Source organism: Sus scrofa, chromosome 13 (genome assembly GCF_000003025.6).
Source record: "Sus scrofa isolate TJ Tabasco breed Duroc chromosome 13, Sscrofa11.1, whole genome shotgun sequence".
Taxonomy (NCBI): domain Eukaryota; kingdom Metazoa; phylum Chordata; class Mammalia; order Artiodactyla; family Suidae; genus Sus; species Sus scrofa.
The window spans coordinates 97,737,128-97,809,216 of NC_010455.5; the positions used below are offsets into that span (position 1 = coordinate 97,737,128).

Sequence of the window (72,089 nt, forward strand, 5' to 3'; positions counted from 1 at the left end):
ATTTCAAAGAAATGGTGTGGTGTTTGTAATGGATAAATTTGAAGAGACAGCCAGTATTATTCTCATCTGTGATATATCATTTCTGCCTCTGATATGATCTTTAAAAAAAAAAAAGATCCACTTTCACATCTCCCTATTTTAACTCCCTACAACTGTAAGGACACCACTTGGTAATAAAAATAGCCCTCGAACCCTGTGTCTCATTATTTCACAGCTACTAACCATAAATAATAGTCTTATATTTTTGAGATTATAAATTATTCATGTGAAAGTAATGCCAAATTATTAAAAGCCATTGGGTGAAGCTGTGACCTTGTTTGACAGCCACTGGTGTGAGTGACAGCCTGGGAGACTGTGTAATAGAAGCCTGTATGGACCAGTCCAGGATGAGCTCTGTCCTCCTACCCACCAAGATGCTTTAATTTGAAACCAGATGAATCACATCTCTGAGAAGAAGAGAGAGTCTCTTCCAGTGTGGAGCTCTGTTTGGGGTGATGTGTGTACTGTGGGTAAGGGAAATATTCAGTTCTTAAAAGAAAACAAATCACTTTCACATTTATCAAACCTCAGTACCTATTTTTCTAAACTCAGTGAGATACCTGGATTTTCTTTTGCAACATCACATAGTTTCTCGTCTAATTGGAAGGATAAAGAACATTTATTTAAAATGTAGAGCATATTCATTTTGCACCACTTTTGTAGTCAATAACACTTTATTAAAAGCACAGCTATAGGAGCAAAACCAAACCAAAAGGCAAAGACAAATAACCATATCTTGAGTATCATTAGATCATTTTCATTTAGCAGCAGTCGACCTAGCTCTGAACCCTGGAGGTCCATTCACCCTCAGCCATTGCCTTTCCTTTGGAAAGCTACAGCTTTGCTCAGCTTGTGGCAAAAGATGCTAATTTGATCACACTGATTCCTTTTAATGCAAAGAGTGAATTGTTTTTAGACCACTGGTGATTAATGTGGGTATTGATTAGCTGATCAATAAGGCCACAGTGTCTAATTATTGATAATCCCTCTCCAAATGAAAGATCGAGTGTTAGAAGTCCTAGTTACAGAGTTCAAAATATAAAGTGATTCAATGTGATGCCTGGTAATTGAAAGTCAAACTAATCCCATAAATTAAATCACAACAATCCATAACATTTACCTGACAAATCCTTTGGAAGCTGTATTTAACTTTCTCTATTCTCTACTTTTTTTTCCCCTTACAAAGCCCTCTGAAACGCACCCAACTTATTGAAGGAGGTAAAAATCATTCTAATGTGATTTATCTTTATGAAGTAAGGGGTCCAATGACACCACCACTGAGGTTACATATTTTAAATAATGGCTCCATCTCTGTATCTTATCATAGAATGAAAAATAAGAAAAGAGAATGCTCAAGAGAATGAAGGCTGCCCCGAAAACATAGGCTCACAAACATGGAAGAAAATTCAGAGATCACATAATTACCTTCCCACTCTGCCACAGTTTAAGGGACCTGATGATTGTCATACAGCTAGTCTGAGAACAGGACAGCATTGAGGATCCAGGTCTGTTACAACTTCTGCCCTTTTACAATGTGTATGTGGTACGTAAGCATTAGTTTGTACCAGGGTCAAAAATTTACTCATAAAGTCAACTGCTATGATGTTCAATAAAAAATAAAGCTTCTTTTATGTTCTGAGACAGATCTCAGCTTGCTCCAGAGTCCGTGCATTTCCACTGGCAAGAGGAGGGAACCATGTTAACAAAAAATGACTAAATCTCTTCCTATTTGGGGTTACCTTAGTCTCCTTCAGATAAATACTCAATTTGGAAATTTTTCTCCTTCTCCCTTGCTTCTCCTCAAGATGATATCTGATCTATGAAGGGCTTCTGTGGTCCCACGGAAATGAGGGAGCAAAGCCTCAAATCCACATGGTTTTTTTGGCTGGCCACTGGAATTCACTGAAATCTGCTGGGGACGGCTGGGGACTGGTCACTACTAATTCACAGCTGTTCCTGCCTTTATTCTTTTTTTTCCTTTTATTTTCCTCCTGCATTTTTTATTTTGACACATTCGATCCGTGCAAAGTAACGCACATAATAGATAGGTTAAGTTAGCATAACAATGAATACTCACAAATTCACCAACCAACTTAAGAAATAGAATGTAATTATTACAAAGTCCACTAACTGTCCCTTCCCAAATTCTTCCACCCACTTTCTTGAGTTTTCTCTTCATCATTCCTTTCCTTATCTGTACGAATTTAGGATGTGGGCAGATGTGCCTGAAAATATAGTTTTTTATATTTTTTATAGTTTTTCATTTTGCTTGTCTTTGAATATGGTTCCTCGCTCATGTATGCCTTGTGGCTTTTTTTTTTTTTTCATTCAGCATTCTAAGATTCATCTATTCTTATTTCCATGAATTCTTAAGCCAAAGTTCAAGATAGTGAGAACAGAGTCTCTGAGGAATCAAGGCTACATTTTCATCATGCCTTTGCTCCTCAGAAAAATCCCTCTTCCTCCCACAGTGGTAAGCTTTCTACATCCTCTTCCTATCTGGTGAGAACATCTCTTTCATCATATTTGGCCCTCTCTGCATTATGGGTTATAGTAAAACTCTATTATACATAGATTGATCAAACTGGCTGTTGATATGTAAAGAGAAGTTTTATAAAGTTTAGAAAGCCTTTCTCTTAGGCAAGAAAACCAAGCTTTTTGGACTTCTTTTTCCAACTAAGACAGAGTAGCTTGTATAAATCCAACCCTCACACCAAAAATAAATCTAAAAACTGCCTCTAAAAAAATTTTGAGGCCATCATAGAACAACCAACACATCCTGAACTTGAGAAGCTAAGATCTTAGAGAACAGACAAAAAGCACTGAGGTGAACTTGACTTTCTCTACCTCTTCGCCTCGCAAGGTATTTACCAATTTGTAAGAGATTTAGGCAAGAAGCTAGAAAAAAAAAAGTGGCACCTGGAACCTTCTACTCTCTCACAGGACTGAGACACAGACAGTGGAGTTTAGGCTTGCCAAGGCAGCCAGGACTTGAAGGATCAAGACCTAAGAGAGAAGGGGAACTCAGGGATGTGAGGCTGATGGTATGAACTGCTCTTTTTTCTCAAAGTATTTGCCTATTGGTCAAATGTGCAGGCAGAGAAGTGGGGAATCCAAGCAGAAAGAGCTGAGAGACTGAGAAGCTGCACAAAGCTATCCAGAGCCTTCAAGGTTGGGGATATAAAGATTTTTTTAATAATTTTATTTATTTTTTTTTCCACTATACAGCATGGGGACCAAGTTACACGTACATGTATACATATTTTTTCCTCCCACTGTCGTGTTGCGATGTAAGTATCTAGACATAGTTCTCAGTGCTACACAGCAGGATTTCATTGTAAATCCTTTCCAAGAGCAATAGTTTGCGTCCATTAACCCCAAGCTCCTGATGACTCCCACTCCCTCCCCCTCCTCCTGGGCAGCCACAAGTCTATTCTCCAAGTCCATGATTTTCTTTTCTGTGGAAAGGTTCATTTGTGCTGTATATTAGATTACAGCTATAAGTGATATAATATGGTATTTGTGTTCCTCTTTCTGACTTATTTCACTCAGTATGAGAGTCTCTAGTTCCATCCATGTTGCTGCAAGTGGCATTATGTCATTCTTTTTTATGGCTGAGTACTATTCCATTGTGTATATACACCACATCTTCCTAATCCAATCATCTGTCAGTGGACATTTAGGTTGCTTCCATGTCTTGGCTATTGTGAATGAATATGCAGGTGCACGTGTCTTTTTTAAGGAAAGTTTTGTCTGGATATATGCCCAAGAGTGAGACTGCTAGGTCATAGGGTAGTTCTATATATAGATTTCTAAGGTACCTCCATACTGTTCTCCATGGTGGCTATACCAGCTTACATTCCTATCAACAGTGCAGGAGGGTTCCCTTTTCTCCACAACCCCTTCAGCACTTCTTATTTGTGGACTTATTAATGATGGCCATTCTGACTGGTGTGAGGTGGTATCTCATGGTAGTTTTGATTTGCATTTCTCTAATAATCAGGGATGTTGAGCATTTGTTCATGTGCTTGTTGGCCATATGTATATATTCCTTGGAGAAATGTCTATTCAGGTCTTTTGCCCATTTTTCCATTAGGTGGTTGGCTTTTTTGCTGTTGAGTTGTATAAGTTGATGGTATATTCTAGAGATTAAGCCCTTGTCAGTTGCACCATTTGAAACTATTTTATCCCATTTTTTAAGTTGTCTTTTTGTTTTACTTTTGGTTTCCTTTGCTTTGTGGATAAAGATTGAATTTAAAGCCTAAGGAAGGGATGAAAGACACAAGCTTTCAGTGTGGATCCCTGAGGGACTATCTGTGGGAGTATGAGTACATTGGAAAAACACATGGCCTTACAAAGTGCAAAGTCAAGCCCTGAGACATCTCAATCTGAGACTTTAGGGCAATGTGATTTGACTCCACTTAAGCTGCCAAGAAGGCAACAAAGGAGTTCCCTCATGGCACAGTGGGTTAAGGATCTGGTGTTGTCACTGCAATGGCTTGGGTCGCTGCTGTGGTGTGAGTTAAATCCTTGGCCCCAGAACTTCCACATGCCACAGGGATGGCCAAAATTAAAAAGAAAAAAAAAGCCAAACAAAAAAGGCTTGATATGTGTATATGTATAACTAAATCATTCTGTTGTACAGCTGAAATTATCACAACATTGTAAATTGACTATACTTCAATAAAACTTTTTTTTAAAAAAAGGACTTTTAGCATTTCCATGAGGCCAGAAAGACAAAAATCGAAGGTCAGGGTTACTAATCCTGAAGACAGGATTTAAGGGACTAGAATCCAGGAACAAAGTGACCTTTAGATAAGTGAGTTCTTCTTGAAGCATTTTCTAGTGTCTAAGCCCTACAGGGCAAGAAGCCAAGATGCCAAGAAGAAAACAGCAGCGAAGTGGCTAAAAAGCCAAGTCAGATCTAACAAGGGGGAGAGGACTTAGAAGACATTCCAGGATTCCCCTTGAGACCCCTAAAGCCCAACCCTTAGTAGTGATGACAAATTCAAAATCAGAGAGTTCTTTACAAACACTGAAACCCACCTTCAAATCATCTCAATTCCTGACTAGATCAAACTGCCCACCAGAAGAAAATTAAATTTTCCCGGGAAAATACTGTCACTCAAAGTCTCTACAAATTTTCATTTACAAAATCTAACATCCAATCAAAAGTTACTAGATATACCACTATATGAAACAACAACCACAATCCAAGATATTTTTTAAAGACAAACAAGCCCACAGGTGATTCAGATATTAGGATTATTATAGATTTTAAATATCTGTAGATTAATATGTTCAAAAAAATAGACTACCAAGTAAATAGTATTACCAGAGAGCCAGAATCATTAAAAGAGAATTAAATGGAAATTCTAAAACTGAAAAATACATTGATACTAAGAATGCAATAGATGGGCTTGATAAGTAATAAAAGATCAGACATAGATTCGATGCAGAAGATAAGAATAGGAAGAGAGGTCATTACAAAATGTCCAGACTATGGTGGACTATAGTGAGAAAAACAGAAGGAAAATAAAACTTATAAGAGGCACATGAGACATGATGCAAAATATATGTATATTTGGAGCTCCAGAGGGATAAGGAGAGAGAATGTGACAGAAGCAGTATTTGAAAAGATAATAGTTGAAAATTTCCCAAAATAGAAGAGAAACATCAAGCCACAGATTCAAATGTGTATATGAATGATCCTAGATAAAATTACAGAGGGTAAGAAGGAATGAAGAACACAAAAAAAGTAAAATTTATGGGGAAATAAGGATTACAGAGCATAAAAATAATAACGTTTGATGATTTTAAATATATGTAGAATTCAAATATATGATAAATAGCAATTACACAGAAAAGCTAAGATGAATATATGGAATTAAAATTTTCTAAGATCCTTGCATTTTCCAGGAAATTATTTTAAAATTCTAATTTAATGTAGGATGATGAAAGGTAATTCAATAAATTCAGAGTATTCAATAGTTGTTAAACATGTGGCTCAATATTGGAAACATAAAATTATATCTTACCATACATCTTCACAGAAATCTAAGTTCTGCAAGGCTTAAATGTGATAGCTAAATAATAAAATTTCAATAAAATAAGTAAGAGTTAATTTTTTTATTTGAAAACTGTTCTAAAAGATTTAATATTTAAAATTCTCATTCATAATAGACACTAATGAGTCAAGGACACATAGTGTATTCTCTAATAAAGGACTAAAAATGACTAATAAAAGAATAGAAAGGAAAGACAAAAATAATGAATCCAAAAGACAATGAGGGAGGAAAAAAAAAGCAAAGGACAAACAGAAAACAGAGTAAGACAGCAGATTCAAACAAACATAGAAGTAATTATATAACTCATAGGCTAAATAATCAATTAAAAAAAAAACAAGCTTATCAGACTGAAAGTGGGGGAAAAAAAGACACCTGTAAGGCAGAAAGTAAAAGAATGCAAACACACACCACACAAACATTAGCAAAAAGAAAACTGAAAGTTTTACTGATAAACAAATTATATTATACTTAGGGCAAGAAGTCTACTTTAATCAAATAAAAAGGCAATACACATAAATTAGCAGTTTTAGCGGTTAAAAAGAGGCATTTCTTAATAATAAAGGGTCATTCATCAGAAAAACATAGCATTTCTAAAACTGTTATGTGCCTAAACACATAGCCTCTAACCATATAAAGCAAAAACAGACAAAACTAAAAGGATAAACAGACAAATCACAACATAGTAGATTTTAACTAATATAACAAATTGGTAGAACAAACGAACCAAAAAAAAATTTGAAAATATAGAAAATTTGAACTAAATGACCAACTCATTTGACCTAATTGATTAGATGTAATCACATATATGTGTATATGTGTATGTATTCAAATACATATGTAAGTATGTACATATGTACATGTATCACTGTGTCCAATGCATATTCTTTTCAAATGACCATATACATTTATCAAAATCATCTAATCATTGAGGCAAATGAAGTTTCAACAAACAAAAAAGTATTGACATCATTTGAAGTAGTTTCTTCAATCAGTAGAATTAAAATAAAAATCAGTAACAAAATGATAACTAGAAAATCCCAAACTCTTTGGAAATTAAGCAGTATGCTCTTAAACAGCCCATCAATTAAAGAGAAAATCACCATGGAAATTAAAAAGTATTCTGAACTGAGTTACAAAAAAAAGTAACTTTAAAATACAACATAACTTGCATGATACAGCTAAGTGAAACTGAGGGATATGCATAGTATAAAATGCATATACAGGAAAGGATGAAAATTGATGGTTTTAGGATTTATCTCAAGACCCTTTAATTAGGAAAACTACATAAAAAGAAAGTAAACAAATGAAATAAATATGAGAAGAAATTAAATGAAATAAATATAACAGAGAAAATCAAGATAAAATTTGCTTCTTTGAAAAAATTAATATAATTGATAAACTACTAAAGATATCTTCAGAGGGAAAACGAATAAATTAGCAATATTAGAAACAAAAAGGAACGTTGCTACAGAATCTATTAATATTAAAAAGGTAGTAATAAGATTACGAACAACTTGGTGCAAATAAATTTTAAAATTTAGATCAACTAGATAATTTCCTTGAAAACACAACTTACCAGATATACACACAAGAAGAAAAATGGTAATGTGTCTATCAAACAATTTTATGTTAATCTTCCCCAAAATAAAACCCCTGGCCCAAATGTCTCTATCAGTGAATTATTTCAAATATTTAAGAAGAAAATAGTGTAATCTTACACAAATTTTTCCACAAAACAGAAAAGAGAAAACATTCCCCATTTCATTTTATGAGGTCTATACAACTTCGTAAATGAACATAATAAGCCAAACTATCTCATGAACACAGATGCAAAAAAAAAATCTAAACATAACTTAATAAACTAAATCCAACAGTTTTTTTAAAAAGGATAATACATTAGAACAAAATTCAGTTGTAATACAAGGTCCATTTTATTTAGAAATCAATCAGTTTATCTTAATTAATCTATAAAAATATAATTCACTGTAGTACTAAAAAATTGTTACATGATAATCTTAGTAGTTTCAGGAAAAACATCTGATGAAAATCAACACTTATTGCTAATTTAAAAATAAAAACTCTGAGCAATCCAGAAATAGATTTTTATTAATCTGACAAAGAATACCTTTAAGTGATAAAATATTGGAAATTTTCCCCAAAAGATCAAAAATGAAAAAGAATCTCACTATTATCACTTGTAGTCAACATTTTACTGGAGATTCTATTTAATGTAATTAGAAAGGAAAATATTTAAATTCATATAAATCAGAAAGAAGAAAAATAAAACTCTCATCATTTGTAAATGATTGTGAAGGTAGAAAATCTAAATAAATCTAAAGATAAACTTTAGAATTAACATGTGAACTTAGGAAAGTTCTGGATACAAGGTCATTATACAAACATCAAATTTTTTTATTTTGTAGCTGTATACATTTGAAGATGAAACTTCAAAATTTGTATTATTTAATTATAGCACCCCCAAAATTTCTAATGGCAAATATTTAAGAATAAGTCTAATGGAAAATGTGAATTACTCCTCCACAGAAAACTATTAATATTTCTCAGGGAAATTAACATAAACCCTAAATGTAAAGATAACCACACTTAGGACTTGAAACAGTCAATGAAGATGTCAATTCTCCCCCAAGCTGATCTGACTCAATATATTCATCATCAAAATCATAATGGATTTTTGTGTGTGAAAATTAACAAGCTGGTTCTCAAATTCATATCAAACTGCAAAAAGCCAAGAAAAGCCAAAACAATCTTCAAGAATAGCAAAGCTGAAAAATTTGCATTATCCTATGTCAGGACTTAGTGTGAAGCTACATTAAGAGGACAGGGTGGTATTGGTCCAGTACAGACAAATAGAACAGAAAGAAACCAAAGAAACAGACCTCACACATGCAGTCACTTAATTTATAACAAAGATGGCACTGCAGTGCAGTGGGGGGAGAAAAATGATCTTTTCAATAGTGATGGATCAATTAAGTATCTATATGGGGGAAAAGTAACCCTGACCTTCTAACTTGCACCATTGGGAAAAATAAGACAATAAAGTTTCTAGGAAATAACAGAAGAATGTCTTCATGACGTTGTGGTGGGCAAGAAGTTCTTAGACAAAATATATCCTAAAAGAAAAGACTGATAAATAGGACCATTTTAAAATTAAGATTTTTTTTCATGAAAAGATACAAATGAGAAAGTAAAGCTATACACTAAAACACAATATTGTAAACCAATTATAGTCAAATAAGAAAGAAAGAAAATGAGAGAGAGAAAGAAAGGAAGAAAGAGAAAGACAAAGTGGAAGAAGATGATTATAGCATCTAACAAAGGACTTATATCTAAAATATATATCTAAAATATACAAAAGAACTGAAAATCAACAAGAAAAATACTGACAACAATTTTCAGGGACAAAACAACAAACCAAAAAAAACCCCACCTGAATAAGCATTTTATAAAGGAAGATATATAAATGACAATAAATATGTGAAAAGTGGTCAACATCATTTGTCACTAGGGAACTGCAAATGAAAACCACAGTAAGATACCATTCACTATGCACCCAACAAAATAGCTAAAATGGAAAAAAGTCACAATTTTAAGTATTGCCGTCTGGAATTTTCATTCACTGTTTGAGAAATAAACTGTGGTATATTTATAAAATGAAACATTATATATTAATTAAATTGTACAAATTGAACACTAATAATATGGATAAATCTCAAACCTAATTTTGAGAGGAAGAAGCCAGACATTAAAATCACATACTGAGTGAGTCATTTTATGTAAAGTTCAAACATAGGCAAAACGAATCTATGGTGATATAAGTTAAGACTAGAGGTTAAGTTCTATGGAGAGTAATGACTGGAAGGGCCAGGGAAACTCTGGGGTGCTGGTAATGCTCTTTATCTTGATCTAGATAATGTTTGCACAAGTGTGTTCACTTTGTAAAAATGTATCAAGCTGGACACATGATTTGCGCATTTTTTTGTCAGTAAGTTATACTCAATTCAAAAGTTTATCCAAAAAAACCCCATCTTTTGAGACAATTATCTTACTGCAGATCAGAAGTCCTATTTTGGAATTCAAAAGCTGAACATTGGATCTTTCTCTTTTCATTCTGTTTTAACAGTCCTAAGCTTCCCCAAAGCACTGGATGCCTCTGGCTGGATAGCAGAAGATCATGTAAAAGGAAATAGAAAAAAGAAAGAACATTAACATATTTCAAAAAAATATTATCCCCGCTACACTTTTCATAAAGCCTAGAATCAAAAGAACAAACAGATGTAAATTAAAACTGTGATATAATTTTTCAAGATAATGGCAAAAATATCTTTGAGAGGATATCCTTCATGGTAGAGAGGATGTTTAGAAATACCCATTCCTTTGGGGTTAGTAGATGCAAACTGCTAAATTTAGAATGGATAAGTAAAGAGGTCCTGCTGTATAATAGCACAGGGAACTATATCCAATCACTTGGGATAGAACATGATGGAAGATAAATATGAGAAAAAGAATGTATATATATTGTACTTTGCTGTACAATAGAAACTGACAAAACATTGTAAATAAACTATACTTTAATATAAAATTTTAAAAAAACCCTATTCCTTATAGTAGTGGCACATGCATTCTGAAGGAAAATTTACAGAAAATCTGTAAACAGTGCATACTATTTGACCTAGCAATGCCCCTCCCAAAATATGGCTTAAATTTAAAAGGATAAGGGTTGGTCTACAGGGCTCTTCTTTGCAACTTTAAGATATAGAGAAATGTGGAAAAATCCAAATGTCAAAAGGTAGAGAAATTATGATACATTCCTATATAAAACTGTAGAAATAACTGATTTAAAAAAGAAGGATATTCCTATTTTAAGTGGGAAAAAAAAGTCGTAAAACATAGGTAAACACCATAGAATTCCATTTAAAAAATATATATTGAATTCCAATGGCCAGGAGGAATTTGCTCTGGATGATGGAGCCACTCATTAATTGACTAATTAAATGTTTATACACCAGGCCCAATGTTAGAGAACAGGTGTACAAAGACAAACATTCTTTGCCATTGTGAAGATTAAAGCCACAAGCACTCACGTGTCTCACCTCACTAGAGGCCTCCTGAGCAGAGACCCCTAAACCATCAGACACAAGGGTCGTTTTTGTTTGAGAATTAATTTGTTTTACATGTCAAGGCAAGCATCAAAATACATAAAGAGAAAGCCAAGGCATAATGAAAATGAGAATTTCACACTAAGATTCTTCATGATCTGGGTAACCATGGACTAATATTTCTATACCTTTAAACACACTAGAATGATAACTTAGTGACTGAAAGCAGAGATACTGGAATTAGGCTTCCTGGATTCAAATCCTAGTTCACTTTTTAAGCTTTGTGATTGAGGGCAAGTTGCTTAATATTTTGAGCTTAAGTTTCCTCATCCATAAAATGGAGATAATAATAGTAAACATGCTGTTGTGTGGATGAAATGTAATGATTTAAATAGTTCATGATAGGACCTCATTTAAAAAGTAAGTTCTCAGAAACTACTGCTTATTATTGCATCTGAAATATAAAGTGACTCACTTCTTTTAACAGAAATAAAGGATTTCTGCAAACACTTTAAGTTCCAACAGATTCAAATTAAGGATTCATATGAAGGAAAAAGTGTCACTTTGCAGCACTATCTACTAGGTTACATCTGCAATTACTTGATTAACCTGTTCAACTTAGATAGCCAATACAGATTATTAAAATACTTTTCCTCAGAAAAAATATCTTTAGTTTCCTTAAAAAAATACAAATTCCGTCCTCCAGTTCATATTTACCACTGGAATGGCGATTTCCAGTATCCTGTGATGCTCAGTATCCACCGAAGCCCATACTTTCCTGGAAACTTCTATCCAACTGTGGCTTCAGAAGAGCAGGATAGTGCAAAAGACTGCTTGGAAGTGATGCAGACACTGAAGAGGTCATGTTTGACAATTATTTTTGCCCTGCCAGTCTCTGAGCTCATGGATTATTTACATAGTGCTTTACAATTGCTATATCAGATCATATAATTCTCTCTCCAGGTTTCATGGTTGGTTAGATAACTGTCATAGCTTCATTCATTGAAGTCACAATAATTTCATACGCATAACTTACACATGGCAAAGCAATCCCTAAATCCCCTCAGCCCCACATTGCCCCCATGTAAATTCTTAGAGCATCAGATTTATTCCTTCCTTTGGATCATTACCTATTGGCACACATATGTGCTTTTATAGCTATTGACACACATATGTGCTTTTATAGCTATTGACACACATACATGCTGTTGTATCTTACATCTGGAAGGAATCTCCTGACTCCATATACCCCTCTAGATCCTCTCCATTATGTTTTCCTTTACAGTAAAACTCCTCCATGTAAGTTACTCAACAGCCTTTCTTCCCATTCCTTCTTGAACTGCTTCCAATCAGAGCTTCATTCCTACCATGCTATCAAAACGGCTCCCTCCATATTGCTAAAAGCAATGATCAATTCTCAGCTACTCTAACCTCTCTCTCAGCCACAGTTGATATAGTTGATCACTTCCTCCTTCTTGAAATGCTTTCTTTACAAGCACATTCACTTGGTTTCCCTCCAACCTCACTGCCCACTCTTCCTCAGGCTTCTTTTTTGTCTCTTCCTCCTCTTTCCAACATCCAAGTATCAGAATGCCCCAAGGCTCCTGGGTGACCTTCTCTAGTTCCATGGCTTTAAATACTATCCATACACTGATGACTTCCAGACGTGTTTCCAGCCCTAACCTCTCTCCTGAGTTGCACCTGCCTACTCAACATCTCCCCTTTCTTTCCATCACCGCTCAGACTGGTTCTTTTGTCAGCCTTCCTCATTTCAGTAAATAGCACATGCCATTTCACCCAGGTGCTCTGGCTTAAAACTTTGCTGCCATCTTGACTTTTCTCTTTCTCTGAAACATCACATCCAATTTATCCTCCAATACTCACCATTATTCTTGAAAAATACGGCCCATAAATAATCACTTCTAGGCCTCCACTGCTAGCATCCTAAGCCAAGCCTCGTTCAAACCACCATCATTTCTCCCATGAATCTCAAGAGCCTCATCCAGCATCCTTGCCTACATTCCTGTCCCTCTACAGTCCCTTCTCCACACATTGTAATCAATTTAAAATGTCAATCGTATTTTGCAACTCCTCTGCTTAAAAGACTCCAAAAGCTTTTAATTACACTTAAGATAAAATCGGAACTCCTCACCATAGTCTCTAGAGGCCCTGCAATATCTGGTCCTCGCCTCTTCCTTCCATATGCCAAAGCCATGTTTGCCTTAGTACCTTTGTATTCACTGCTCACTCTTAGATGCTCTTTTCTGATATCTACATAACTGACTTCTCTTTGACATTCAGGTCTAAAATCAGATGTCATCCCCTGGCCTTCAGAAAGGCCTTCCCAATCAGCCCCTCCCTGCCCACCCCTACCCCCATCATTTTCTGTGACATCACCCTGTTTTCTTATTCTCACCACTATCTAGTGCATATATTTATTTACTTGTTTCTTGACTAGTTCCCCACTAAAATATTAAATTCTTTGTGAAGAGGAACTTTACCTGTTTTGTTTGCTGCTATATCCTTGAGTCTAGAGCAATGGCTTAAATATAAATTTATTGAGTGGATAAATGATCAATATTTAGCTTGATTGACTATGGAATGTATAGGAGAGTGGTTGGAAATTCATTCAAGAGGTGTTTCTTTGCCCTATGAGAAAGCTGAGATGTGAAAAATGTGTGGAGTATGTGTTCACTTCCTACTTCCACAAGCTCTGACTCCATCAAGAGGGAGAGCCTCTCCCGGGGGCTGCTGCTAGGGAATGTGGGAGTTTGCCTGGGGGACACAGCTCATGACCTGTGGACCCATGCTAGCTTCAGAGGTTTCACAGTCAGCCCAAACCAGTATTCAAGGGTTCTTACACAGGTTTCTAACCTCAGTGCAACTTTTGAAAACACCTTCATCTCTTTCTCTCATCCTTCCTCACAATTTCTGCCCCCTCCTCCCTTTATTCTGCAGCTTTACTGCCTCAATATGAGCAGGCTTTTTGTTCACCTGGAACACTGAGGCTGTTTGCCACTGACTGGACCTTCTGCTCCTGAACCAAAGGGAACCGTGTGATTCTGAAACCTTGTAAAAAATATACATAAACCCAACTTTCAGTCAGTGGCAAATCACCAACACATTGGTTCCCTCTCTCCCACAAACATAAAAAGCCTGGTTTGAAAGCAATCAGGCAATAAGAAACTCCTGAATAGATCAGTGCTGGGAGATTTCACCTTCTATTGGCTCAACCACTGGTTATAGGTAACTCAATGATCTTAGTAAACAAAGATAAGAATATAAATGATTAGCGCCCATTGAGAAGTAATGAGACAGAACTTGTTTGTTCACAATAGTTCTCTTCTCTCTCACCCATTAATGAAGATAGAACAAGTGTATCAGGAACGAAAACTAAATTAAAAAGGGAGGAAAATTACTTACTGGAGGTCTGCTGAGTGTGTTCTAGCTTCTCTTTCTTTCTCATTCCTATATGCTCAAGTAAAACTTAAATTTCCAGATGGGAAAAAAGCATATAACATCTTATAAAAGTATCTAAATTTCCCAATAAACTCCCCATTTGTGGTCATGGACATTGTAAATTTCTATATGTTAATTTGCCTCACTAGCTGTTTAGGAAATGCATAATGAATGAATTTCAAAAACAAGCTATTAATGAAACTTGAGAGGTTTTTTTCGTCAAAGTATAATGACAAAATTTGATCTTAGAGAATCACTACAGTAAGGTGAAGCATTTTTTAAAAAGTCAGTGAACCAATTAAAAGTCAGCACTGATTGATCAGTGTCTCGTTTTGATAGTTAATTCATCCCAACAATATTTATTGCATCCTAAAGTCCAATAACCTAATCACTCACATCATAAGCACTTAGAATCAGATACTTTTAAAGATAGAAAATGAGGAGTTCCTGTTGTGGCACAGCCAGAAACAAATCCGACTAGGAACCATGAGGTTACAGGTTCAATCCCTGGCCTCGCTCAGTGGGTTAAGGAACTGGCATTGCCATGAGCTGTGATGTAGGTCGTAGACGTGGCTTGAATCCTGCAATGCTGTGACTGTGGTGTAGGCCAGCAGCTGTAACTCTGATTCCACTCCTAGCCTGGGAACCTCCATATGCCACAGGTGAGGCCCTAAAAAGCAAAAAAAAAAGAAAAAAAAGAAAAGGAGAAATAAAAAGATGCAGCTCCCACCAAGGCCCAGCAGTTGTAGAACCCCAGGCCCTCACCTGAAGCAATGAGATGAATGGAAGCCATTATGTATGAACTTAAACTCCAAACTTGAACCTTTGCTAACATATATCAATTCATCCTACTACAGAACAACAAGAGCAACCCAACTCCTTCTTCTGGTGGTTATTCACTTATAAATTTGAGCTAGTCAAGGTCAAAAGTTTCAGGGCTAGTAAAAGGGCTGCTTTATACTCCTGTAGAAAAACTCATAGATGTTGTCATACCTGCAGAAAGTATCATGTGAAAATATTGAATAGGAGCTTTCATTTAATCATAGATTGAGGGTAAATCCCTAAACCTTTTTAGCTCATGTCATGGAGAGCAATTGGGTTCCTACTAAACAACTCTAGGTATCATTAAAAGCCTAAACAAAGTTTGGATCCAGGAAAATAATTTTTATAAATTATATTTTATGAAAAAAAAATCACTTCATCTTTAATCAATATCCAAAATCATCTACTTTAGCAGATCAAAGTAAATTTGATGTTGCTAAATAACATTTTCTTCCCTCATTCTACAAACATTTATAAATTTCTCTTCTGTGTCAGGCTACATGCTCAGCTTTGCATAATGCTGTATAGTACATATAAATGCATCATCTCACTTGATTCTCCTACCAGCCCTTTGGGGCTACTGTTATTATTATTTCTACTTTATAGTCAAGTAAACAGAAGCCTTGAGAATTTAAGTCCCCAAGATCAGTAAATAAGAATGGAACTCATTCTTAACCCACATATTTCCCATGGAATTGGATATCTTGCTTAAAAATGTATAAGTACTAAATTCTAAAATAAAACAGTCACCAGATTTTAAGTTTCAATAATATAGATTTTCCAAGTTCCTTTCAACCAATCAAAGCCTGAAAGATTCCATAATAAAACCACAACTCTTCAGAGCATTTTTTTTTTTCAGTTGTCCCTCTCTAAGTGAGACATGTTATTTTGGGCAGTCTCGTGTGATGAAAGAGATAATGGCCTCTTTGGGTGGTAATAAAAACAAAATCACTACTCTGACAGTAAGTAACACAGAAATTGAAACTTTAAAAAAATAGGATTTTCTGATTTCACAAATGAGCCATCAAGAACTTTGGGTTTAATTTCTTGGTGTTATTTTCTGTCACTTAAAACAATAACATGTCAATTTATGAAGTCCTTTGGGCTCACTTTAACATGTAAATGAACAACTCAAATTCTATTTGAAAACCTAAGCTTTCATATATAGGATCAAAAATAGAAAATCATGGGAAGAAAGTGTTCTGATCTGGGTAGGTCCCCAAGCCCAAAGCAGCAGGCTAGGATGGGCTGAAGGAAGGCCCAGGCCGCAGGGGAGCTGGGGCTTCAGGGTCACAGTCAATCAGGAAAGCCTGATTATTTGAGGCAGAGTATCCTGGGGCCGTGCTTTTTAGCTGTGTGGTTTAAAACTGCATAGGTTTAAAGTGGAGATTAAGGTGGCATATGACCAAGGAACAGATACCAAGAGTGGAGATCTGAGGGAGAAAAGTTCACATCCAATGGGTCAGTCAGAAAACCTTGCTCTGCCAGATTCGGCAAGATAATGAGTAGAACAAGATGTCCAGCAGAGGAAAAGACCCACCAGCAATTCTTGTGCAGAAGAGTATCAATAACAGTGAAAAATCTGATATTTTATGCTATTTTCAAACTAAGAAGTTCACTTGCCACAGTGTCATGGATACTGGCAGGAGACACAAGATTCCTGAATCAGAGACAAAGGACTTCCCACTCAGAGGACAGCAAACAGCATGAGCATCAACATGTTTGCATCAATTCCTCTAGTTCTCAAGTTCCCTGGAGCGACATTCATGGACTTCCTTGCATGCCTGCATATATAGTGGGTTTCACCACAGGAAAGAAATCCTGACCCTAGAAATCATACATCTTTTATAATGAGCAGTAAGCTTGCTGGCCTTTTGTTCTAAAAGGAGACACAGACAAAAAAAAAAAAAAAAAAAAAAAGGAGTTTCCGTCGTGGTGCAATGGTTAACGAATCCGACTAGGAACCATGAGGTTGCGGGTTCAGTCCCTACCCTTGCTCAGTGGGTTAACGATCCAGCGTTGCCGTGAGCTGTGGCGTAGGTCGCAGACACGGCTCGGATTCCGCGTTGCTGTGGCTCTGGCGTAGGCTGGTGGCTACAGCTCCAATTTGACCCCTAGCCTGGGAACCTCCATATGCCTCGGGAGCAGCCCAAGAAATAGCTAAAAAAAAAAAGGCAAAAAATAATAATAATAAAAAGGAGACACTATCTTCCAAGGCTGCTCACTATACAAATAACTTGAACAGAAAATCTAGAACCCAAAGAGTGATCAGTGCCTCTCTTGCAAGACAAATAGAGATGCAAGAGAGATGCAGGGAGACTTATCTCTTTAAAAAGCTGCCTCCTGCATGGTTCTACATCCAGTTCCTCAGCTGTGGTCACTTAAAAGGACAACTGTGACCCAATCAGAAGGCATTATCTGAAAATCTGGACAAAGAGAGGGAAATCTGCCTTATGTTGGGCTCTCCAAAAGCAGACCTTGAAATGAAGATTAATATGTGAATGATTTAGGAGTTTCCATTGTGGCACAGCAGAAACGGATCTGACTAGGAATCATGAGGTTGCAGGCTCGATCCCTGGCCTTGCTCAGTGGGTTAAGGATCCGGTGTTGCCCTGAGCTGTGGTGTAGGTCACAGATGTGGCTCAGATCTGATATTGCTGTGGTTGTGCTATAGGCCAGCAGCTGTAGCTCCAACTGGATCCCTAGCCTAGGAACTTCCATATGCCACAGGTGTGGCCCTAAAAAACAAACAAACAAAAAAGAATGATTTATTAAATAAATTATCTCAAGACAATCCCGTAAAGGAATAAGGGGGGAGAAGGGGAGATTTTAGGTAAAGTTCTATGATAGCTTCAGCCTAATCCTGAAGGAAAACTCTGGAGCATAGATTATGCCTTACAGTTGTCCGGTCTGAGCAAAGGGATCCAGGCTTTAAAACTCCTATCCCTTTCAGTCATTGGCTAAGGCCACTCCAGGAGAATGTAAACTCTCAGGCAGCTATAGCTGTATTTGCAGGAAAAGCAGCTCCAGTACCCTGAAGGAAGGTTCCTAAGGAAGAGATACAAATGAGGACTATAAAAAGCAAAAGTATACTGAAACAAGGGTAGAGGCATTCAGAAATGATAAAGAGGGCTGAGGTGATCTAATTGCTTAGATTCACTTACATCTCACGTTACGTTCACTTTACACTGTTATGGTCTCTTCAAAATGATGGATGGTCAAAATTTCTAGGGAAAAACTTATGAGGAGAGTTAGTGGGATGAGTAAAAGCCCACTGCTAAAGTTGATCTCACGTTCATAACTGATATTCATCATCTCATTCCTTTACCATCCGTTCTAGATTTCCTTTATCATTAACCAGCACTGCTGCTGGTACAGGCAACTTGCCTGATGGAATGAACTAGACCTTCATCTTTGAGGGACCTGAGCTCAGTTACAACTCTTATATCATACTTCAGTTGCTGTAATTGCCCATTCACAGATAAAAATAACCATGGGAGCACCAAGAGAAAGCCCAGTGGATCTCTTAGATCTCTTTCCCATTTTGTAGTAGCAATGTTACCTCTTTATGATACTCAGGGTCAATTACCCCTGCCAGGATGATAGCTCTTTTCTTTTCTACTGTTACAAGGAGCCCTAAATGAGTAGGCGGAGGCCATAGCTTTTTTTTTTTTTTTTATGGAATTCTTATTGTGTCCCTTGGAGGAAGCAACCTCTAAACCCACAGATGCTAAAGTTGTATGGCCATACGCACATGGACCCACTTGCATTCCTATAAGTGAGTCCCTGGGTCTGAGCTATTCAGCTTTCTGACTCCAGAATAGCTATTCTGAGCTATTTCAGCTTTCTGACTCCAGGAGCCCAGCAGCAAACTTTCAAAGAATCACAGGTTCAGATCATTGGATGAAGTCAGAAGAGAGGTACAGAGAAATGATAAAAGAGGTCCAAGGGACTGTGGGTTGGGAACCAATAGTGTTTGCTATGGAATCAAATAAGAAGGTTCCAGGCAAATTATTGCCTCAAGACGATTGCAATTTTCTATCATTATTTCATCCAATGAGTACCCACAATGCACTCAGTATACTCCTAGGTGCTGATTAATATAGAGATAAATAATACATCATCCTTCATGCACAGAGTTCACAGTTCATTGTGGAAGACAGACAAGGAAGCCAACATTTGATATTCTGGTGATAAGGAGCACAAGAGGGAAGCAGAGGTGACCAAAAGTCAAGGGGGTTCATGGAGGAGGTGCCTTCTTAGCTAGGTAGGCAAGATGAATACAAGTTTGCCAGCCCAGAGTATGAGCACCAGGAGAGGTATGAGAGAGATGATGTCTTAGTTTCAACTGCTATAACAGAAGATCATGGACTGAGTGGCTCATAAACAACATAAGAAATGTATTTCTTATAGTTCTGGAGGCTGGGAGTTCAAGATCAGGGTGCCAGCAAGATCAGGTTCTGTCGAGAGCCCTCTTCCAGGTTACAGACTGCCAATTTCTCAGTGTATCCTCATATGGTAGAAAGAGAAGGAGAGAGCAAACTCGTTTGTTATTCTTATAAGGTCACTAATCTCATTCAAAAGGGCTCCACCCTTGTAACTGCACCTGAATCTGATTACCTCCCAAAGGCCTCACCTCTTAAGACCATCATACCGTGGGTTACGGCTTCAACATATGAATTTGAGGAGGAGGAAGGGCACAAACATCCAGTCCACAACAGAGAAGGAATTTTCATCCAAATCCAAAACACATATACATAGCCCCTTTCAGAAGTATGGCAACAGTGGTGGGTAAGGCCACAATTAATAATTAATTCTCAACTTCTAATGGGATCTCAGCTCTTGTGCTCATGCCTAATTCTGCCATGCAGAATAGAAAAACAGCATGAGTTAAAGTCAAGGTTATTTGGAGACCTTTATACTAGGGAATAAAGTATTCAATGGAATGTTTGAAAAAGTTAAAAACTGTTCCTGCACTTAATTTTCTTAAAAATGGGAATAACATTTGCAGGAAACTGTCCCTTGGTGTTTTGTTTCCTAGGTTTACTCCTATCTCTATTCTATTGCTTTTTTTCCTTCCTGCCTTGAACTCTGATAATATGATGGAGACCTCCAAATCTTAAGGCTAAGTAAGAATGGGAACTAGGACTAAGGGAACCCCAAAACTTCGCTAGAGCACCTTGAGAAGAAGGAAGCTAGATTTTATAGAAATCACAAAAACTCTTTCTCCTGCTCTGGCCCAATATTTAAACTAAAATCAATCTGGGAGTTCCCATCGTGGCACAGCAGAAATGAATCCAACTAGGAACCATGAGGTTGTGGGTTCGACCCCTGGCCTCACTCAGTGGGTTGAGGATCCGGCGTTGGGGTGAGCTGTGGTGTAGGTCGCAGACGCAGCTCGGGTCCCAAGTTGCTGTGGCTCTGGCTTAGGCTGGCGGAAACAGCTCCAATTAGACCCTGGCCTGGGAACCTCCATATGCCACGGGTACAGCCCTAAAAAGACAAACAAACAAATAAATAATAAAAAAATAAAATCAATCTGCTTGATTTATTAAATTCACATTAATCTTGCCCAATTTATCGATATTCTATATAAGTCAGGGTTCCAACTGAAAAATATACGGCACATGGAGACGGCACATGGAGACGGCACATATTCAGATATTTGATGCAAACAAGGCCACTGTACCTCTAATAGGAGATACTAATTCCAAGCAGCTCAGGCCATCCCCCGACCAGTGTAAAAGTCACAAAGAAAAATGTCATATTTAGACTACACACTTCCTAGACCCTGTCTGCCTCCCACCATGGAACAATCTCAGGAGTACAGATAAAATACTCTCTATGACCACCAATTATGCCCTAAACTTTCACAATTCCTTTGTCCACAGAGGCACAACTCTGTAAGTCTTACCTGAAGTTTGTGCCTCAACAAAAAAAAATGGACTTATTGAATTTGAATGAACAGATATTACAGTCAATATTTTCAACAAACATTTATTAATTAACTGCTATGTGCCAGTGATGAGCTCTATGATAATTATTCAGTGGTCAACAAGAGAGGCATGTTACGCTCATGGAATTTAGACTAGGGACAAATAATAAACAGATATACAAATAATCATGATAACAAGTTATGATGTGTTATGAAGAAAAAGGATAGGATTTTACGAGTGACAGCTGCAGTGCATACAGTGAGGTCATCTACTTCAGACCAGTGATCAGGAAAGGCCTCTCTAGCTGAAGCCTGAAAGGTGAGTGGGAGCCAACCAGACCTCAAGCTGGGAGAAGGGCATTCACTGCAGAAAGAACAGATAATGCAAAGGATAAGGAATAAAGAGCTTTGGGAGTATTTGAATGGAATAAGGAGCAGTATAGCCAAGAAATAATAAGCAAAAGAAGACAGGCTAGTAAAAGAAGATGAAACTTTGTCAATTGTGAAAACATAGATAGAACTTGAGGGTGTTATGCTAAGTGAAATAAGTCAGATGGAGAAAGACAAGTACCATATGGTTTCACTCATATGTGAAATATAAATAAATACACACATAAACAAACAAACAAACAAAAAACAAACACACAGACACCAAGAACACAGTAGTGGTCACCATAGGGGAGGGGTTGGGGAGAAGGGTAAAAGGTAGAAGGAGTCGGCTACATAATGATGGATGGAAACTAAATATTTGGTGGTGAGCATGTTGTAATGTACACAGAAATAGAAATAGAATGTGTACATATGCAACGTCTATAATGTTATAAGCCAGTGTCACTTTAATTTTTTTAAAAAAAGAAAGTCTAGAAAGGGTCAGCTGTGGTAAAGAGAATTTGCTCTGAACGGATCATAATGTTTCAAGAGAATGGTGACATGATTCAATTTAGGTTTGTGGTGGAAGGGGAGAGATTATTATCTTTCTAGCTGATGAATAGAGAATAGATTTTCTTTTGGCCACAACTGTGATATGGGAAAGTTCCTGGGCCATGGATTGAACCTGTGCTGCAACTGCGGCCCACACCATAGATGCAGCAACGCCAGGACTCTATGCTGCACCACAAGGGAACTTTCCCCATTTTCTAATTTCTTTATCTTTACTCTTCTACTTTTTGCCTGAGTTTTATCATTTTTAATTTTAAAAGTGGGTTGTGACCTAGTCTGGGGCCATTAAAGACAAGTTATCCAAGCTTTTTCCATTTGTCTGAGATTGTTCACACCCAAAGACAGAATGTAAGACCAGAAGCAGTGACTTTACTAGTCGTCTTTTCCCAAAGTAGACTTGGAACCAAACAGAGTCATACACATGAACGCCATGTTCAAGCCTACCATTTAAAAATGAATGGCTAAGAGTTGACTGAATAGACCCTCTTTTATTATCCACAAATTAATTTCTGAATCTATCTGGGTAGGGTATGTGGGGTGGGGGTGCTGTTAATGCAACCAGAATCAGGGAATGGTTTTGACTTTAGCAATTGCCCCACACTTGGTACAACATAAATTATCAATAAAGTGTTTTTCCACTGGGAGATTGTATTTTACATATACAAAACTCATAATTTGTGTTTATTGAAAAGATTTAGACACTGGAATGTTATTTATGTTTTTAATTTGTCGGTACCAGTAAATAACGTCCCACTTAGCTAGCAGTTCCTGGGGAGAGCATTTACTTCTGAAATACACTGTCTGCGACCTGTTCTGGCCACCTCCACGCTTGGGGCTGTGGATCCATAAAACCATAATCAATGTGCTCAATAAATATTTATAGAGTAGATGGATGAATGAGTGAATCCTTATATCTTTTCTATTTACCAGAAGAATCAACCCAATTCAGATCTTCTTTACAGATTGTTGTACCATTTAATTAACATTGGTACCCCTTTGTATTTTGTGACTTTAACTTCACTGCCACTACATACCCGTTTGTCATCTTTAATATCACTGTACATTTAATACGCACTTTTCACGTTACAGTTTCATTAAGTGTATTTAATCAACGTTCACATTCATGGTTTATACTTATTTCCTTTTAAAACCTTTATCTCTGAAAAGGCCAAATGTGTACAAAACAAATTTATAGACCCTGAGGGTAGCTATAAGAATGAACAAGGTTGAGCCCCATTTTCAAAGGCCTTTAACTGGGAGACAACCCAGCTGGCGACTAAAACCTATTGATTCTGCTCGTTAATATTTCTCCAAACCATCCCTGGAGCCAAGGTTCAGTCCAGGCCTTTAGCATTGCTTACCTGGACTATTGCAATACTCTCTTAACTGTCACTTTAAAAAGAAAGCTGTCTTTTCTTTCCTCTTCCCTTCACTTAAGACTAAAATATATTTTGAGAAAAGACAATATCATCAATCCAGGGCATACAGATTTTAATAAATGGGCTTTTGACATGTTACATCATAAATGAAACTTCCAAGTTTATAAGTGGTCCTTTGACAGGATGCATCATGTCAATCTATAGCTCAGAACTTTACTGATTTAATCCATAATTCATATAGTAATGGATCCTGAAAATTCCATTGCTTCCTTGCTTCTTGCAAGGGCAGCTCTGCTCACACAACTTGAGACTGATCAGTTGGTGCTATGTGGCTAAAACAGCACAGTGTCCTCTGAATGAGCTAATCACTGGACCCTCACCCAGTGTTTCTCAAACAGGTCATTACTGGACAACCTTACTACTTCAGCTATACCCACTTACCTTTTGTGGTATTAACCACTTCATTTTTAAAAATTCAAAACATTTCTTGGAGTTCCCATTGTGGCTCAGCTCTAACGAACCCAACTAGTTCCATGAGGACATGGGTCCAACCACTGGCCTCCCTCAGTGAGATAAAGATCCAGTGTTGCGGTGAGTTGCAGTGTAGTTTGCAGACATGGCTCAGATCCTACATTGCTGTGACTGTTGTGTAGGCTAGCAGCTACAGCTCCGATTCGACCTCTAGCCTAGAAACTTCCATATGCCTGGGTGTGGCCCTAAAAAGACTAAAAAAAAAAAAAAAAAAATTTCTTGATTTACTTATAAAGGTAATTTTATACTATTAGCACAAATGGAAAACCAGTGTCAACTGCTATTAAAAGAAGCTTCCATAATTTCATAAAGGTCACGGCTTATTCACATAGCAACAGCAGAAAGAACATAATTTGGGAAAGACTCAACTAGCCCATTCCATCACCTCCACTGATCAGGAAGGGAGCTAGGGAATAATAAGAGGACATTATAGTAAATTCAAGACTGGCCTGACTTAGCATAAATAATCTAAAATTGAATTGGGCGTGTGACCCGTTTATCATCCGTATCTCCCATGAGTCCCATGGTATCCGTTTTGGCCAGACCTCCCAGGCTAGTCTGGGCTTGGAAGCATTTGTTTCATTGTCTGCTTTTTAATAGAATCAGATGGCTTTCTTGAAAAATTGAAATCCTGGGAGGATCAGGGGAAGAATAAGGAGAGAAAAAAATGATTCGGGGTGTATAATATTGAAGATATGGAAAAAGAAGGAAAACACAAAGATATGGCAAGGAATCATAAAAGTGGAGCATGTGTGGCCAAGAGACAACTTGATAGCAATTACACTCTGCTGTTCCAAAACAACTGTGGCTTATTGCACAGGCACAAACCTGGAAATACTATTCATACAGAAGAATATAAAAAATCTTCTGAAATGTTAACTGTTCTTCGCTATGTTAACTAAATCCTAACAGCAACTTACTTATTTAAGAAGAGATAAGTGTTCTTTTGTTTGGAGGGTCTGGGCAGAGTCAGACTAAATTTTAAATCCTATGAATTTCTTTTTGTAATTTTGATGCTTTTAAATAATGTTTTAAAATGATATTGATACATTTACATTGTTATTATATTGACAAAAATAATAACAATTTCTAGCATTAGATAACTTTATATAACTCTAATCCCTTTTATTGACATTTATGAGGGCACTCAACAAAATCTCTAGTTTAACCTGTATCTCCTCAGCTAGCCGAATTTTATTCTTCTTTCTTTGGCTTCTTTCATCATTTTTCTACCTAGCATATGTTTGCCCCTTCAACTATGTTTACTATTGGGAGAATCGCCGACAAAAGCATTCACACACTTCTTCTACCACTTCTCCTGCCAAAAGACCTGCAATATTCCAAGCCTGAAGCCAGGGTCTTCCTGCAGATACTCGGTCTTCCTCCAGACAAATCCACCTACAAATGGAGAGAAGCAAGGACCTAGAGGGTGTAGCACTCTGCAACACGGCACCATATGGCTACCAAGCATGGTAGAACCCCCCAAATTTTGGACCGGAAACCCACCTATAGGCCTCTCATTACTTCTTTTCTGGGATATGTGGCTCACAACACTAGCCCCAGGTCATTTGTTTTCTTGCTTGAATTTCTGATGGAACTGAATGAGAAGAAACCCTGTCCCCATAAAACTACTGACAGCTCCTTGGCCAATGGCCATCACTGAATCCTGTTTAGAGGACATTTTTCAACATGACTCAGAATAATCTTCAAGAACAAAGTGTCCTATGAATAATATCAACCTCATTTAAAATGAAGGTGACTAATGGCACTTGTTTTTGGATTAGCAACTAAAATGCCTCATAACACAATTAATGGTTGGATTTGTAGACCTTGTTTTAACTAAAGAAATGGGAATTTTTTTATTAGAAATAACTCCAATAACCATGCTAGACAAAAAAGACCCAATGAAGAGATATTTTTCACTTTTGTTTTATTCTAAAGAAACTTATTACCCTGGGATTTCACTTAGGAAATCTATTAATAGAGAGATTCAACTCATTCACACTAAAATAGGACAGATTTCAGTCAAATAACATCAGCACATGTTTGAGTGCCTTCTACTGGAAGACACTAATTGAGGTACTGGAAGAACCGAAAAGAGGTACAATACCATATGGTGCCTGCCCTCCAGCCATTGATAACTTAGATTCAGGTTGTCAAATACAATACAAGATGACTAGATAAATCTGAATTTCACCTAAACAAAGAATTTTTTTTGGTATAAATATTTAATATAAGGATGTCCCATGTAATATATGGAGCACACATATTTTTAAAACTGTTCATTGTTTATCTGAAATTCAAATTTAACTGAATGTTTTGTATTTCTATTTGCTAAATCTGAAGGCCCTATCTAGAGCAGAATAATTGTTTAACAAATAGTTATGAGTGCCAACTGTGTGCTGATGACTGTTTTTGATGCTGAGTAGTTTTACAAAAAGTCAACATGAGTCCCTGATCTTATGGACTTGAGTATAACAGCAAATAAGGAAATAAAGAAATAATGACAAATGCTGTATATCACAAATGCGCACTATGAAGGGAGTCAGAAGGGAACTGTATAGTGAGTAATATTTGAGGGGTAAACATCAGCATTGTATAAATTTGTCACCTGCAAGATGAAGAACTGCTAACCAAAAAAGACTGGAGGAAAAAGCCTTCCAATTAAAACAACTTTGTGCATCTGGGCTCCGATGTAGGATAAAGCTTGTTGTATCAAAATTCAGGGATGCACAATACTCATTCATTGCTAGACTGTTCTGTACGTTATAGGACAAGAGTCTCTCTGGTACTTCCCAATCACTGAGACAACAAAAAATTTTCTCACACACTTTCAACTCTCCCGTCTCCCTACTAGCATTAAAAATCACTGAGTAAGAAGAACCAGGGCCCAATCACACCAAGTAGTATGGGCCACACTATTGTATCAAGCTTTAAATGAGGGGTTAAATAATAATTCTCTCAATAATTAGGACACAAGAACAGATGAGAAACAGGCCACCTAAACACTAATTATTGGCCAAGTTCCTGTTTTAGGCAGCAATGCTTAGAGGCCAGAAGTAGATGAGCTCACACTTGGCCCCATAGCTTAGGAAGGTCATCTAGAGAAAGAGAATTCAAGACTTGAAGGATTTATCTCAGCAGAAGAGATGCATAGAAAAAACAGGCCACTGCCAGTTGTAGGAAATGGTGTGAGCCCAGGCTCAAAGGCACAAAAGAATGTGTATCTGCTTTGGGACCCAAAACACATCAAGAAAGCCCTCTGCTCAACACATGGCCATGGCTGAGTGTTATGGTTGGCACAAGGCTGATTCCCCATGGGTCCCCAAAGTGAAGAAAGAGGAGAAGGGCCACATACTCTCCTACCACCAATCTGGTGGGAAGCAGACCTCCTTTGCATCTCACTATGGGATGCAAAGTTAATAGGCACTAAAAGCCTGCTTTAGCCAGTCCAATGTTAAGACCCCATATGTACTGAAAAGATGAATGGGAAAGAGGGATACAATTTGGTTTAGATAATAAGCCTTGCCTTATGACAAAATTTGCCAAGTGGTTTACTGACATTAGAGCATGGGGCACTCAAGATCCCAAGTGATCTTCTCTCTTTGTCTCCTGCTGCTCTCCATGTGCCCTGGTCAGCTCATATCACTTGCTGTCATTCCAATCACATTTTACACATTTGTTCATGTTGTTCTCTAGGCCCAGAAGGCTATTTCCCAATAGTCTGTCTGGAAAACTCCTATTCATCCTTCAAAGCTCAACTCAAATATTCTCTTCAATGTGAAGTCTTCCTTCCTGCTTTAGCCCCACATCCTATTACCACCCTCATGCCCTAACATGCACATTCACACAGGCATGAATCCATGGCCTCCTCCTTAGGGCCTAGCACTATTTTTTACATAGTCCTCTATTATAGCACCCACCATATAGTATTACCTGGTTAGCTGGTTACATCCCACCATATCGTATTACCTGGTTAGCTGGTTACATCCTTCTTCCTTTACTTAACTGTGAGCTCCTAACAGATTAACCAATCCATTCCTGATCTTGCACTAACATAAACACAACACACAGTATATGCTCAATAAATACTGGAAGAAAGGGAGACACAGAGAAAAGGAAAAAGGGGAAAGAAAATGAAAATAAGGGAAGAATAACTTTTCTATTGAGTTTAGTATATTATTGAGAACCACAAAAAAACTTAATTAAGCCTAATTTAAAGAATACATGTGTAATTTTTCTTTTTAGGGCCATACCTCCAGCATATGGAAGTTCCCAGGCTAGCAGTCAAACTGGAGCTACAGCTGCTGGCCTATACCACAGCTATAGCAACACTGCACCCAAGCCACATCCACAACCTATACCACAGCTTGCAGCTATGCTGGATCCTTACCCACTGAGCAAGGCGAGGGGTCAAACTCACATCCTCATGGATACTATGTAAGGTTCTTAACCTACTGAGCCACAATGAGAACTCCCTATATCTGTCCTTTAAAGGAATACACAATTGTTGATTATTCTTTTTGTTTGTTTGTTTGTTTTCGGCCACATCCATGGCATGCTAAGTTCCTGGCCAGGGATAGAACCTGAGCCACAGTAGTGACAATATCATATCCTTAACCACTAGGCCACTCCTGAACATTCTTTTTCAATATATAAGAAGTATGTTGCCAATGATTATCACAGATTGGAGATTCTCCAACTAGAAATGAGTCTTAACCGGGGACTCTGTTCTGAAGAGAATAGAGTCTAAACCAGGGACTCTGCTCTATTCTCTTCAGAGCAGAGTCCCCGGTTTAGACTCATTTCCAGTGGAGAATCTCTGATCTGTGAATAGTCAGGAGAAAGGAAGGAGGAAATTTTCTTTCCCATATGAACTTGGGGAACACATATATATCTCAGCATGCAAAAAAAAACTGGTAAGCCTCTGGAGTAAATTCCAATAAAATTTATATTTTTTGCAAATAAATTATAACAAATTTTAATATTCATGTACTTTATATTTTAAGTCACAAGATAACTGCTTTTTTAATTTTTTTTTTCTTTTTTGCCTTTCAGGGCCACACTCATGGCACATGGAGGTTCCCAGGCTAGGAGTCTAATCCACGCTACAGCTGCTGGCCTACGACACAGCCACAGCAACATCAGATCCTAGCTACATCTGCGACCCACACCATAGCCCACGGCAATGCCAGATCCCCAACCCACTGAACGAGGCCAGGGATCAAACCCACATCCCCATGGTTCCTAGTCGGATTCGCCTCCACTGTGCCAGGATGGGAACCCATAAGATAACTGCTTTTATGAGCAACACTATTTTTAACCTAGTTCTGATTTTTTTCCCAGCCAGCTATGGTCTGCTGTTACTAAAACCAGGAAGGACTTAAAAGAAAATTAAGAGAAAATGTAGTATAAAACAACTGGCAAAAAATAACTTAATCTTTTCTACCAATTAAATGTTGGGTTGTGTTATAAAAAGATCACATAGAGCACGCTTGACAAATATAACTAAAAAAATAATAATTTCATTTTTCTTGTTGAACAATCAGCAGTTAATGATGAGGTAAAAAAAATGAAGGTACCTAGTGAGGGTGGAGTTCAGGAGGTCTTATTAGTGGCTTCGTATTACAATCTAGAAACGTCTTTATGTAGACTAATTATATTGTGGGTCCAGAGGAGATTTACAATCTGATTTGCCACAGAGAACTCCATGTAATCTTCGTTGAGGACTGACACCATTTTATCTTTGCACGATTCCCTGTTTCTCACACAAGTAATTCCGCCCTTTCTACATTGTCAGCTCTGACAGGCTGATTTAATCTGCAGGATTCTGAATGCCTCTGACCACTGCAGCGAGTCATTAACCTTGACTCGCATAATTGAATTCAAGGTTGATTGCCTGTGACCCTCTGCGCTGAGGTCTTCTAAATGTACATATTCATTACGAGCAGCCTCGCTAAACGGATTGCACAGGGAAAGCTGTAGCAGTCGGCCTGTTTGGTATGCAGGGGGCGAAAAGGGCACTAATTGCATGTTAGAGCTGAGGATTAGATTATGAAACGAGTGAGAAAATGAAGATAGATCCTCTGACACTGTCAGATTAGGGGCAACAACGTGCGGGAATATGACATCAAAATTTACAGTGACATTAACAGAAAGAAAATTAGAAATAAATAGACATTGGGCATTTTTTAAAATCTTCATATTTTCTACCAACACCTAATAAACAGGATATGGGAGCAAGGGCCTGTATCTTTTTTTCATTTGCACAATCACAGCAGAACAATAGAATTTTTTTAGGTAGATTTGGAGACTAGGAAAGTACTTTATGGTCGCTTTAACATTACATGTTATTCAATATCTGGGCTTTACACACCACATGCCATTTTGGGTTGCCCAGAAAACATGTTCATATAACTTCAGTAAACCTGGAGAATGTACAAGTATTTAAATGTTCAAAATTATTGTGAACAGTTCTGTCAACCAATACTATCAGGCTCAATTTTAGTAAAAAGCCAGCTTGTAAAGGTATCACTATTTCTACTTTTTTATTCATTTTTATGTCACTTCATAGTTAAAACAAGCATATAAATATTCAAATCAATCACGTCTTCCATACACAATCAGATGCTTAAGTCAATATCAAATAGCTGTACAAATCACTTCTATTTTCCAGAAGCAAATGCCCATAGTGTAACAAACACAATAAATAACTTGGTCAGAGGTGAAGCTATGTCTGTATTTCAGGAAACTTTTTCTTTTCCATTTAGGTGTGAGATGCTACTTGGGCAACCTTTCCTTGTACTTTTGCTAGTTGTTTTATGATTTATTTTAGAGGAAAATGACAGCCTATCTTTCTTAACAAAAAAACATACACAACTTAATGGCATAGGACATTTAAAAACAAAAAACCAAAGACCTTGGTGTTAAATCAGAGCTAGAAATGAGTGTTAAGTTAGATAAAAGTTAAAAGATTCTATCTCTGGAGAAGCTGAGTTCAGTTTTGATTTGATTTTGCTTTGTTTTTGAAACAAGCCACAGAATGGTCCCTGTGGTACCACAATATAATTCTCCAGAAATGTTCTACAGCATTCTTAGATGGTTAACTTGGCTTGCACTGATCTTTCAAAATGAAACTTATTTTTGCAACTTCAAGAAACTCTACATGAAAGAAGTAACTTTCTAATAATTATGCCTTTTGGAGAAGTCCCTCCCAGTGTAAGCAATGAACTCATTGAACCAAGCCTCATAGTAAAAAGAAAAAGCCATGGATGACTTCAAAGACTAAGAACACTCCCGCTTTTCAGAGGCTGCCACAGATGGTTTCTGAGGCACCTTTCTGAGACATTTAAATGATTACCTACCAATAGTTGTATTTACTACCTGTTTTTCAAATCTTTTAAATACATAATTAAATCAACTTCCAAATGAACCAGCAGTATATTTTCTTAGATTCAAAGGAAATAAGGAGTTCATGCTCCAGTATTTGACACTTAACATCAAGAGCCAGGTTCCAATACCAGTTCTGTTACTTTTCAGCCACGGGGCATTGAGCCAATCACTCTCCATCTCAGACTAGCATACCTCAAGCTTTCTAAGAAAAGAGCTGTGAAATGTTACATAATTTTAAGTATTATTAAAATCACCAAACTATTATCTCATTGCATAACAAACCACCCCAAAATGTACCAGCTTAGCACCATAGGGATTTGTTACCGATCATGATTTGGTGAGTTGCCAACTTGGGCAATTCCTCTGCTGGTCTTGCCTGGATCATTTATGAGGCTGCCACCACCCATTCGGTGGCTTGACTAAGATTAGATGGTCCAGGATGGCTCTATTCACATGTTTTGCAGTTGGTGCTAGAGACCTCAGTCTATTCTTCAATCTACGACCTCCCATCCTGTAATAGTCTAAAATGGACTCCTTCACAGCTTAATAGTCCCAGAGTTCTAAGATGGTAAGAGCAGATGCCATGAGGCCCCTTAAGTTCTCAGCTTGGGAGCCCACACAACATCACTTCCACCATACTCTACTGGTCAGAGAAAGTCCCAAGGCAGCCCACATTCAAGCAAGTAGAGAAACAAGACACCACTTCTCGATGGGAGAAGTGGCAAAGTTACAAAAGGGCAAAACACAGGGAGGATTGATTCATTCAGGGCCATTATCATCATATCCTACTCACTAAAACACATATGGGACAATGCCACATTAATGTAAAAAACACATTCATTAACATTTAATTTGTGTTTTCTTGCACTGCTATGGTTGATGTTCCTTGCCATCCTCCTCTCCTCCCTATGCCTCATTCTGTGTGTGGATTGTTGACCTTTGCTCACTGAACCATAGTGCTTGATCCTGCTTCTGATTCTAACAAAATCTGAAGCCAATGAAGATTCCCCACACACGCATACCACCAGCTTTACCATCAGCATTTGACTGAAGGTAATCATATAGCACAATGATTAAGCATGTTGAGTTTGATTAAAGTCTGGAAGCAGAGATTTAAATCTCAACTCCATCAATTAATGCCTAGGTGGCCCTTAATAAATTATCTAATCTCTCTAAACTTCAGCATCTCCGTCTGTGAAAGAGAACCAAGGATTGTAACTAGCTTGGAGTTACAGTAAAGATTAAATTAGCATAATGCTTGTCAAGTACCCAGTGCATTGTCTGACACATCATAAGTTCTCTAAAGGAAAGCAGGTTTTTGGTTGTTGTTTATGTTTATTGAGGTTTTGCCCAAGTTTTACTGAGATTTAATTAACATGGTATGAGTTTAAGGTGTACAACATGATGATTTGATATATTTATATGTTGTGAAATAATGACCACAGTAAGGTTAACACATTTATCACCTCACATAATTATCTTATGTGTGTGTGTATATGCATGTACTAAGAAATTTTAAGATCTACTCTCTTGTTAACCTTCAAGTACACAACACAGTGTTAACTACAGTCATCATACTATACATTATATTCTCCCTAATTTATTCATCTTATTTTTTTGGTCATGCTATTCATGACATGTAGAAGTTCCCAGGTCATGGATCAAACCTGAGCCACAGCAGCAACAACACTAAGTCTTTAACTTCTAGGCCACCAGGGAACTCCTTTTTTTCAAATTTATTCATCTTATACCTAGAAGTTTGAATCTTTTGACTTTCTTTCCTCATTTTCCCCACCATCCCCAAGGCCTATCTACCAATCTGCTCTATTTCAGGAGTTAAGATTTTTTAAGATTCCATATATAAGTGAAATGACATCGGTATTTGTATTTCTCTGTCTGTCTTATTTTACTTAGCATAATGCCCTTAAATTTTATCCCTGATGTCACAAATGACAGAATTCCATTCATTTTTAGGGCTGAATAATATTTAATTGTGTATACACCACATGTTCTTTATCTATTCATATGGTCATTGTCATTCATGGTACTTGCCTGCATCTGGACCCTGCATGGACATTGTTTTAGAGAACCAGGCTTGTCAGTTCATCATCCAAGGATATAGGACAGAATCTGAGTTACTTATTCCATAACTTAAAATATGCTTTTGGAGTTCCTGTCGTGGCTCAGCAGAAACAAATCTGACTAGCATCCATGAGGATGGGGGTTCCGTCCCTGCCATTGCTCAGCAGGTTAAGGATCCAGCTTTGCCATGAGTTGTGGTGTAGGTCACAGACACAGCTGGATCCTGTGTTGCTGTGGCTGTGGCATAGGCCGGCAACTGTAGCTCTGATTTGACCCCTAGCCTGGGAACCTCCATATGCCATGGGTGCTGCCCTAAAAAGACTAAAATAAAATATGTGTTTACCAACCTTTTACTACTTATCAGATAGTTAATAACAGTGATATAAAAATACAGAGCTCCTGGAGCCGGTTAAGTATCTGGCATTGTTACTTCAGTAGCTCAGGTCACTGGCATTGTCACTGCAGTAGCTCAGGTACAGGTTTGATCCCTGGCCTAGGAACTTCCCAATGCCACAGGCATGGCCAAAAGAGTAAAAAATAAAAAATAAATTAAAACACAGAGCTCTCTGTGCCTGCCCTAAAGCCAAAGGTGCTGTGATAGAGCAGCCCATCCGTCTCAGATCATATCCAACACAGGGGCAGCTTCTGTTTCCCTGTCTTAAAATTGCCTCAATTTATCCAAGTACATACCCACTTAGAAGAGATAAAGAGAAGTCATTTTTCATCAAAGGCATGAAAACTAGTTTTTTTCTTTTTGTTGAATTTAGTTGCCTATATACCTGGCTCTTACCCATTTAATCTCTGGCTTCTAGTCTCCCCTTTATCATTCCCCGTATAATACAAATAAACAAAAATCAAACAATAATGATAACAACCAGAAAAACAAAACCCCTCACACAAAGTAGAAGCAGCTAGTGATTCATGGTGACAGGAAGGATGGTAGTGAGTGGGTATAGAAGGAACTGCCCAGAGCTGACTTTCTTCAGGTATCAGGTTTTGGTTGTAGGAGTGAAGATGTGGGTAGCCTATGGGAGGAAAAGAGAGGAATTCTTGGGAGTGTCTGTGCACATAACCATTTTCTTCTTCCTCGGTCCATTCCAGGCTAGTGGTTAAGGACTACTGGTAGAGGCCCAGGTCCTGAACATACATTTTATAACGTTCTCTGGATCTTTTTGAGTTCAGAATAGGTGCTGGGTAAATCCAAGATGGCATTATTTAATCCAGATGGGTACCAGGCCTTTTTCTTTTTAACTGCCTTAAATGCCATTAGCATTTGTTGAAGCCTGTTAAGGGCATAGTAACACTTGATGCCTAAGTTGTCATTTCAATTAACTTTAGCACTTAACACCCCCCCCCCCAACAGTTGCCTTTTGTAAGTATTTTGCTAGTTTCTTTGTTTTCATGAGACGTGACATTGCTTTCGGGATGACTCATTTTCAAAACATAGAGTGGTAGAGGCTGTGGATGTGCCAGTAAAGTGAAAACCATGGATTTGCCCTGTTCAATTTCAGGGGGAGATGAGGCTGTCTTAAATAAGAGGTAATAATAATCATATACTTCATGTGTATACAGCACTCTTAGTTTTCAAAACAGTTTCACATTTTTTAGTCTGCCTGGACAGGAAATAGAATAGTAAACAATCACGATGGGTGATCAGTAAGATGAAGGCAAGACATTTTAGGCAGGACTGAAGAGAATGTGGATGATCTAAGCTGTTAGCTGGACAAGTGTAGAACTTATATCATATTCAATTAGTGAGTGGTAGGAGAGATTCTAGGAAAGGTGTGTCTTGAACTAGGCTTTGAAACAAGCAGAAATTGATGAGCAGAAATTGACGAGAAGAAAAGAGAGCTTCTCACACAAGAAATAGCATTGCACATGTTTACATTTGCAAAATTACGCAGTTAATAGCCCTAGAACAGAGAATTTTCAGAGGAGAGTGAAGGGTTATGAGACGATAAATTTTTTAAGCAACCCAGTAAGGTATTTAGGTCATATTATCTCATTCAGGACTCACATCCTTCTGAGGCAGAGAAGCAACACATTAAGAAATTAGATGATGTGTACAAAGTCATCAGTCAGTAAATGGCAAAGACGGAACAAAAATCCAGGTCTTCTGACTCCCTTTATCATAGAGTTTTTGTGAGGTTTCAGTGAGGTAACCTATGCAAAGTGCTAAGAACAGTGCCTGGCACATAGTGAGCCCACAGTGAATGCTAGCTATTCTTACTATTTTAATCCTTTTTATTAATACAGATCTGACTACAAGGAGAGGAGTATGGACTCTGCTCTCTAAACCTGGGATTCCTAAACTTGAGACACTGGAGTCCTGCCTTCTTCACTTTGGCACATATGCCCTATTAGGACACTTTCAGCTGCACGTAGCAGAAAACAAGACAATAAAGAGAATATATGGACTAGGATTACCTGAAAATTCCTAGGCTAGAGTCTGAGTGGGGCTCTAGCTCCCTTTCCCTACAGTTCTCCAGAGTCTGTTCCCCTTGATATGTCTTCTTCATCCTGAGGATGGCTTTCCTGTAGAGGGGGAAAAATGACTGCCTGCCTTCCTGCAAAGACCTCCCCTCCTCACATAAGATGGTCCGGAAGGAATGAGAGGGTTCTTTCCCTCAACCACCTCAACCACTGAGGAATAGTCCTGAGTTTCACTCTAATTGGACAATCTTAGGTAACGTGCCCATGCCTGGACCAATCACTGTGGAAAGGGGTTGGAACTCCACTAATAGTTTAGGTCATTCAAGGATCCTTTCCTAGCCCGCCCCCATCAGCCTGGCTGCTCAGAATGGGAGAAGAAGAAGAGTTCTGGGGACACCGCACAAAGTCCCACAACTGGGCACCACCTAGAATATCATTCTTATTTCAAAGATTATTTTTCTATAAAATAACTCTTTTAAAAAATATCATTGTCTGCATTCTAATCCTTAATATAGCTGTAAAATTGCAGGTGTATATAACAGCTGTTTTTTATTTAAAATAAATACATAACTATAAAAAAGTTTTAAATTGTTGATCCAACTATAAATATCATTCCACTTATATCACTGCTGAAGGCTTATGTTCTGAGTTCAGTCTTCAGATTTCTGTTCCAGAACTCCCTAATCTGAAGACCATACTAAAATCCACAGCCCATTTTTTCCATTCTTTTCAAGTAATATTTTCTATGCTCTGTCTGTTGAGATGGAAAAAAACAAAACACTGATCACACTGCAGAGCCAGCATAACCGTTGCCTAGTTGACTTTGCAAACAAAGGAAGGGAAAAAAAAAAAAAAACAGAATACCCATTACATTAGTGAAGCCAGCATCACTGCTGCCTGGTTGACTTTGCATCCATAGAGGGCCATGGCTTAAAGGGCTAGAGTCACTGGCAGAACCTCAAGCAATAGCCCGCAGATTTCCCTGGCCTATGCAAACACGGTCTTGGCCAGCACTTGCTTTATGGTTCCAGTCTTCTAATAAAAGCATTCCATGTGGCTGCTAGTGAAGATGACAATAGGAAAGACAGAGGAAAAAATTGGGAGAGGTGAGCCTGGAGGAAATTCTAAAACTGTTATACTTTAAACTTTCCACTTTTAAAAAAACGTGTTGTCCCTTCTCCTGGGAGGGCATGAGCAACTCAAACCCTCCTAATCAATTATTTTCCATTGATTTTTTTAAAAAATTTATTCATTTCAAATTATTAAATTACAACGCTAAATATGCCTTGTTTTTCAAGCTGCACATACACTCCGTATTTTGGTATAGTCCCCCAGGGTGGAAGAACGTCCACAGTCACACACCAATCACTGTCCTAGAGCTGGAAGATGAGCCCAGCCCCCACCCCTCCCTAAGTCACTAACTAATGGCCACCCAGTCTCTGAACACCTGTTGAGAGGTGCTGTGGGAAAATCCAGGCCCCTCTCCACTACTTACTATAGCAAGAAGCTGAAACTTTCCAGACCTCAGGGGTTTGCAGAAGGATTTCACCCAGTTGAAACTCAAACACACACACACACACACACACACACACACACACACACACACAACCTCTCCAAACAATAATGGATAACTTTCATAAACAGACAGGGGCCCAGGATAAGGATAAGGAACCCAGGATTAAACTTATACCATTCAACTGCATCTCGGAATCACTAGCAAACTTCTCCATTCTCCTTGCAGCTGTCGTTCAGGACCAGCTAGAGTTTCCCAGGCCAAAGCAAGCAGCTGCAACTCCACCCAGAGAGTACTTTCTTTAGACTGCTAAGGAAATCTTTCTAGGGATACCAGCTGTAAAATCTACATCAAAGGGATAAGAGAGCCAAACTCAGCCTTCACACCCCAGAAAATAGCAGATATACCAGCTTTACCCTAGGGGAAGCATGCTTGATTAACCTAATTCTAGGCTCAGAATCAAGACAACTATTATCCTCACTCTGCCACTTAAGTGCCACTGGTATAACATCTTGTCTATTGGTGGCTCACAGTCCTGTCTCTAAAACAAGATTTGGCATCATCTGAGCAAATACAATATGAATTGGGGTATCAATGAGGAAAGTTAATATACAGTGAGACAGGCTAATTGTATTATTGAAGACTATAACCAAAAGTAGATTTTGAAGAAATGTGTGACAAGATGCTTCCCTTTAACTAACATTTTAAAAATTGGCAAGAATTTCACATCGTCCCTGTGGTGTAGGTGCACCAGCATACATATAAATACATCTACACACACACACACACACACACACACACACACACACACACACACACCTGTCACCAGCTCCTCTCTCATAATCATCCTATATATCCCTCTCAGGACTGGACCTCTCCAATGTCTCCTCAGGATAAGAGCATCTTCCCTGCCTCTCTACCTCTGGTTCCACTCTACTACAGACTGGCCCCCCTACTGCTTCCAATGGAATCTTAATAAGATGTAAATATGATCCTGTCCTTCCCCTGCTTAAACCCCTAAGTAGGTCCAAGAGTTTCCAAAGAAAGTCAAAATTCCTTAGCCTAATACCAGAGCCGTCTGTGATATCACCTGTTGTTCATCACTCATCTCCCACCTCTCCTCCTTCCATCCCAAGCACCCTTCCATTGCACCAAATGAACTGTAGAAAGCCATGTCGTGTTTTCAAGCCTACATCCTTCACACATGCTGGCCTCTACCAAGAATATTAATTCTCATTTGTTTTTCAAAATTCAATTCCAAGAAACTGTCACACACATACACACACACACCTGGTTTGGGTTCCATTTCTTAATGAGTGTCCATAATACTTCCTACATGCTTGTTCAGTGTACCCACCATAGTGTCTCATAAGCGGTGACATATTCTCCTCCTCTTTCATTAAACTACAAACTCTTTGAAGGTAGGGATTTTGTTCCATTTGACTTGGAAATTTAGTATCTGGCCTACCATAGTATCTGGCACATACGTATTCAATAGATATGGTTCTCTGGTTCTACACGTATTTTACAGAGTGCTAGAGTAAGGAATTTGACATCTGACTTTAAATAAATTCCTCTGTATGTGTTTGCTACCACTTCACACAAGGTGCCATTTTGGTCGGTCATTGTTTACTGAAAACATGGGAAGGATTTATTCCACCTTGAAAGACAAAAATGTGGTTGTAAATTTACCTACGATGGGGTCTTACTCTAAAATAGAAGCCAAAAAAATGCTTAGGAAGGAGGTAAACATCTCTTCCTAAACTCAAATAAAGTGATAGTTAACATTACACAGGTTAGAAAGAGACATTTCAGGGACTTATTGGAGGTCATAATTAGGACAAGTGCCACAATCTAAAGTATAACTCAATGGCCCTTGAGAGTTTCTGCTCACAGATCAGTCTCCTTGCCTTAGACCCAAGGCTTCTCGCTCAAAGAAAGCTAGAGCAAAGCACTTTGAGCTCTTAGGATGAAAATAACTTGGATTCTCCCGCAGCCTTGTTATGCCTTTACTGCCATATGATTCCACTTTGGACTGGTATCTGTCCCATCTTTCATGGATCCAGCATTGTTCCATTTCTAGCCTCCAGTCCTTCTAGAGACTCTGAGGTCTCCCCAGTGGGCCTCCTTCTGAAGTCGCCTGATGTGCCAAACCAAGATGGTTCCAGTGTCAGCCCTGACATGCAGCCCTAAATCTTTAAGACATCTGTAAACAGTACTCTGAGCTTTCTGTCATCATTTTATTTTGTCTACAGCAAAGAGTAAGCACAACAGTGAACATTGTTGTTAGGCTTTTTTTATATTTGAAGTCTTTTCTAAAGTAGCAAATGGAATTCATGGTTTTATCCCTTCATAATTCTCCAAAATCTAAGTCATGAAGTTTTTTTGGAAAACAACTGCTCTTAATATCTGCTAGATTTTCTTTAGTGGGAGTTAAGGTCAAAATCTGAATTCTAAATACAGAAAATCACCAGGTTAGTAAATTCTCAATGATATGTGGCATTTTCAGTTTCTGTTTCAGATGGTTCCATTCAACTTATTCACATATTCATTCACTCAACAAAGATTTATTGGGCAGCAGTGTTCAGGAGTTATGTTTTATGAGTTGTAGATACCCAGAGGAAAGATGCCCTCCCTGAACTTGGTCAGTTTATAGCTTATTGGAAAAATAGACATGGAAAAAATTATAACATAACCTCCTGCTTGACTACAGAGAGGACACTTCGTACCATGGAAGCAGAAAGAGAGGCCTGAATTTTTGGGAGAGGAAACTGCGGGAGCAGAAAAGAGGTCAGTCCAGCATTTCCAGAAACAGAATGATGCTTGAAGAACAAACAGATGCTGAACATGAGAAGAATGGAAGAAAGGGCAAACCAGAAGAGAGAAAAGAAAGAACATACACAAAGGCTCAAGGGTGGAGGGTTCCAGGTAGCTGCTTTAACAGAATGGCAGTATCAGGTGGTCATGGGCCAAGTCAGAAAATGTTTGATAGCCATATAAGGGGTTTCAATTCCCTCTGGCAAGAGATAGAAGCCATTGGAGGATTTCAATCTTGAAAATGATCCAAGAGGACCTCTGAGATAAAAATATCACTCTGATGGCTGAGCAGAGGGTGACTTGAAAGTAGGTAAGATTATAGACATAAAGTCAAGGCAGTTGTAGTCCATGAAGGAGAAGACAAGGCTGGATCCTAGGGAGCAGCAGTGGACTGGAAAAGAGAAGCAAGAAAGGAGAGACTCAGGAAGTAAAAGGGGCAGGATTGTGCAGTGAAATAACTTCGGGGATTCAGAAGAGGACCCATTAGAAGATCACAAAGTGGAAATACCTAGACAGAACGCAACCATATGAGGGCACTGGCTAACATCACCTGGATTTGGCAATCTTTAGGAGAGGAAATTTAGGAGGGAGAAGTGAGTCTCAGCCCTTCTTTTCTTCACAGGAGTCATAATTTCCTGCATCCTTTCCTGGTTACACAAAAATCAGGATTAAGCACTTGTATATACCAAAACCCAGATCAACATATTTATCTATTTATCTATTGTTTGTGCAAAACAAATAACACAGAATTTTGGGGGGGGTAGGGTTGGGAGTGGTGGTTGGTATATCCATGCCCTGTAAATCAACTCAGTTTGATTAGAGTTATTTTACCTCCCAGTTCTTTTCTTTCTAACAGATACTGCTAAGAAGTAGGTCACACTGAAATGCTTCAGTTGTCCGAAGATGGCCATCTTGTCATTGTTTTAAAAATACATATCCTTTTTTTGTCTTCATTCACCAGCATAATTTAGCTTCCTTGCACACCATCGCATATAAACAGGCAAATCTTACAAAGTTTACGTACTCTTCAATCCTTGAAATACTTTAGAAAATTTGCTTTATCCCTGTGCGATGACTTTAAAATTTTGATAACCCAGTTAGGAAGTAGGAATGTTACTTCCCCTTTCCACTTTTAATAATACTCTTGCATAAAGAAATCAAAATTGTGTGACCCCAGAATTGTTCTGTGTCTTTGATCTCCCAAAAGGGCAGTTGACATTTTTTTTCTTTTTTGGTGTAATTTAATTTTTTTTTTTTTACTCAGAAGTAATGGTAAATCAGAGGCACCAAATAAAGCAGGTAGCATATTAAGTTTAAACTGGCTGAGGGCAGAAACAAGGTACAAATATTGGAAGTAATGTGTTCATGGACCAATTTCAAATCATGGCAGCACATTATGAGTTGGATATATAAACCCAAGCTCAAAAGGCTTGTACCAATTCCGCTAGCACCCATCAGTTTTTTTTTTTATTCCCTGGAAAGTGGTGATTGCAAGGAAGATGCATGGATTTAGAGAGAGATGCCTAAATTATAATCCAAACCAAAGATCTTCATATTGAAATTGGGCCTGAAAGAAAAATTTAAAGCTTGCCTTTACTTTAAGCTAAGTAAAACACATGCTAACTTTAATTTGCATTTTTATACAAATAGTTTGAGGTACAGAAATAGCATGATTTTGCATTGGCAAATTCTCTCTATACTCTTCTTTGATAATTTATTCTCTTGAAGGTATTTTTCAACTCTTACCATTTAATTTTTTTTAGAAGAGTAATTCTACCTTCCATACAAAAGACAGGCTTTCCATTTATAAGCCTGTTACCTAGAGGCACAATTAAAATGGAAACATTAAATAGAAATAAAACATAATTCTTCGGCTCTTTTCATCCACCAGCTGGCTCATTTCATAGACTCCCTCTTCAGTGAGTTCTAAATACATTAGTAGTTAGTGGATTACCTATTTGCATATCCTCCTTCAAAATAAAATTTAATTGTCCGAGTTCCAATTCAGGTAATCCTAAATGTTTTCATTTTATAAATAAAGCTTTTCTTGTGACTGTGAACCGGGACTTTAGACCAAATTTCCTAATCAATGTTTTCTCCAGATAGAACTTCCCATCTCCCAGTCTTTAAGAATTCCTTCACCAAGCCCTCCTGTTCTCTCTCTGGCAGTGAGCCCACCTCAAGATTTCAACCATCACTGGAAATTTCTCATTAGCATCTCAGAGAAGGCTTTGAATTGTTAGGAACAAACTTAAAATTAAAATGTCCCCTTTTTTGTACATAGGAAGAATAATACTGATTGCTTTTATATATTTTTATTATTAGGCACCTTGATGTGCTTCTGATGAGACTGCACTGCATTGATTTAAATATGTGGTGTTGTGATAGCTGGTTATGATTTTCTGATGTTTTTCTGCAACTCTAACCATATGTAATCTTGAATTAAATGAAAGTTAAGTACTAAAACATTTTGCCCAAAGGGAATTCGGATTCTCAATGTGCTTTTAATAACTGTTTGTAAAACATTTAGGAAAATCTATGGCAACACATTTTAGGGGAAAAAAATCAAATTACTATTGCCTTAAGATGTTATTCTAGTGTCTAAACTTTATGAAACATCCTGTGTGGCCCAATTGTTGAACTAATCCAGTCAGTAATACTTTAAAACATATTGTGTATATGGGCTCTAAATTTGATTTATATAATATTTTTTAGTAATACTTCTTTATGAAATTCCTTTAAAACTCACTGAAAATGTTATAAATAGTGCAAAAGACATCAAATATTTCTGGAAAATTGAAAATAGAGTCTAATTAGTTAGCATTAAAATTAATTAGTGGAGTCATATTAAAAATCATTAAATGAACACTTCTTTTATTTAAAAAAAAAGAATATCAAGGTCTCAACTCTTCTACAAAATCTAAAATAAAACATCATGGCATACCCAGGGCCTAAGGTAAACAAACACAATCTTCAGTGGATGTTGGGACAATGGGAGAGGGCTTTCTGGAAGGCTAAATCTGCCAGTTGGTTGTGTAAATGTTCTTCTGACGGTGCAATGTAAAAAGTGAACTCAAGTTGAAATGTGACCTGAATTTCCATTTTCTTCACAAAGAGAAATGGCTATGTAACTAATTTGGGAAAAATTCAAACCATAACCTTCAACGTACAGCTCAGAATCTGTGCTAAATGTGAATACTGGAATCACCTTTTATCCAGAAAGACAGTGTCCTTGAACCTAAGCAGGAGATAATGAGCCTTCTTTTTCTCACATTTGTAATCCCTTACCCAAAGCATCATTAGAATACAACCATCCCATAATACAGGTGTAGTCATTTATTTTGCTATTTACGCATGTCTTTATTTGCCTCTGTAGCCATTACAGAAACGTGTAAAATCTGTCATCCATATCTATCAAGAAACAAGTGAATTATGGTGATCTAAAACAGAATAGCAGCTAAAGGGCTTTAATTCTGAAAAGATCAGATTTTCTAAGTAACTGATATGTCAGAACCATCTCCAGCAATGATCTGACCAGAATTTTTATCCATCACCCATTAAATTATGACACTGTGTGACTTTATAAGCCCTGTCTGAAACAGCATCCTTATTAAAGGTTCATTTTAAAAATGATTGAAAGTATGGGCATTCTGTTTTGTATTATTTGGATGTTTTTTAACAACAAGAATATATCACCCTAGTGTAACTGGAGTTCCTTTACCTTTCAGTTATATGACACTTTCAAATGTCTGCCATGCCTAAGCATTGTTAATTGTGGAAGTTGAGCAGTGAACACATGTAGGTTCATTTGCTATTCTCTGTGACCTCATGGATTATGGATTGTTTGACAATATTCATAAGAAAATTTTTATAGAAAATATCATTTTTAGTTTAATATATGCAGTTCTAGGGAAATGTGTTCACTGCAATCTGTACAAGTTTATTACTTGATAGTACACAAGGTGTTAATGGCAATTCCATACTTAGTTTTAGAACCTAAAAGTTGTATGAAATGCTTCCTTTCATATGCTCTGTATGGAAGGGAAAATCAATAACACAATGATGAAAATAAACTCCAAATAAATTTTTTTATAAATATTGACATTTCTTTGACTTGAAGCAGGTGTCTAAAAAATGTACCCTGAGGCTGGTTGAATTACTACCCAAGACTTTAAAATCCCTTAAAATGGGCCACTCAGGGTACAATTGTCCTTTCAACCATTACCCAAAAATATCTAATCTGGCTGGATTTTTTAAGCACCCACTCTATCTATTAAGAAGAAAAACTAACAATTCCTGAGTCTCCAATACGTAAGGACTGTGCTAAGTGTTTCACAATCGTTACCTCTTTTACTTCCTTTTTTTTGGGGGGGCCACACCTGCAGCATATGAAAGTTTCCAGGCTAGGGGTTGGCCTACACCACAGCCACAGCAACATGGGATCCGAGCTACCTCCGAGACCTACATCAATGCCAGATCCTTTAATCTACTGAGCAGGACCAGGGATCGAACCTGCATCCTCATGGATACTAGTCGAGTTCTGAACTCACTGAGCCACAACAGGAACGCCCCTCTTTTAATTCTCAAGAAACTATGGGGTAGGTTTTTTTATGTTCATTTTACAAAGGAGAAAACTGAGGTTAAAGGAGGATAAGAATGGAAGGTCCCAGAGCAAATCAGTGCCTGGGCTGGGATTGCCCTCAGGCAGTCTGGCTCCAGAACCAAAGCTCTGAGCCCAATCAAAAGAGGAAAAACAAGATAAAAATGAACCCCAATTGTACTTGGTAAAGTGAGGCCAGACAATCCTAATAAAATATGATGAAAATAAATAATTAGCAGATGTAAAATGCTCTGGAAAAAAATATTTTAAAGTACTTCTAGGTAGATCATCCCTTTGATCTTAATACTATCACAAGCAACAGTAAGCCCCTAAACTACAGCCTGGAAAGGCCAAGCTGGGAGCAGACTGTTCATGAATATTCATCCAGGACAGAGTCTGAATCCTTACCCTGATATCCTGAGTCCAAATCCAAATCTAATTCCAAAATTTCCCAGCTACCTCTAAAGTATGGCTTTCAGGATGTGCTTTTTTACTTCCTGTTATAATTATTTTGGCCTGTTACTTTCAATATCTTTATAACCTCAAGTATTAAATTTTGAAAAATCTATTTTGGGAACAAGAAAGAAGGCCCTCAGCCATTTTTGCATTTCCAAAGTCATCTGAGGCTCTGGCCTAGGGTGGGACTAGAACAAGGATATTGCTCAGGAAGCGATTCTAATGGGCATGCAGAGTGCGGAAGTCCTACTCCCAGAGGACACCCACCCTACAAAGCTGATATGATAAGTTAGGTCTGGCACCATGCAGAACCCAGAGAAACTCAGCTTCACAGGCACAACCTCAGGCCATGAGGGCAAAACACTCGGGAGAAAAACAGGAGAGAACACAAGCATAAGTAAATCTGCCCTCTTAACCAAAGGAATACAAGAACTCTACACTGTGAAGGGTGTGAAGGAGATGGTGAGCACTTCTAGGTGCCTGGAGGGAAATGCTCAAGGTGTGACTATCATGTCATTAAACTCTGATTGTTGAGCTAATTCTAAACAAATATACTTTGTGGTCCTAAAAGCTGTTTGTTCTACTCTATGACACAGGAAACCAGAGCTTTTGCTAGGAACACATAAACATCTCTGAAGGATGGATTGCCAAGGGGATTAATCTTTGAATCTACGTCAGCATTATTTCTTGACTATTTGCAAATAATTGATCAGCATTAAGATTGATACAAATGAATATATTTGCAGTACTAGCCCACGCAGCTAAAGGCACAAGTTGAGAAGAAAAGTAAGAGAGTAAAAAGGAAGTGGACATTTAAAAGAGAGAAAGTAGGGAATTACCACTGTGGCTTAGCAGGTAACGAACCCAACTAGTACCCATGAGGACGTGGGTTCAATTCCTGGCCTCATTCAGTGAGTTAAGGATCTGGCACTGCCATGAGCTGTGTGGTATATGTTGCAGACACATCTCAGATCTGGCATTGCTGTGGCTGTGGCGTAGGCCGGCAGCTGCATCTCCAATTCGACCCCTAGCCTGGGAACTTCCATATGCCACAGTTGTGGCCCTGAAAAGCAAAAAAAATAAAAATAAAAATAAAATAATAAAAAGGAGGAAGTACCTTTACACCCATTAGGTAGTCTATAATCAAATTTTGGTAAGGATACAGAAAAATTGAAACCCCTATATATATCGCTTGTGGAAATGTGAAATAGCAGAGCCACTTTGGAAAACTGTTTGATGGTTTTTTTTAAAAGTTAAATATACAGTGACTATACAACCCTACAATTCCACTCCTAGGTATATATGCAAAGAAATGAAAACATTTGTCAACACAAAACTGAGAAGCAAATATTCATAGCAGAACTATTCATAAGCACCAAAAAGTAGAAGCAATCCAAATATCCAGTACCTGGAAAATGGTAAACAAAATGTATGCTATGGACCAAATGTTTGTGTTCCCCTAAAACTCATGTGTTGAAATCAAATCACCAGTGTGGTGGTGTTTGGGGTGGGGCCTTTGGAAGGTGATTAGGTCATAAGGGTAGAGCCCTCATGAATGGAATTAGCACCCTTATAAAAGAGACCCCACAGAGATCCCTCTCTCCTTCTGAGTGTGAGGATGTGGCAAAAAGACAGCCATCTATGAATAAGAAAGTGAGCCCTTACCAGGTACCAAATCTGCCAGCACCTTGATCTTGGACTTCCTAGCCTTCTGGAATAAATTTCTGTTGTTTATAAGCCACCCAGTCTGTGGTGCTTTGTTAAAGCAGCCCTAACAGACTAAAGCAATTTATTACATTCATATAATGGAATACTACTAGGCAACATAAAGGAATAAACAAGTGATACACATATGTGGATGACTCTCAAAAGCATTATGTCAAGTGAAAGAAGCCAGACACAAAAAACAACATACAGTTTAATCCCATTCACATGAAATTTCTAGAAAAGGTAAAGCTGTGGAGACAGAAAGCAGATCAGTGGTTTCAGGAGTGGGAGCAGGAATTGACTGTAGACAAACACAAGAGAATTTTTTTGAAGTGAAAGAAGTATTTCAAACTTGGATTGCAATGATGGTTCCACAATTACAGAAATTTACTAAAAATCATTGAATTATCCATTTATAATGCGTGAATTGTACAGTACATAAACTATACCTCAATAAAGCTGCTAGAAAGAAAGAGAGAGGGAGGGAGGGAGGGAGAAAAGAGGGGAGAAAAGAGAAAAAGCATAGGAAGTATGAAGAGGGTAAGAGTGTTCATGGAATAGGAAAAAAGAAAGACATGCACAAATTCATGAAGAAGCCCTATCACCACAAACTGGATGCAGGCATAGTATGTCCTTGTTTTCCACGTTTTATCCTTTGTGGCAATATTTTAGACTCAAATTGCACACTACCAGAGTTTACAAATTTTTAGAAATATTTGGTATGAAGAGCATGATTTCAAACGCTCTAACAGCTCGAAAATAGGTGCAATAGAACACCATCTGTATATATATCATTTACTGCTTATTTGTATGATGCATTTACCTGATAATTTGGTTTCTTAAGTCATATACTTAATATTGTTTTTGCACCAAATGAATCATATCAATGTTTTACACTGTTTTCAGTAGCTTGCAGTACCTGTGGAGTTAAGTTGAATTGCTGCGTCTTGTTATTGCTGAGTACCATTTCTTATGACTTGAATATCTCCCTTTCCAATCACTTTTTGTATCAGTTTCCCCTGGTGCTCAAATATCCTCTCCTTTCCTTTGTCAATGGAAAAAAAATTAAAAAGATGGAGAGACTATATAATAATAGAGAATTTACTCTGTGTTAAGAAACAAAACTTTTCCTTCTTCTATTCATGAAAGTGAAGACAACAGCAGCCCCATCAAAGAAAGTTTGGAGAAATACAGTTTATTCCCATTGCCTTACTCTTCCTTTGGTTGGGTCTCCAGTAGCTCACCTGCCATGTTCTTGCTGGGCAGACTAGCCTATGAATCATCTCCCTCCAGGATTCTATGCTTTGTATTTCTTGCAAGGTACATTGTATTGTTGCCAGTTGCTGTGCAACACGGAAAACATGATGCTTTAACTTTTTCACCCAAGCCCTCATATAATTCTTCCTCCACTTAAAAATATATCTAAGCTAGACTAAAGAATATTTTAAGCATATAAATATTTTTATTTTTTATTGCAATATAGTTGATTTATGAAATCATGTTAGTTTGATGTGTGCAGCAAAGTGATTCAGCTATTTTTTCCCCAGGTTAAATTCTTTAAAATATGGGACATAAAAATATTGCCTCTTTAATAATAGTAAATAATAAAACCTCTCAATTGTCTCTATGAATTTTTTAAATAAAATTATCTTGCTCTAAAAAAGTTATTACAAGATAATGACTGGGAGGGTGATAAATTAGGAGTATGAGATTAAAAAGTACCCTTTATATCAAATAGATAAACAAAAAGAATTGGCCTATAGTCCAAGGAACTATATTCAATAACTTGTTACTTATCCACCTTATACATGGTTGTACCTCTTAATCCCATACTCCTAACATGCCCCTCCCTCCTACCCTCTCCCCATTGGTAACCACTAGTTTCTTTTAAATTGAAGAGTATCTAGGTGACTGACATTTGGTACCAGTCATGTTGGAAAATTTGTCATTTGCTGAAAGTATAACACTATGTTCTCTGTGCCATTGACCTAAGGACTTTTACAGAGGGATGAATTGGAAATGCAATTTTTTTTTTAAGGAGAGTAGGGGAGTAAACAGTTATCTCAAAAGTCTTTCAACAACAAGACTAGGAAGTCTTTGGATTGTCTGCCTACATTCCAGTGCGTACCCATCTTGCATTCTGTGGGGATTGCATCCATGCTGTGTTTCTGCTCATTCAGTGCATGCTTGGTGCTGATAGGACAGGGCCCTCAACATCAGCATTATTGACATTTTAGGTCAGATTGTTCTTTGCTGTGTTGGATGTTTAGCAGCATCCCTGGTCACTACCCAGCAGATGTCAGCAGTCACTCTCCCTCCCCCAACCTACATTTGTGAATTGTGACAACCAAAACTGTTAATATCCCTCATGGGACAAAGTCACCTCCAGTTGAAAAACTGCTAGAGGGTATCCCCAGTCTTACCAGTGGACCCCAAAACACTGCAATCACGGCTAAACTGTGGGTATAGAGGACCCAGCCAGTGCATCCCAGGGTCTCTATAGAAAGGTATGAGCCCAGATTCAAACTTCTAATAAAATCTAGGAGTTCCCGCCGAGGCGCAGTGGTTAACGAATCCGACTGGGAACCATGAGGTCGAGGGTTCGATCCCTGCCCTTGCTCAGTCGGTTAACGATCCGGCATTGCCATGGGCTGTGGTGTAGGTTGCAGACGCGGCTCGGATCCCACGTTGCTGTGGCTCTGGCGTAGGCCGGTGGCTAAGCTCCGATTCGACCCCTAGCCTGGGAACCTCCATATGCCGCGGGAGCGGCCCAAAGAAATAGCAAAAAGACCAAAAAAAAAAAAAAAAAAAATCTAAAAGTATTTAAACACCCTGGGGAAGGATAGGGTATCAAATCCTACAGCAGTTGCCGAATTATCATTCCTTCCTTATGAACATATCTGAAAAACTGCAATTTGGCTATTGTTGGGTCTCTAAATTATCAAGCAGCAAAGGTACAAACATCCACCGTGGTGACTTAAAAAAGAAACACGAACCACAATTTAGCAACTGACAAATAAATGTTCCAAACTATTCAATATATCTATTACTAGATTTTGCTAATCTGGCAGAGTTATTTTTTTAAGAGAAGTCTGATCAAGAGTTATAAATGGTTAAAAAAATAATTAAAGGACTTGACAAAAGAAACACGTGAAACCAAGCAGCTTAGCAGACAAATGAAAGCCTCTCTCTCATGGGAGAAAATTGGCTTTTGTTTCACTCACCCAAGCCTAATATACAGACATTTAAGAAAATCTGTCCCCAAATGGCCATTTCTTTCCTCATGACAAAGATCCTAAATATTTTTATTTGTGGGGGAAAAAAATACCCCACTAACAAAAAACAGTTGTAGACATTTTGTGTTCTTTTTAGAAAAAATAACCGAAGACACAAAGTCTAATTCACTGCAGCTGAAATTTCATTTACTAACTAACCACAGTAATGAGCAGCTGCCCAGGGACTTCTAATTAGAGTCACTGTATTTCTGTCACTGACATTAATTTCCTTACTTCAGCTTCTAGAGAAAGTTTGATGTTCTTTGGATTTCTTAAATAGCTAAAATTTAAGGATTTCAACAATTTTTAACTGCTGAAGTTTGATGGCAAAATATTTCTGAATTGAAAAAGCACAACATTGACATTCCTATACATGTTAATACTCATTTTATCAAGATAGCTGGTAAGCTTGTATTTAAAACTGTTTGTCAATATACTATTTTTTGCTCTTTATGTGTACTTAAGGGTTAGGTCCAAAGATTAAGTTAACACGGTCACCAAATCATTTCCTCCAAATCAAAATTACATTCAAAAGACTTTCAGAATATCAGCTTCCAACTAGTTTTCTACTTACTAATTCCACAATTGAAAACAAAATGTTGTTTTGCTACCATTTTATTATAATTATATTATACTGAACTTCCTCAGCATGAAATTGAAAGGCGTACTTTTCAAATGACTCTTCTGTGCATCTTCTATTACATGATTGAACAAATAAACACAATGCGAGCACCACCTAGTTTATAAACACCAGATTTACAAAGCACTCATCCTTTTAAATGGCCACAGCTGCCCTAACCCAAACCCAAGCCACGTGCCATCCCCACTCTGGAAGCCATTGTAGAAAAACTCAGAACTTTCAGAAAGAACATGGAATCCCAAATCACAGGCATGAAGAGATGACCCCGCCCAGAACCTATGTGGTGTCCATTCCCTTCTCGAAAGTAGCTTGCACTCTACAAGTCAGAAGTTCTGTATATCTCTTTATCACAGTGTCTAATATTCTTCAAACTACAAATCTCTTTGAATTAACAAGCTTCTTTAAAATGCAAATGACTCCCAAAGAGGTAATTATGTTCTTTAATTAATTAAGGCAGATTGCATTGCTCTTAATACCTAACTAACGTTAACCAGAATGAAGGATTACCAGGCAGTAGCAGCAGCTGAGCTGCTGTCCTGATGGCCATGATAGTGGCAGCAACAAACATGGACTCTGTGCCGGGCTCTATGCTAAGACCTCTATGTGGATCTCCTCATTTCACCCTCTCAAAATCCCTGGTGAAGAATTTCAGAGAGGCAAAGTAGGGTCATGGTCTCTGAACGAGCAACATCCACATCACCTGGGAATCTGTTACAAGTGTAAGTCTTCAAGGCCCCACCACAGACCTACTGAATCAGAAGCTCTGGGGATGAGCCCAGAAGTCTTCATTTTAACAAACCCTCCAGGTGATTCTGATGCATGATAAAGTTTGAGAATCACCAGGGGTACAGGTTTGTAGAAAAAGGCCATATGAAATCACAAGTGCACACATTCACACACGCAAACTCACACTAAGTTTCCAACTTATGTCTAAAAGAATAGAGTCTAAGCAGATGATTGGTTCCACAGAGCAAGGTCAGACTACACATCCCATAATTTGCTTCCCAAGACCCAAAAATCCCCAACAGCAATTAACAATGTCTGTGCAAGTCAGATCCAAGGAGTTAACTTCATGCTGTACCAGAGTCTACTCTTTCAAAGGAATTCAAACAACCTCTTTTATTAAGGAAAATGGCGGGTGATGGCTAGATCTTGGGATAAACCACATTCTCAAACAAGAAGGAAAAGCCAAGTCAGCTCTCACAGACTGACTTGTGATTCTCTGTCCCTAGCTGGGTAGAGTCCCAGAAAGCTAGTATCACCACAGGAGTCCTAGTAGAATCCCTGTTTCACAGGTGCATAAACTCAACTCAGAGAAGTTAACCAAGTAGCCTAATAGCACAGACAGGAAATTACAAAATCTAGACAGAGAAACTCAAAGTCAACACCAAAATCCAAACTCTAAACATCTTATGATGGAGGAGAAAGGATAAGTAGGTAACTGGGGAGCATGAAGCATTTCATAGGGAGAGCAGGTAATTGCCACAGCAATTATTTTAGGACAGAATAAGAAGTATACCTAGCAAGAGTGAGGGTGGGATAGAACAAATCATCTGGTTCAAAACTCATTAGGGTCACTCTCGTGACTCATCTTTTTCCTTCTTTCACTGTATGACTCTGCTCTTCAGCCCTGTCCTACTGGTATGAGATTTCAAGTAAAAGTGAATCTCAGCGCTTTAGAGGAGTAGGTAGAAATGAGAATCAGTATTTAAAATGCATCTAGGAAAAATGTTCTCTGAGTTACCACTGAACAACTGAAACACAAAGCTTTCCAAATATTCCATTCTTAAAGTATGAACATTTAATCAGTCATTAATCTTCTTTTACATTTAGATAGTATTTATGCTGGCCCTTCTCATAGTCTTGAACTGGTTCTCCCCCAGCTGACCTTACCGGTAGACTCCACATTGCTCTGTATTCTGGGAGACTGACCCCTGCGCTCCCTGGCCCTCTGGCTTCTGGTTGGGTTTAGTGAATGAGAGGCCAAGGCAGAAGATCAAAGAATGGGAGGAATCTGAATATTTATTCTCTCCCATCCTCTCTGCTGTGCCAGCTTGACAGGAGCTGCCTTCCCATGGTTATAGCTCTCATGGAGGTTTGGTGACAACTCCCTCTTCTTCTGACTTGGGGTGCTAACAGCTCTCCCTGTTCCCAGTTCCTGGGTACTGCACCATCTCCTGGTGATTACCTACATCCTGCCCACCTAGGGCAGGACCACCAAGTAGCTGGATGGAACCACCAAGTAGTTCCATCATTGAGCTGTTTCCAGAGTGAGCTGTTAGCTGCTAAGACCCTGAGTAACGCGGACCACAACCATTGATTCATAGCCCTAATATTTTCTATCAGATCCCTATATGCTTTTTTTAAAAATGAATCTTCTTTCAATACACCAGCTTACATCAATATGCTTCCAAAGGCAAGTCATATCACTCCATAAAGATCATGTGAGCAATTAATGTAAAACACCTTGTATAGTAAGTGTTCAATAAATGGCAAATGGCATTATTATCACCACCATTGCTGCTACAGGTAATTAATATTTATTGCTGGAACTATACTCAAGGGATATAATTTAGAAGACGACGGATTTTGAATGAACAAAGATAAACTTTTTAATCATTACAAGGTCCAGCAATGAAATTGCTAGCATTATTAACAGAATTTATTAAGTACTTTCATGTCTGTGTTCTCATATCATTTTCACAACAACCCTATGAGGCAGATGATCTCTTGGCTTTTGTTCAGATGTGGAAACTGAGATTTAGAGGGTTTATTAGGACTTACCCAAAAGGAGAGCTATTGAATGTTGGAGCCAGCATTGAAATCTTGCTGTAGGGCCAGGTTTACATACACTATCCATCTGGAAGTCACAGGGGGCAGCTGATGAAGGAGCAGTGTGGGAAGAGAAACGAGGGATGGCATTCATTCCCTCTGCCTCAATCTGCCCACCTGAGCCCCAGTTAGATGTACTCAGGTTTGCCATGTTGTAAAATCTTGCTGTGACAAGAAAAGGGAAAATAAAATGGATGTAGGTTAGTGCTTCAATAGATCATCAAGTCTGTGATGACTCAGGCTAAGAAGGAATGAAGGCACTGAGGTGAATGTATATGATAAAGTCATGATGAAATACATACTTCTTAAATATTTGGCCAATGCTGAGAGCCACCTGGGAGAGAATGAGTAATCCATGGCAAACAACCCAGCAGAGTGGAAAGTGAGGGAGTACATAAAACAGCAGTAAGTCATGGCCTCTTTTCATCTTAAATCTTTCTACACAACAGTGGAAAAGAGCTTCATGGGTAATGATGCAAAATTGATCCTCTGTATCTGCATTTCTAAATGTTATCAAGAGTCTCAGAAATTATGGTGCATATCATGAAATTTATGTTAGGCAAAATGAAGAAGGGCAATAGCCTTAGTAAACACAGTATTAGTGGGGGAAAAAAAACTTGGTGCTCAGCCTAACATTTGATTTTGTTAACATAAATAATATATTAACAAGTGAACAAGTTGGATTTGATCCAAACCACTCTAAGTGCTTTGCTAAAACTTACCAATGGTATTTACTTCTATAAATAACAGCCATAATTGTAATAGTTTTCTAGATATATCAGTTCATATCTTATGACAAATACCCCTTCAAAGATCTTTATCATTACAAGCATTTTAGAGGAAACTTTGAATTAGATGGTTTTGGAGTGGTGTCTGACCACCCCTCATGTGGGACGAAAGATTTCAGAGTTTAGACCTGAGCTGGGTCTTGAAGGATGCATAGGATTAAGGCAGGTAGATAAGAGAGGGATAAGATCTTGCAGATTAGACGTGGAGAAATGCTGATGATGGGGTCTTAATGTAGAAATGGTGATTGAAAGCCAGAGTTCTCATTAATTAATAGACTCAGAAGGTGAGAAATTCCAGCCTTTTCTTCTTCCCAGGGTGAATTCATCTCTAGGGGTCACTCAGATGCCAAAGAGCATTTTCTTCTGATTGGTGGAGAGACTGAGACAGAAGAGAGAGGCCACTGGAAATCTGAAAGGATGTGAGCTTGCTGGCAGAGGAACTGGCCCTAGTGCCAGCTTCCTGCCCCTTCCTGACTGAGTGACCATAGGTAATCCCGTTAGTCACGTTCCAAATGGACTGTGAAATGGAACTAATCCTAAAGTTGTTTTGAAGATTAACTACAATTACATATCTGAGTATAATTTATGAAGGTCAAAATATTATGTGAATGTTAGTTGTTATTCCACGTGGGTGGAAAGGGACATTCTATTTCTTGGGAAACTCTTTCAATGCTAGGAAAATGACTAGAGAAGTATCTTAAACTTGAGATGAACAGGACAAAATGATTAATGTAGCCAGAAACTGCAGAGAGAATAACATTAGCAATGACTGCTATTTATTATGCACCTAGTATAAGCTATTCATTTTATACTCCTAAAATATGAATCTAGTCCCACAAGGTACTTATCATGCTCATTTTCCAGAAAAGAAAACAAACTAATAGGGGTCACTTGACTCTCCAAAGGGCACGTGTAGAAAGTAGCAGCTAAGATTTGAACCCAGGGATGTTTGACTCAAATAGAGCATATCCTTTAAATTTAGCGTAAAATCCAATGCACAGAAGAAACAAATCTCCCAAGAATCCTGTATTTTTATTAGTTGTCCTCTAGACATTTAGAATATAATAATAACTATGCCCACAATATAATGAGGACAGGAATAAACCATAATGGAAATGAATACATATATGTATGTATAACTGAATCACTTTGTTGTACACCAGAAACATGACACCCTAAATCAACTATACTTTAAGTTTTATAAATATGTATGTGTGTGTGTGTGTGTGTGTGTGTGTGTGTGTGTGTGTTTTACAAAACCTACAAAACTAGGAGTTCCTGTCGTGGCTCAGTGGTTAACTAACCCGATAAGGAACCATGAGGTTGGGGGTTCAATCCCTGGCCTTGCTCAGTGGGTTAAGGATCCGGCATTGCCGTGAGCTGTTGTGTAGGTCGCAGATGCGGCTCGGATCCCGTGTTGCTGTGGCTCTGGCATAGGCCGGCAGCAACAGCTCCGATTAGACTCCTAGCCTGGGAACCTCCATATGCCACGGGAGTGGCCCCAGAAAAGGCAAAAAGACCAAAAAAAAAAAATCTACAAAACTTAAGAAACTTACTAAAGGACCCTGAACTACTAGGCAGAGATGTCAGGATTTAAAACAAGCTTGTCTTACTCTGAATGCTGTGTTTCTTCTTCTACCCCACATTGTCTCCCTTGACGCCTCTACCAAACCTTTTCATGTTTGGATAGATGCATGCAAGTTAGAGGCAGACTAAGACATCCAGCAGCCTCTTGCAGAATCCACACTGCTCCGGTCTCCATCACTAGCATTTCTCTTATCCAATCATCAGTATTTCTAATCTCAAAGGTCTTCTCCCTCTCTGTTGCACCTATCCTTCAAGCTCAGGTTTCACTTCTCCAGGAAGCCTACTTTACCCACTCTCAGCCAAATACCTTTTGTCCTTGACCTACTAAATCATTCTTAGCTGTGCACATATACTTTAACACATACAATAGGACATAGTCTTTTTTACTTATTACATGATGAAGTAGCATAGTTCAGTGGAGTTCTAGCCTGAGTTGACCACTAACTAGAATTGTGACCTCAAGTAACTCACTATAACCTCTCTGAGCTTCAGTTTTCTCACCTTCAAGTAAGTAATCTCTAAAGTTCTAAAAATGCTGTTTTCGTGGCCATAGATCTTTACTCCTTAAGAAAAATGTAAGTTTCTCATATTTTTGTTTTTCTATATAACATCAGATAGAAATCACTGCATAAATACTTGTCAGTAGTTTCAAACGATGATCAAATAAACAAAATAAATAATAACATCCAATAGCAAAGGGGTATGTGAGAGACCTAATGTAAACACTGTAGTTCTAAATAGGCAATCAGCAAAACAGAATGAAATTATTTTATCTGCAATGAAAAATAAACTGAAAATTATTCAGTTATCATAAATAACTCCCCCACAAAATCAACCATTTTCAATTGATAATGCAAAAAAGAACCACTGACATAGATTTCATAGGAAAAAAGATATACATATATTTGGGTCATATGCTTATTACCCAAATGTACACATTATCTCTCAAAAGAGAACACGCCTTTGTGATTTGTAGTGAAAGAAAGCCAAGTTGTTCAAAAAAGTGCCAGGGGTTTTTCACTTTTAACATTCAACCAATGCCAAGGGGGAGAGGGAGGGAGTGCGGTGGATGGGGAGCTTGGGGTTAACAGATGCAAACTATTGCCTTTGGAATGGATTAGCAATGAGATCCTGCTGTGTAGCACTGGGAACTATGTCTAGTCACTTACGATGGAGCATGAGAACGTGAGAAAAAAGAATGTACACATGTATGTATAACTGGGTCACCACGCTGTACAGTAGAAAAAAATTAAGTATTGGGGAAATAAAAAATAAATAAATAATAAAAATGCATTCCATTGTCAGATTAAAAAAACTGAGGCAATACATCAACATATAAATTTTTTGTCTAGCTGGACTCTATGTCATTGTCTTCACAGTGAAAGATGATTGAAATTGTCTAAAAAGGAATTATAGATGTACACTTTAAAACTTGTACAACGATCCCCTAGCCCAGGAACCTCCATATGTGGTGGGTGTGGCCCTAAAAAGACAAAAAAAGACAAAAAATAAAAATAAAATTTGCAGTGTTATATGTCAATTACATCTCAATTTAAAAATTTTTTAAGAATGTAAGAATGTACAGGTAATCAGGATCCAAGTCTTTTTGTGAATCAAGTTTATGTCAATCTGCTACACAGCCCAAGAAAACTAACACCAAGAAGTTCCCATGTGCCCCAGCAGGTTAAGGACCTGGCACTGCCACAGCTATGGTGCAGGTCGCAACTTCAGTACAGATTCATTTCCTGGTCCAAGAACTTCCATATACTGTGGGGGAGTGAAAGAAAGGAAGAAGGAGGAAGAAAGGAAGGGAAAAAGATGTGCATTTCCACGCTAAGATCAAGGTGATGGCAGGACTACATTCCTTTCTGGAATCTTTAAGAAAGAATCCCTTTCCTTGCTCTTTCAGGTCATGGACAGAATTCAGTTCCTCCCAGTCATAGGACTGAGTTCCCCGTTTCCAGCTTCTACAGGCCACCCACATTCCTTGGTTTGTGGCCAGCATCCTCCATCTTCTAAGCCAACAATTATGGGTCAAGCCCTTCTCATACTTCACATGTCTCCTGCATTTTCTTCTGTCCTCAGATATTTCAAAGCCACCATCTGCCCTCCTCTTCCACTTTCAGGGACACTTTAATCTAGGGTACTCTCCCTATTTTCAGGGAGAATGGTTACCTTAATTCCATCTGCAAATTTCCTTTTTTATGTAACATATCACGTTTTAGGGATTCAGACCTGGACATTTAACTGGGAGCAAAGGGAAGTACATTATTCTGCTTATCACACTGGAGCTCACAGAGCTTATGTGACAAAGCTAGCAAGTGGCAGAGCTGGCCTAAAATAAAGGCCCTCTGACTTTTTTCTTCTGTGCTCTTTTCACCACATTTCTGTTGCACAGTGATGTAACAGCCTAACTAAACAAACTGTTTGTATGATCCCTTTAGGGACATTCTGGCCAACCTGATCATTCTGAGTCAATTTGTATTCTACATATGTGGTACGTTAGTTAAGTTTCTTGACCATGGAAAAGGGGCCTTCTGTAGGCGATGTCCTGTGTGTCCCAGCAGTGCTCTTGCCACTCATTGCAGAGCTATATGTTCTAGAGCTTCCCCTTAAGAGGGCTGTGTGGGTCCCTATGCTGTGGCGGCTATGTGGGTGATCTGGTAAGTTTGGTTGGCCCCTAGGCTAGTTGGGGTGTCCCAAAGTTTGTGCTGGCCTGCTAGTGGGCTGAGGGCGCAGCTGGTTCCTGGGCAGGGTCTGGCCTGTATTGTGGGATCTTAATTTTCTTCTTCTTGGTGCTGGCCTTCTGGTAAGTAGGACGGTTGTGGGAGGTGGGGAGGGTTCTGGCCCTCTAGTGGGAAGGACTGTATCTAGGGGCACGTCTAGAGGCAGCTGTGAGCTCTTCAGGCAGCCTGGGTACTGATGGTTGTGGCCGTATTCCCATGCAGTTAGTTGTTCAATCTGAGGAGTCCAGCACTGGGGTCTACAGGCTGTTGGATGGGGCCAGGTCCTGGTGCTGCTGAACTAGAGGGAGGATTCCCAGGCCCCAGCACTAGCTCCCACGCAGCAGTAGAACCGGCTCCCAAATATGGCTGCCGCCCATGTCTGCATCCCTAGGTGAAAGGCAGCTGCTTTACTCCCTCCCACTCTACAGGTGACTTTTCAAGACCAGCAGATAGATCTAATCAAATTACTTATCAAGTTATTGCTTTTGCCTGGTCCTGGTATGCATGAGGTTTTGTGCACCTTTAAGAATGAAGTCTCTCCTTCCTTGAGGCCTGAGGGGCTCCAGCAATCAAGCTCTGCTGGCCTTCAAAGCTGAATGCTTTGGGGTTCGCCTCCCAGGGTAGGAACCACGGCCCGAGGGACCTGACATGGGGCTCAGAACTCTCCTGTGCAAGAACCTCTACACTATATCCTCCAGTTTGTGGGTCACCCACAAGGAGAGAAGGGGTAATGGGATTTGAATATATCACGAGTCCGCCCCCCTACCTGTCTCATTGTGGTTCCTTCTTTAGGTATTTAGTTATAGGAGATCGTTTCTGGTAGGTTCCAGGTTTTTTCCATGATGGTTGTTCTGCAGACAGTTGTGATTTTGGTGTGCTCATGAGAGGAGCTGAGCTGAGGGTCTTAGGGCTCCGTCTTAGGTGCTCTGAACCTCTATGGTGGCCAACGTGGGACTAAGAGCTGCAGAGACCCCAGTGCTTAACGGAAAGCAGCAGAAACACAAGAGCTCCAAGATCGGAACGGAGCTGATCCCCACCTTTTACATTCTCTCCCTGCGCATGCGCTGTGTGGAGGGGGTGGAGACCTTCTCTACGTCTGGAATCATAGAATGTTATAGCTTGAAGGCACCTCTTAGTCCAGCTCCATCATTTCACAGACAAAGAAGAGGCCTAGAGTTCCCCTGTGGTGCCAGCAGGCTAATGATCAGGCATTGTCACTGCAATGGCTCGAGTCATTGCTGTGGCACGGGTTCAGTCCCTGGCCCTGGAATTTCCACATGCCATGGGTACAGCCAAAAAGAAAAGAAAAGAAGGCCTGAGGAAACTAAGATCCCACCCTTAGTTCCTAAAACACCCAGAACTATAACTCAGCCTCCTCTGTCAGCTCCTGTGATTTGGCCATTACAAAATTCTTCCAGTTAAATATACATACTCACTAGATGCATCAATTACTCCAATTAACCTTATAATACTCAACTATTAACAGCCATTCAAAACTCTGCCCAGAGAGTTCCCACTGTGGCTCAGCCATAATGAACCTTACTCGTATCCATGAGGACGCCAGTTCAATACTTGGCCTCTGCTCAGTTGATCAAAGGATCCCGCGGTGCCGTGAGCTGTGGTGTAGGTCATAGACGCAACTCAGAACCTGTGCTGTTGTGGCTGTAATGTAGGCCGGCAGCTGAAGCTCCAATTCAACTCCTAGCCTGGGAATTTCCATACGCCACGAGTGCCGCCCTAAAAAAAAAAAAAAAAAAAAAAAAGCCCATAAAACTTAATTATCCCTTACTGTCAACAGCTTCTACTACCTATGCCTTTGTAACTTCTTCCCATTTACATTTTAGGGCTTACTTTTTCTTATATCTAAGCCTGCCTAGAAACACAGATTTTCACATAGATTCCGTCCCACAAAAGGATTAAAGAGACATACACTCTATTTCTTTTCTGTGTGCTGATCGATTTCTGTTAAATCCCACCCAGAGCAAGATTTCCTTTTATGATTCCTCTAAATGACATCTCAAGTTACTAATAACAAGCCAGAGAGAAAGAGAGACTCTTCACACTACTGCTCCACACTCCACCCTCAGTCAGTCCTATGGACCCTATAGGCTCTAAGACAGAGAGTCATGGGAATGGCTTAATTGAAGCGACTACATTTAGACCTGTCCTACTAGACCTGCCCTACAGTGCAGTCCACTCCAGTCACCTGCACTCACAGAACAGAGCAGTGTGGAACCCAAATACCACTTCTAATGGAATTCTTATGATATTTCACAATATATTAGCCTTAATGAGATTTTCTCTAGGCTGATAATAAAAATCCATGCTTACCAAATAGATGGCCCTGGTGGCTGCCCAGTCTCCCATCCTTGATCTGTTCAGCCACAGCCCTACCCATGACACCCCAGTTGTGAGCCTCTAAATATCAGGGAAATTTTATTTATAATTAGTTGTCCTCATTTTTTTGTTTTGTTTTGTTTTTCTCTTCTTCCTCAAAGGAACAGACATCTCTCTGTTCAAAGTTAATACTTCCACTTGTAAACTCACTTACTGCCTTTCCATTTCCCCTTTCTATGAATTTTACTTTTTCCATTAACTTCTACCTTGCCCCTGAGCCCTCTCTTTTGCCTTAAAACCTGTTCAATTCTCCCTAAATAAATAAATAAATCCCTTCTTTCCTTCCTTCCTTGTGTTAACAAGTTTCCAAGAAATAAATGGCAATCCCTTCTTTGTTCTTGCACTCACCTCTAATTCTTTATAATTCAGCTTCTGTCTTCAGCTATTTTATCAACATTTCACACATAGACATCAAAAATTACCTCATAATCACCAAATGCAATATTCTTTATCCATTTTTTCACCCTTCACTCCTTTGCCCCACCTCCACACCTAAGCAGTTACCAATTCCTATGCATTCTCTCTTCAAAGTCTCTAATGCTTAGTTCCTCCTTCCTGCTTCTACTACAACTGTCCTACAACCAGTCAAATATACACCACTCTCTCCAACCTGGAGTTTCTTTCCTATTTCTAACTATTGAAATGCGATCCCATGCTTCAAAACCTTCCAAGAACGCCCACAGAATGAAGGTCAGGGCTCTGTCTTCCACAACCTTGAATTCTCCACATACACCTATTACAACTTCCGTAAATGCCTCATGCATAAGGCATTTAATCAAGGTCTGGAGACTGACTTGTATAAGGGGAGGTCTCCTTGGAAATACTGTTCTCAGCAAGGAAAAGCTGTCCTGGGATGAGAAATCTGTTGTGGGACAGCCTTACAGTGGATAACCCACCTGCAGATTGTTAAGAATCATGTGGATTCCAGCATCTGCCTAGTTTATTGCCCTCATGCCCAGAACATTCTTTCACTCCAGTACATAGCTGAGTTTGAAGAATAGTTCTGAGTTTTGAATACTCCAAAAGATTTCCAAATAACACAAAAGGTAGGTTTTTGGTTAATGTTACATCTTAAAAGCTGAAGACATTACTAACTAGCCCAGCACAGCACCACAGACAGCTAGAATAAATACAATTAAGCATTGGTTACAAAATGAGAAGAAACTCCATAAGAGTCAGATTGTTTCTGTATACTATTTCTGTTTAGTCCATTGATTTGCCTCATGACTATTCTGTAAAGTAAGTGGAACCGAAGTGACAAAAACATAGGAATTTGCAATTCTTCTATATAAACAAGTTTATACAATCTAGCTTTGCAAGCCTAAGGATAGTCTGATAAAAAAAAAAAAAATGAGGTGGTCCTTAACTGAAAACATGTTTTTGTTATTGAGGGCTTTATGTTTTGGCAATGAATTATTCAATGCCCAAAATAACATAATGAAAAAAAGGTGAATTTTTTTAAAGACGGCTACATTCTGCATATCCTCTAACCATGTCCCTATAGCTATCATGTAACTCTGTAAAGCACAAAGTTACTAGGAAACACCATCATAATATCCCTTTGCAATCATAATTCTATTCTGAAAAGTGGCTTAAAGCCTTTCGAATAATAATCTATAGACATTTAAACAAATAAAAATTATTCTTCAAAAGCCACAATTAGAATTATTCATTTTGTTAACACCAAAACCCTTAAGCATAAGAAAAATCAGAGGAGACCTGGAAAAATTTAAATTAGGTAGTGGGACTAAAAGAAATTAAATATATGCTGCTCCTCCCCATTTCCCTTATATTGGGCCATCTTAGGCAATCGGCTTAGGAAACTAACTGTATCTGAGTTCTATTATGCTCATTACAGAACAAAGAGTAGGAAAGAAAACTTTTTCTAAAAAAAAGAAAGAGGATTAAAAAATGGCATACGTATTGATAAGTTCTGAAAATGGAGTATATACAGAGCTATCTGGATGTTTCAAGTTGGCAAAAAGGTGTGAGATTCAAGGCTTAGCACCAAGGCCCAAGTCATTAGTGTCACCCACTGTGAAGATCATTCATGAGCTGCAATATTCTGGCACCTCCTCAATCACACACACAAAGCACTTTGGAGTCTACTGGCGTATGAAAGGAATGTGGGCTTTAGGGTCAGATGCCAAGATTCCAATCTCAGTTCCATCACTTACTACTTTTGTGACCTTAAGCAGAGCTCAGCCTTTTCACCTGCACAGAAGAGTTACTATCAGCTTCAGAAGGTGGTTGCTGGAATTCAGTGAGATCATGGATGAGGCACCTAAGACAATTTCCTCTTCTCTTTGGGAAAGTGGTAGAACTGCAGCCTGGGAAATGACAGCTCCCAGCATTAGAGGGTTAATAAGGAGAAGTTATTCTAAGCTGCTGGTTCAGGGATAGGCATCCTGTCCCAGACAGCCCATCAGCCCCACTAATGGGATTTAAAACATTTGCTGCCTCTTCCTCAGTCGTGTAATGATTTCTGGACAGCCTGAGAGGCCCATTATCTGCAGGCACTACTTCTGCTGTGTCTGGCGATAATGACTTCTTAGTACAACAGCAGGGCCGCGGTCTTCCACTTCCTGCTGCACCAGTTGTGCAAAGGACCCTTGTTGAAGTCAAAGACAAATTGTCATCTCACCACAGAGGCTGACAGTCTGTGAAATACTGCCCACCGACTGCTACAAGAGATCCTGGAGAGCTGTCCTCTAAGGCAAGGGTGCCCTCTGAGGGGTTTCCTGGGAGAATGTGAATGTAATAGATGAGTGCTTTCTGGTGAGAAAATGCCATCCCAGCATCCCCAGAGAGCCTCTGAGGTTGGTGTCAAGGTGCCAGAAACCTCCCAAGCCTCTGACTTGCTGTCTCATCCCACTCAGTTCTTACAAGCTGCCTGCAGAACCCAAGGGTGGGGGGAAAAAAAAAGGTGTGTAGAAAAATGCCACAAAACTCCAATTTAAAAATCAATGCCCGGATGTGATAATTAACTTAGGTTCCTATTAACATTTTTTCTTTTATTCTTTGTATTCTTAATCTTACTGTTTTTATCTTGTTATAAATAAGTCACCTCAAATCCAGTTTGGTAGTAGGCAAGATATAAATTCTAAATAAATAAAACAAATAGGATAATAAATTAAGGGCTTCTACCAGGCTTGAGCAGATCCCAAAAGAATTCTTGGCATTAATCAAGGAAGGAAACTTTCGCCCAAATTAAGGAAGATATTACATGTTCATTCTACAGTGTGATTTGTCAAATTAATGCTAATGTAGGGCTCCAAATGAAAGAAAAAGGATGTGCTTGGTTGTGGTTATAAAGTGGATGCAAATGAATTTTTTAAACTGATTTGAAAGTAGAAGAAAAAGTTTCTCCTACAGTTAGACCACTACCTAAAACTTTCACAACTGACTGATTTAAGGTAAATATCAAATTTATTAAATAGTATCACTTACTTTAATAAACAAACTTGTATAATTTAAAAACATTTACCTGGTGAAACTGAAAGTCATGTCAAATGCTGATTGAATTTAAGTCTACATTGTTATAACCATTCTGGAAAGCAATCTAGCATGATGTTTTAAATATCTGAAAGGGTTCATTCCTGTTGTTCCATTTCTGGAAACCTACAATAAAGAAATAATCCCAAATACAGGCAGAAATTATGTAGAAAGCTATAATAGGAAAAAAATGAAAACAAGCTAAAAATGTCTTATTATAGGGAAATAGTTACATAAATTATGGCATGCCTTTATGATGAAATAGCAGCAATCATTAAAATTTTTTAGGGATGTAGGAAAAGATAACTGAAAATAAAGCAGAATTTAAAGAATTTAAAGTGCGTATGCAGTATAAGATCAACTATGTAAAACAGACAAGTGTAAAAAATTCTAGTAATAGAAGTAATTTTAATTTTGTTATACATATTTCTCTAAAAAGTCCAAGTTGTCTACATGAATTATATTTATATTCTAGAAAAATAATACTACTTATTTGTGAAAAATAAATGTGGTTAATTTGCAAAAGATAAAAGTTATTTTTACTGACTGAAATAGCCTATGCAGTCTTGGTCACCAGGCATCCTGAATCCAGAAGAGAAGTGGCCAAGCAGAGAAGAGTGAAGTAAGCCAAGAGTATGAGGGGTCTGGTTGGAAGGACCACCCAGCTAGGGGACTGGTCCTAAAGTGGATGGTCAGCTCCAAATCACTGGGTCCCACAGGGTAGGGTGAACTGAAGTGCAAGCCAGAGTGTCTGATCTGGTCAGTAGAGCTGCAGCATTGCTCAGAGCCTACTAAGACCAGAAAACAAATCAACTGAAACTGATCCAGAAATGATACAGATAATATAATTAGTATATAGAAGTATTAAAAGTTATAATAACTATATTCTGTGTGTTCCACATTGAATATGTTTTAAAAAATGTGGAAAGTATTAAAAGGTCCAAGTCAAATTTTTAGAGATCAAAACTACAATGTCTAAAACGAAAAATAATGGAATAGGATTAAAATTAACATTAAACATTGAAGGGAAAAAAGATTAGTGAACTCGAAGACATAGTAATAAAAAACTATCCAACATGAAACACAAAGAGAAAATAAAGATGAAAGAAAGAAAGGAAGGGAAAAACAGAGCCCCCATGAGCTGTGGAATCACTTTAAATGACCTAATATACTCATAATTGGAGTCCCTCAAAATGAGGAAATAGTGGGAGGCAGAAAAATAACCAAAGAAATAATGACCAAAATTCTGTCAAATTTGATGAAATCTTTAAACCTCAGATTCATGTAATTCAAAAGCAGCTCAACAAAGCCAAAGCACAAGAAAACTGAAGAAAACCATACCAAGGCACATAATAGTTAAGTTATTTTAAGCCATTAATAAAAAGAAATTTTAAGCAGCCAAAAAAAAAAAAAAAAGACTATGTGTTATACACAGAGGAACAAAGATAAGGGAGATAACAGATTTCTTATTAAAGATATGCAAACCAAAAGACAATGGAGCAGTATTTTTGATGTATTTTTAAGTCAACCTAGAGTTATATACATAACATAAAATATTTTTTAGTATAAAAAAGCAAATAAATACTTTTTCAGACACGCAAAAGCTGAAAGAGTTTATCACCAACATTCCTTCAGGCAGAGGGAAAATGATACCAGATGGAAGTATGGATTTGTACAGGGGAAAGAAGAGCACCAGATATACAAAGGTTAATATAAAAGATCTTTTTCTTGGAGTTCCCATCATGGTACGGTAGTTAACGAATCTGCCTAGGAACCGTGAGGTTGCAGGTTCAGTCCCTGGCCTTGCTCAGTAGGTTAAGGATCTGGCGTTGCCGTGAGCTATGGTGTAGGTCACAGACGTGGCTCAGATCCCATGTTGCTGTGGCTGTGGCAAAGGCAGGTGGCTACAGCTCTGATTAGACCCCTAGCCTGGGAACCTCCATATGCTGAGGGAGCGGCCCAAGAAATGGCAAAAAAAAAAACAAAAAACTTTTTCTTCTTTCTAAACCTATTTAAAAGATAGCTAACTACATAAAGCAGAAATGATAGCAAGGTATTGTTAGGTTTATAATATATATAGAAATAAAATGTAAGACATGAATAACACAAAGTCTAGAAAGGGAGAAATGGAAGTATACTATTGCAAGGTTCTTATATTCCAAGTTTGATATCCAATATGTGAAGTATGGCATCTCTAACTTATCACTATAAACCCTAAAGTAGTTACATAACTAGTATGCCAACAAGAGAGTTAAAATTGAATCACAAAAAAAATTTCAATCCAAATGGAGGCAAATAAAGACAATAAAGAAGACTAAAATCAGATGAAAAAATAGAAGATCTACTGGGAAAAAGAAATTTTTCACTGTTAAATGGTAAACTTAAACCCAACTATAGCAATAATCACATTAAATATGAATGGTCTAAATATCCCAAATAAATCAGTAATTGTAGATTGAATTTTTTAAAGAGTCCAAAAAAAATAAATTAAATTAAATAAATAAAAAGAGTCAAATACAAAGGCACAACTAGGTTAAAAGTAAAAAGATGAGCAAAAATATACTATGCTAACACTGATTTTAAAACCTGGAGTGACTATGATATTACCAGATATAGTACATATTATTGCTTTTTAGAGCAAAAAATTGCCAGTGATAAAGAAGACATCTCATACTGATAAAAGGGTCAAATCATCTAGAAAATATAACAAGCCTTAAATGCTAATGCACCTAATGACAAACTTTAAAATATTAAACAAAACTTGATAACGCTGCAAAGAGAATTAGACAAATCAACAATTATAGGCAGAGATTTCAACATTCTTATTCAATAATTGATAGAACAAATAGACAGAAAATCAGTAAGGATGTAAAAAACCAAAACAGACTATCAAACCATATTGATGTAATTTAAAATTATAGACCATTGCACTCAAAAGGATTATTTTCAAGTGCACACAAAACATTCCGTAAAAGAGACCATAATCTGGGCCATAAATCATTTCAATAATTAAAAGGACTCAAATTATACAAATTACGTTCTCTGTACAAAATTGAATTAAATTATAATTAAAACATAAAATTATCAGAGTTCCCGATGCAGCACAGTGGGTTAAGGATCTGGTGTTGTCTCTTTAGCAGCACAGGTTCAATCCCCAGCCTGTAGCAGTGGGTTAAGTGGTGTAGGTCACAGCTGTGGCTCAGATTTGATCCCTGGCCCAGGAACTTCCATATGCCATGGAAACAGCTCAAAAAAAAATCTAGAAAATCTCAACTATTTGAAAACTACACAACACACATTCAAATAACCAATTCATAAAAGAAGAAATCAAAAAGGAAGCTAGTGTTTGAACTGTCCCATTCAATACTTTCCCATTGTGGCTCAGTAGAAACGAACCCACCAATATCCATGAGGATGCAGTTCAATCCCTGGTCCTGTTCTGTGCATTGAGGATCCAGCATTGCCATGAGGTAGATTGCAGATACAGTTTCGATCTGGCATTCCTGTGGCTGTGGTAAAGGCTGGCAGCTACAGCTCCGATTCAACCCTTAGCCTGGGAACTTCTGTATGACACACCCGGAGCCCTAAAAAAAAATGGAGAGAGAGAGAGAATTTTGAAATAAATGAAAATTAAAACACAATGTATCAAAATTTTGAAATGTGGCTAATATTAGAGGGAAGTTTATAACATTAAATGCCTATAATAGAAAAAAAAAGAAAAGCCTCAAATTAATCATCTCATTTTCTACCTCAAGAAACGAGAAAAAGAAAAGCAAATTAAATTCAAAGTGATCAGGAGAAAGCAAAATAATGAAGATCAGAACAGAAAGCAATGAAATAGAAAAGAGAAAAACAATAAGAGAAAAATCAATGAAATGAAAAGCTGGTTCTTTTAGGAAATCAATAAAATGAATAAACCTCTATTCAGACTGATCAGAAAAAAAAAAGAATGTCAGAAATGTGAGCTGACATCATTACAGATTCCAGAGATACTAAAAAGATAACAGTGTGGAGTTCCCAGTTTGGCTCAGCTGTTTAAGAATCCAACAGAGTATCCAAGAGGATGTGGGTTCAATCCCAGGCCTCACTCAGTGGGTTAAGGATCCGGCATTGCCACAAGCTACGGCATAGGTTGTGAATATGGCTTGGATCTGGCATTGTGGTGGCTGTGATGTAGGCTAGCAGCTGCAGCTCCTATTTATCCCTTAGCCCAGGAACTTCCATATGCCAGGGGTACAGCCCCCCAAAATAAAAAGATAATAAAAAAGTTTCAATACATTTGATAACAGATAAAATAATCAAATTCCTTGAAAGATATAAATTACCAAAGATCACTCCAGAAGAAATAATCTGGTTTTTAATAGACAATCCCAAATCTACAAAAGAAATTGAATTTGTAGTGAAAAAGTTTCCCACCAAAAAAGCTTCAGACCCAAATGACTTCCCTTAATGAATTCTACCAAGCACTTATGGAAGATATAACACTAACTCATCAAGAAACTTGGAAGTCAGTAAAGATTTCTGCTTGTCTATCAGGCTGGCATTACCCTGATACTAGAACTATACAAAGGCAAGTCAAGAAAAGCAAACTACAGACTGATATTACTGATGAACATAAAATTCATGATACAATTTCGCTTAATTCTTGATAAAATTTAATAAATCAAATTCACCAACATATAAAAATTATAATACGGGGGGGTCCTCTGATGGTCTAGTGGTTGGGACTAGATGGTCTAGTGGCCCCTGGTCTAGGAACTGAGATCCCACATCAAGTCACTGCACGCCAAGGCCAAAAAAATAAATTAAAAATTAAAAGTATAATACATCATAAGCAAGTTTCATCCTAAGAATGGAAGCTGGGTTTAATATTTTAAAAATCAATTAATATAGTTGGCAATATCAATGGACCAAAAAACCCAAAAACCATATGAAGCCCTCAATAGACACAATCATTTGACAAACTTCAACTTCCATTTATTATAAGATCACTCAGAAAACATGGAATAGAAAGGAACTTTCTCAACCTGATAAAGGGAGTCTACAAAACAACCAATAGTGAACATCATAGTTAATGGTAAATATTTGAATGCATCCCCCCTAAAATCAGGAATGTGTCAAGGAAATAAAACTGTCTTTATTAGCAGACAACATGATAATGTATGGAGAATATCCTATAGAACCCATGAAAAAGCTATTAGAATAGGTGAGTTTAGGAAGATGGCAGGATACATGTCAACATACAAAAATCAACTGTGTTTCTATTACTTGCAACAAACGATTGGAAATAGAGATTTTTTAAAACAATATCATTTACAATTACACAAAAATATGAAATACTTGGGAATAAATCTGACAAAAAGTTATTTAAAACCTATACACTGAAAATCACAGAATATTGCCTAGAAAAATTGACTTAAATATATGGACAGATATTCCATGTTCATGGAATACTATGACTCAGTATCCTTAAGGTGTCAGTTCTACCTAAAGTAATTTATAGATTCAATGTGATCCCAGTCAAAATAAAAAGAGCACAGAATCTATCTTGGGGACAGCTGGGTGCAACCTCCATTCTCCAAGGGTGTGACCTTGCACAGCCTTCTTGAAGACCGAATACCCCAGCCTTCACTGCTGACTCCCATGACCAAGGAACAGAAAACACTGCCTATGAAAATCTTCATTGGGCTGAAGTGAGAGGGTCAGAGAATCCCTGGTAAAACCAAGATAGACATATGGTTCACCATGTCAAATTTCAGAGATAGCCTGGTTCCCAATTCCTATTGGTTCTTTTCAGAGTTATTACTGTAGAAAAGATTTTTTTTTTTTTTGGTCTTTTTGTCTTTTTGCCTTTTCAAGGCCCTCACCCATGGCATATGGAAGTTCCCAGGGAAAGCGTCGAATCGGAGCTGTAGCCACCAGCCTACGCCACAGCCACAGCAATGAGGGATCTGAGCAGCATCTGTGACTTACACCACAGCTCACGGCAACACCGGGTCCTTAACCCACTGAACGAAGCCAGGGATCAAACCCGCAACCTCATGGTTCCTAGTTGGATTCATTAACCACTGATCCATGATGGGAACTCCCAGGAAAGACTGAAATAGGTGAAGCATAACACTTAATTCTCAGTCCATATCTCTATAAGAGTATTCCAAAGTTTTATTAGTTTGTGGCCAATTTGTTACCCAATAAAGCAGACTAAAGTCAATCAGTAAGTATTTCCTGAGGTCCTACTCTGCCTAGTGCTGACCTCAGAATGAGTAGAAAACACAACTTTTCCCCAAGAGCCTCACCTGTGGCCCTTTCTCCAGCTGAAAATCAGTTGCTGGTTTCTCTCCTGGCTTGGGCATTAGTGGGCATTAGTGGGCATTAGTGGGCATTAATGGGAAGAAAATCCAAAGTGCATTGACAAAGTCCCTCTTGCTCAGTTCTTCTGTATACATAAAAATTAGCATATTGAATGACAGTAAAAAATAAAAAGAGCAGACTGATGGGCATAACAACAAGGATGAATCTCAGTAATATTAAATGAGGGAATTCCCTGGTGGCTAAGGATTTGGTGTGTCACTGCTGTGCCATGGGTTTGATTCCTGGCCTGGGAACTTCCCCATGCCACAGACACAGCCAAAAATATAAATACAAAAATAATAAAACTAATAGGAAATGAAAAAACTGAGTCACAAAAAAGGAATACATACTGCATAATTCCATTTATGTTAAGTGTTAGAAAATTTAAAATCTATAGCTATAGAAGACAGAAAGAGGTTGTATGGGGATGGAAAGTGATGCAGAGATAAGCAGGACAGGGGATTACAAAGAAGCACAAAGAGTTCCCATTGTGGCTCAGCAGATTAAAAATCCAACATAGTCTCCATGAGGATATGGGTTCAATCCCTGGCCTTGCTCAATGGGTTAAAGATCCAGTGTTCCACAAGCTGCAGTGTAGGTCATAGATGCAACTCTGAGGTGATGTTGCCATGGCTGTGATGTAGGCCAGTGGCTGTAGCTCCAATTTGACCCCTAGCCTGGAAACTTAAAGGTACAGCTGTAAAAATAA

At 38.2% G+C, this 72,089-nt stretch overlaps 1 long non-coding RNA gene across 1 annotated transcript; it reads right to left on the reverse strand.

Annotated features, from left to right (window-relative positions):
* On the reverse strand, positions 9,558-60,174 carry LOC110256535. The gene is made up of 3 exons (XR_002338149.1): positions 59,904-60,174; positions 53,989-54,201; positions 9,558-10,282 (listed from the first exon to the last, which is right to left on the reverse strand). It is a non-coding gene; the product is annotated as an uncharacterized LOC110256535 (long non-coding RNA).